Source organism: Oreochromis niloticus, linkage group LG9, assembly GCF_001858045.2.
Source record: "Oreochromis niloticus isolate F11D_XX linkage group LG9, O_niloticus_UMD_NMBU, whole genome shotgun sequence".
Classification (NCBI taxonomy): Eukaryota; Metazoa; Chordata; class Actinopteri; order Cichliformes; family Cichlidae; genus Oreochromis; species Oreochromis niloticus.
Genome location: NC_031974.2, coordinates 3,274,334 through 3,340,515, shown reverse-complemented (window position 1 = coordinate 3,340,515; position 66,182 = coordinate 3,274,334). Strand labels below are relative to the sequence as shown.

Here is a 66,182-nt window from a genome sequence, read left to right as displayed (position 1 = left end):
AAGCCACCTTGACAAGAAACACTTTTCTTTTGTTTTTCCATCTATTTTAAATCTTTCCATCGATTTTATTAACCATTCACACCATTCTCTCACTCATACAAGCAGCAAGCAGATCTTCATTGCATATGCTTATGTTCTTAGCCAGGTTTTAATCAATGTCTCTATGCATTAAGCTTCAAGAGCTTGTCTTTATAAGGTTAATGCATTTTCTGTTTGTGTGTGGTATTTTGCATCTATGGCTTCGCAGTCTGTCAGACACCTTTCCAATTCTCCAGTTAAGCAGTCAGTTTTCTTTTTCCCCGAATTACTAACCCTCTGTTTTGATTTCCCACCTTAAATAAAGCACTCCTAGTCTTCAGCCAGGTGTTAGGGCTTGCTTTCCAGGTTCATGGACACATGATTCTGTGAACAATTCAACCAGAAACTTGCCTTAACTTATCCATTGATGTTAACCTACAATTTCCTTCCGACTGGTGCATCTGGAGAGTTGGTCCAAGTCTGCTTTACTCCTGAAAATAACAAAACTAAGACATTTTCATTATTACCACAAGTGCTTAAATGACCCATTTCTCTATCTCTGATCAGAAACACCAATTATGCCATGCATGTAAGCGTGTTCTTCCTTGCATTTTATGTTAATCAAGTGTAAACTGCTTCTTCATCAAATTAATTCATTGAGTTCTTCGTTGCATTGCTATGTATTCATGTTAATGTACACTACGTGTAAGCTGTTTCTTCATTGCATCCTATATATTCATATTTAATTTATGCATTTCACCACTGAGCTTTAGATTCAAACTATCTCACTTCTGATTCATTTCAAAAATAATCTCACATATAACAATTTGTATGTGTGTTTTCTGTCCATTAAGGTAATAACAATTATTTCTTTCATTATTCTTACCTTTTCTAATGTTTACCTCTTTGTTATGCTGTGGTGGACATCCCTAAACAATTCATGAGTTCAGGTTTCAATTTTCAATCCAATTATATCCTATACTCTCGCAGTCAAACCGTCCAGCTTCATCTCTCACCGGTCTCTTTTTCATTCACAGTGTCCTGTTCGTGCTTCAAAGCTCCAGCAAACACAGTCTCAACTCAGCTGTTGTCTTCTTCTCTGTTTCTTTACAGTCTTTCTTTTAGATTAAGTCCCAGCATGGCAAAATATCACTCAATGTCCAGTGCTCTTCCACAATTCTTTATCCCACTGTTCAACTGCCCAGCCTGTATTTTCACAGTACATGTTGCATTACTCTTACATGCTGCTGCTGGTCGTCAGTCGTCATCAGTGTTAATGGATCAGTGGCACTGTCGTTTGCCTGCTGTATTCAAGTCCACGATGTTCTGTCGGTCTTCATCAGGCGATTAACTGTCCTTTGAACTTCTTCTCAGTTTCAGGGACAAAGTGAGAGATCAAGCTGCACAATTTCGAGCCAAAGACTGGCTTATTTTCCCAATTCTATTTATCTATTGTTCTGGTGCTGCACTCAAGGTTCCAAAGTTGAAAGACGTCCACCTGTATTGGCACACTAAAGCATACAATTAGTATCATATTCATTTTTTCTTAAAGGCTTCATTTGCTTCATGGGCCTCATCTGTCTCTCTGTGTTCTTTCTGTACACACTCAGTTCCTTTTATGGGCATGCAGAGTTCCTGTTCACTATTTCCTGTTCTCTGCAGAGTCTGTCTCCCTTTGAATTTTCACAGTCTACAAACGATCAGTAGTTCTACTAAATCTTGATCCAAAAACAATACACTTTCATTTCATTCACACACATTTAACTAGAGCTCTTTCAAACATCAGGACAATCAACACTCCTTCACACACAGGACCATTCTTTAGGTCAGTTTTATAGCATCAGTCACCCAATAATCTCTTAACTGGGTTTCCCAAGTGTATATACTTATGTGTTTTCAATCGGAAAAAATAAACTCAACCTGTCATAACATCTCTCATGGATTTCTTGAATTAAAAGCACTTTCAAACTTTAAAACATCCTACTTTACATCACAAAAGAAATATATTTCACACTCCTTTATTTCATACACCCCTTTTAAATGCTCTAACCTCTTTCAGACGCCATAAATCGTCTCACACACCGCTTCTCACCACACACATAACTGAAAAAATAAAACACACCAACATTTATGGCTCACGAAATATACATCTATCAAAATTCAGTCATTTACTATACATCCACACTAGTATATTCAAACTGTATTTACACTCTCGTGATAAGCAAAACCAACCTCTTATATACAGCCATTTTAGCAAAATTTTTCAAACAATAGTTACACATTCACTCCACTCGAAACCGAAAGCGATAGTCACTATGAGCGTCACTGCTCCTCATTTACATGAACACACACCATCTAAAAATAGAAGTCAGCAGGCAGTGCTTCTGATACAGAGACTCCCCTCAGCCGAGGATTTCTTATTCTTATTATTATATTACAGAGACGTCCTTATTTTACAACTGCACAGATTTTTTAGTCCTCTTAGCTCCTACCAATTTCGAAAAATTTAACATAACCGACTCGAACGGGCAAACCTCAGGTTTTTTGCGACCAATTCAGCAGACCAGACTCGAACTGGCCTGTCCAAATATCTAGTCCTAACTTAATTTACAGGTAGCCAAATAAGCGCAAGAATAGGGGACTTGAACCCCTAGCAATTTCGGAGTTTCCCAACTTCTCCCCCGCTGTCGACGGTACTATCCCTACTGTCTGGTAGGTCTAAGGTCAGCGTCCTGCCTTAGCGCAAGCGTTACCAAGGAGAAAATGCGCTTCTTAACAGACGCCGCTGTCGTCCTAGAAAAATTTAGAATAATTTGAAACAACAATCTAAGCCCAAAACAGGATCAAGATTGAGGCAGATCTACCTTTGTGGACATAGGGGACTTGAACCCACGAGATGACCATCACAAGATAGACCCAATGTCCAGCGGGACTTGAACCCACAGAAATGACCAATTTCCCTACTTTCTACATTTCTTTGGGACTTGAACCCATTACTTTTACTTATCACTTATCATTACTTCAACCAGCATGCTCATGAAATTCCCATCAAACTCAAAACAGACCTTCACCAGTAATTACAGTGACCAGGCTTTTAATTTGACATGCCCAATGTGACACCTTTTGGAAATATATTTCAACAGGCAGTGTCTTACCTTTAAATGCCCCGGGGAATGCCTGCTCACTTTCACCACTGATTACCGTCTGCCCGTCCAATTACCACGGACCCCGGATCTCTCAAAGTTCCTCTATCTCTCTCACCGGACGAAGCCCCCAAATGTTAGGGTTCAATGTTGAGAGAGGAATCCATAAATAACCACAGATCCGGTCCGGTGTGCAATTAGACGGCATTTTAATGAGTTACACATGTGTGAGTTCAACAACCCAATCAGTGTTGAACTGAACTTACAATCATTAGACAAGGTTTTATAGGAGTAGGACAACAAAGCCCCCTCTTTTGCAAAACAGACAATAGTACAGCTTACGTCAATCCAAACCACAAAATGTTCCGTGAACTTTAACATAGTTTAAAGAACCTTGTCTTCGGGTCGGTGCTTCCCCTCAGCTCGTCTTCGCTGTCGCTTTATCTGTTGCACTTCCTCTAAGTACGTCGGCACAATTCTGCCTTTGCAGCAAAAACACATCTTGACTTCTGCCCTACCAAAATAGATCTACTATGGTGTGTATGTGTGTGTGCGTACACGTGCGAGGGCGCGTGCATGCTGTGTACTGCGTACGTGTCATGACCTCTCACTATTTGTCTGTCTGTACGTGCAGAGTTTGCATCTGCTTTCTGAACCTCAGTTGACCTCAACTTAAGCAACCAACCAGGCTAAGGCCATCCTGTGTGTAATGATCTTGACTTATATGTAAAATATATAACAACTGTTTCAGTCTACCACAACTACTTAAGGCTTAATCCGCAATAAATGCATAATAAACACCCTGCTCTTAACTTGCACTCACTCTGCTTTCGGTTTCACTTCTGCAAAAGCATGTAACTTCCTGTCCCTGCAGTCAGCTTCTCCCCCACTGAAGACTTCAGTGTAAGAATATAAAAACATTCGAAAACCTTTAAATTATAGATTCAACTCCACAGTTTGAAGTGGTTATAACAACCTGTAATAAACATGTTAATATTTGATTATGATAACCCCTGTAATACAAATTATAACATAATGCCAGCAACTTCAATAAATGCTTGGATGAAATGATAATTAATGCAATGATAAAGATGATGGTTATGAACAGTAACCCTAAAATAATTCCTATAATTCTACAAATTATAAATCCCTGGAGGCCCACATCCAATTCACGAACGGCTGGGTGCAAGATTTGTCCATCTTTATGCCTCCACGCTGCGACAACTGTACCTTGTCGTTAAGACAAAGGTAAGTCGGTTTGAACATGATAACTTTCTAAACAACTTCCTTGTTACAGTTTTTGATTTGCACGTACAGCCAAACCATCTATATTAGCCTTGGTTCATTACAGACCTTTTATTAAAAGTGGTTTTTGTGTGTTTCAGGTACTGCACTCACAACGACTGAATGAAACTGCACTGTGACCTCGTTGTGTGGACACAGAGAGACCTGTCATACGCATCTTCCCTGATGTGGATTTCTGGGAACCACGTTTAAAGCAAGCACAAGACTTCTTTCTTAAAGTGTGTCTTCCTGAACTTGTTGGGAAATACTTCTCCAAACAATGTGCTGCTCTAAATAGCCTGTAATGTTTCATTTTGTGGTTCAAGATTGATGCCAGCTGTGTGTTGCCATGTAAATAGTTTGCATTTCATTTTTATGTACTTGCTAAGTACATGTGATAAGATCAAGAATAAAAAAAAAAAACATGTATACTATTCTTTTCTGTTTTATTGAAACTACTTCACACAAAGTACAATTATTTACAATGAACTACACATGCAACACAACAGCTTTATGAATACTCAACAAGAGCAAGTTTCATTTGGCGCTGGTTTGACAACCACACTGGGGCACATATTCACCAAAACACAGCAAACCTTAACAATCTTATCAAGCAGTGTTGTGTTTATTTCTGCTCTGCCCTGTTCATTGCACACACAATGCTTCGTCTGCCCTTTAGCTTCTGTGATGCTGTCTGTCCGATCACCACTGTCCACATTTACAGGTGGTACCTCAACCTCCACTTGTCCAACACAACTGCTGTCCACAGCTATGACATTGTAATTTTGTTGTTGTTCTTCTGTCAGATCTTCATCGATTACTTCTGCACGGGGCACACCTTCAGACTCTACAGCTGCATAAAAGCCTGTAAGATAAAATTAGTGCACATGACAGGTGTGTGATTCATCTGGAAGTTATGTGCGGATTAGTGTACAATGAGAGCAATTTAGTATGTTTTTAGAGGCCCATGAGCAGTGTTGGTGCCCAGTCTGGATTTGTTACATCCATTTCATATGCTGGTTTGCCTGCAATAATGCTAAATCATAAGCTACTCAGTCGACATGATGACATGACGTGGTTCTGCAGCATCACACATTAGCATGTTTTATCTCATTATCTATGACCTCAGCACATTGAAAATAACACTAAAAGCATTTTAATAGTGATATGAATTAATTTAGAACTCACCGGAAAGAAGATGCGGAGAGCAAACCAACAAAAAGCTGGGGATTGCACAGAACTCGATCCGCTCGTCTCACCGCTGCAATGCAAGCCTGACGTCTTTGTTTAGTAATATCGGATACATGGGATCCCTCACATTGCCTCCAGGTTGAAAAACGATGAAAAGAGAGCCCATTATCCAGCTTCTTGCCTTCACGATCGTGTGATCAAACGTTGCAACTGATAACACAACACGTACGAACCATAGCTGAAGCTGTATCCTGTGTCTAGCCTACTGTCATGGCGGAAAGGGGGCGTGGCCCACCTCCAGTGACGTCAACTCCAAAGCCCTATATCAGGTGTGCATAATTATTAGGCAACTTCCTTTCCTTTGGCAAAATGGGTCAAAAGAAGGACTTGACAGGCTCAGAAAAGTCAAAAATAGTGAGATATCTTGCAGAGGGATGCAGCAGTCTTAAAATTGCAAAGCTTCTGAAGCGTGATCATCGAACAATCAAGCGTTTCATTCAAAATAGTCAACAGGGTCGCAAGAAGCGTGTGGAAAAACCAAGGCGCAAAATAACTGCCCATGAACTGAGAAAAGTCAAGCGTGCAGCTGCCAAGATGCCACTTGCCACCAGTTTGGCCATATTTCAGAGCTGCAACATCACTGGAGTGCCCAAAAGCACAAGGTGTGCAATACTCAGAGACATGGCCAAGGTAAGAAAGGCTGAAAGACCACCACCACTGAACAAGACACACAAGCTGAAACGTCAAGACTGGGCCAAGAAATATCTCAAGACTGATTTTTCTAAGGTTTTATGGACTGATGAAATGAGAGTGAGTCTTGATGGGCCAGATGGATGGGCCCGTGGCTGGATTGGTAAAGGGTAGAGAGCTCCAGTCCCACTCAGACGCCAGCAAGGTGGAGGTGGAGTACTGGTTTGGGCTGGTATCATCAAAGATGAGCTTGTGGGGCCTTTTCGGGTTGAGGATGGAGTCAAGCTCAACTCCCAGTCCTACTGCCAGTTTCTGGAAGACACCTTCTTCAAGCAGTGGTACAGGAAGAAGTCTGCATCCTTCAAGAAAAACATGATTTTCATGCAGGACAATGCTCCATCACACGCGTCCAAGTACTCCACAGCGTGGCTGGCAAGAAAGGGTATAAAAGAAGAAAAACTAATGACATGGCCTCCTTGTTCACCTGATCTGAACCCCATTGAGAACCTGTGGTCCATCATCAAATGTGAGATTTACAAGGAGGGAAAACAGTACACCTCTCTGAACAGTGTCTGGGAGGCTGTGGTTGCTGCTGCACGCAATGTTGATGGTGAACAGATCAAAACACTGACAGAATCCATGGATGGCAGGCTTTTGAGTGTCCTTGCAAAGAAAGGTGGCTATATTGGTCGCCGATTTGTTTTTGTTTTGTTTTTGAATGTCAGAAATGTATATTTGTGACTCTGGAGATGTTATATTGGTTTCACTGGTAAAAATAAATCATTGAAATGGGTATATATTTGTTTTTTGTTAAGTTGCCTAATAATTATGCACAGTAATAGTCACCTGCACACACAGATATCCCCCTAAAATAGCTAAAACTAAAAACAAACTGAAAACTACTTCCAAAAACATTCAGCTTTGATATTAATGAGTTTTTTTGGTTCATTGAGAACATGGTTGTTGTTCAATAATAAAATTATTCCTCAAAAATACAACTTGCCTAATAATTCTGCACTCCCTGTATGTGTGATATGTTGAATAAATGTTCTAATCAAATGCCACTATTCAAAGCTTAATAAAAGAATATAAATGAATAAAGGATCATGATGAATAACATGGTATATGTGTTTTGTAAGCATGTGCGGCCTTCTACGCTCTACGCCACTTCCCTCAAAAGATCAGTCAGACATCCCGCTGACTGTAGCTTTTAACCCTTACTGACATGAGCACAACTCTATGATAAGCACCAAGCGGCAATATGTGTAAAGATGATCATGGTTACACCTGCAATGAAAGACTATATGATTATACCAACACCTGTAAATAGAAGATTAACATGAGGTTATAACAATCACTGTCATCCAAACTTTAATGTAATGTCAATAGCTTCAATAAATGCTTTAATGCAACGCTTATTATATGATTCTAATGCAGTGACAAAATAACAGTAAAATATCTCTTCTCAATATGTATACTGTCTGGTTGTGGGATGGAGCTTTCTCCACACATCAGTCAAATCATTCTGAAGAATGACTGTAGACAAAAGTGAGCCCGAAGGTGGGCGGGGCTCTCCTGTGTTTCAGTCAACTGAAGGGTGGGTTGTGCAATTCCAGTCCCCTCCCACCACTATTATTGAACCACTATTTAATTTTGATAATTCATCATCAATTTTGCGAAATAATCGCACACGACCCGCAGCTGAGTTATGGGCGTATACATTCATAAAAGCAAAAGATAACTCATAGAGGCATCAGGCAGGGGTGCACTCTTTCTGGTATGCTGTATACACTGGCCATTGAACGCCTTTTACACCATCTTAGACAGGAACTCTCAGGTTTGACCTTTGAAGAAGCAGGAAGCACAGTAAAATTGTCAGCTTATGCTGATGATGTTATGGTTTTTATAACCAGTCAAAGTGATATTAACACACTCAGACAGACACTGGACTTATATGAGCAAGTATCCACCGCAAAGGTTAACTGGTCAAAGTGTGAAGGTTTCATTTTGGGAGGGTGGGTTGATGAAGAGGAGCCAGTGTTACCGGCAGACTTACAGTGGAACAGGGAGGGACTGAAGTGTTTGGGGTTTTTTTTGGGAACTGATGTTTTTCAGGGGAAGAACTGGGAGGGTGTTGTTGAAAAAATTAGTGCCTGGTTGTCTCGATGGACTTGGGTCCTGCCACAGTTGTCCTACAGGGGAAGGACTTTGGTTGTTAACAACTTGGCTGCTTCTGTCCTCTGGCACCGTGCTACTGTTGTTGAACCTCCAGCCTCTCTTCTCAAGGAGATACAAAAAAGACTGGTCGATTTCTTCTGGGGAGGGTTTCACTGGATTAGGTCTGCTGTGCTGTCTCTACCTGTGTCAGAGGGGGGTCAGAGTTTGATTGACCTTCAGAGCCGCATCACAGCGTTCCGTCTTCAGACAGCACAGCGTTATCTTTATCAAAGACAACAACCACCCTGGTTCAAGACTGCATCTACGCTGCTTCACAGAATAAAGGACCTTACATATGACAAGCACCTGTTTCTTATAGACCTAACTGGTATGGACCTTTCGCAGACCTCCGTTTTTTACCAGTCTGTTTTGACTGCTTGGAAGACTGTTTTTAAAGTACAGAGAGACTGTTCTCAATTTTATGGTGATGTTGGTGAGGAGCCTCTTTTTTACACGGCTGCCAAGCTGGCTCAGGAGAATGGGATCAGGTCTCTGCGCTTTCTGGAGAAGCTGGTGGAAGAAGTCATGGGTGTTCTTTCTGGACTCGTAAGGGCTGCACTGGGGACTCGCTCTGCAGGTGGTCAACCAAGTTCAGCTGACTTCCCTTCACTGTCTGTTTGTGCTGCAGTTGGGGAGCAGGATGAGGAGGGAGGCTCTCTTCTTTCCTTACGAACACCTGTTCTGGGTGACCTGTCAAGGATTTCAAAGAAGGCTATATATGAGGCGGCTGTAAAGGTGCTGAACAGGGGATTGTTGGCTGGTGTTCTGGAGTCGAGGTGGTCAGGTGTGTTGGCTCCGGGGTCATCTCCGAGGGGCAGCTGGAGATCCCTGTACAAACCTCCCATAGAGAAACGCAGTGCGGATCTCCAGTGGAGGATAGTGCATGGGGCCGTGGCTACGAACAGACACGTGGCACATATGGATCCATGAACAGAGAGCCACTGTCTTTTCTGTCTGACTGAGGAAACACTGCAGCACCTGTGGCTTGGCTGTCCCAGGCTAGCTGGCCTTTTTTCATTGCTGCGGCAGTGGCTTGCTGGCCTTGGGAGTGTTTTGGAGGAGGGTCTCTTTATCCTGGGTCCGAGGTACTCTGCAGCGCAGCGTAGGAAGGTTTGCTTGATTAATTTTTTAATAGGTCAGGCTAAGATGAGTATATGGCTCACAAGGAGGAACAAAATGAAGGGAACAGGATCTGTTAATTTAGAAATTATGTTTAAAGGGTTGGTGGGTGCACGTTTGAAAGTCGGGTTTGTTTATTACAAGATGGTGTCCAACATTGAAGAGTTTGTCTCTATTTGGGGCATTGATGGAGTTTTGTGTAAAATAACTGATGATGATTTAGTTCTGAATTTGTGATGAAAGCCGACTGGAGTGTTTTCTGGTTTTGTTTTCTTTTTTTGTGTTTACTGTATTTGAGTGGGGTTGATGGTGGGAGGGGAGGGTTGTTCATATGTTGATTTGGCATTCATTTTCAGCTATGGTTGTAAATTGAAGCACTGATATAATAAAGATGTGTTAAAGGTCTCCTCTCCTCTCCTCTCCTTCCTGCACTGCATGCTGGGAGTGTGAGTGAATGGGTGTGTGAAGGTGTTTGGTGAGTGCGTGGAGCCACTGAGTGAGTTTGGGACGTTTGGACTGTTTTTTCCAGAAAACTTTGGGCTTTATGGGTGGTTAAAAGGTACGGCAAGTTTATTTCATTGTGTTGTGTGAAGTGAAGAATTTTAGTTAATTGGCCAGTTTTACCTGCAGTACACCGTGGAGCAGGTTCTGCTAGCTGTTGGTGAACAGGTGGGCCATGAGAATATAACTTATGGCTCTCGGATGAACAAGGCTGTGATTGCTTTTCTCCGTGAGGAGCGCTTGGTTCACCTGTTGGTTGAAAGGGGGATCATTCTGGATGATTTGTTTGTGGCTGTTTCGCCACTGTTTGTGCCATCTACGCAGGTCACTGTGCTCCTCCATTCTGCTTCCTCTGCTGTCTGACAGGCCCAAATGGGCTCCTGCACAGCCTATAAGAGCCAAACATACTTCAGCTTTTCATCCTCAGTTTTAGAAAGATGATGAACTCGGCTCAAAATATTGGATTTTCGATTGCGTGAGTCAACAAATGATTTGTCTCCAGGCTGAGCCTGAGATCTGCTTCATTCGTGTCTTTAACACAGAAGACCTAAAGCAATGTTTCTATTTCATCCTCCTGAGTCACAGAGAAAGGATTCTTTGAAACTTCACTACAGACAATGAAATCTGTCCTCACTGAATGACTGATGCTTTCCCTTTGCATGCAGTCCAGAGGCTACAGGACAACGAGGACTTCACATCACTGAAATAAGCAGGAACATTTGAGTGTGACTCGCACTGACCAACCATTCTTGCCCCGACATTTGCAATTTCAAACAGTCTGATGGAGTTACAGCAGCAGGCTCTGTTCATTATTGTCACTTGAACTCTAATCCATCCTAACGTCACATCTTTTCTGGCTTTTTGGCCAAAGGGACAGAAAAACTGCATCTGTGTTTGCTTCACTGTAGTTAACAGACCATCCAAGTAGTCTGTGCTCCAGTTTGGCTCCATTTGCTTCCTTTCATTGGATGTTACTCAGCACCAAATGCACAACTTCAAATGGGGCAGCTGAGATCATGACGTGTGTTGCGTCCATAAATTGGTTCACTTGGGGCCTATTTTACTGAGCAGGACGCCGCACACTGTCCTTTGCTGTGTGCGTTTGACTAACACTGGAACCAGCAGGAGGTGGTGCTCATGGCAAACATTGGATTTCTTCAATAAGTTCACTTGTTGATTTGTATTTATTTTTGCCCTGATTTGAAGACAAAACGAGTATTTCAGATGAATGGTTGGGTTTGATTAGGTTAACATGAGCGCTCGGAGACATTTAAACATCATTCATCAGATTAACTGAGGATCTGTTGTTCTCTTAGTTTGGCGCAGATCAAACAAACAGCAGCAACTCTCTGACAGATCCATTCTCCCTCCCTGCATCCTCTGTGCCTCCTCCTGGCTGAGCTGCAGGTGACATACAGGTGTGAGGTGTCAGGTAGGTGATGATGAAGAACACAACAGGATCCATCTTTAAACTGCTGTCAGACATTATCTACTGGTTGAACTTTAACCTTTTGCATATGCGCAGTAGAAGAATAGAGTGAGCTGCTGACGTGTCTGTTGTGTTAGATGTTCAATAATCCTGATTACAGTATGAACCAAAACAATGAGCATCATGACTGACTGTAACGGAGCGCCTTCTCCTCATCCTCTCTGTTCAACTCTTCGTGTTCACCACAGTCATTGTGGAAACTCAACCAAGGAATTGGCACAAATACTGTTTTTCACAAGATGCCAAAGTCTGGGTGCTGAATGCTTTCTTATGACCAAAGGTGATGAGATGGCTTACAGGGAGGAGGTCGAGACAACCATCTCACCCTCAACGTCACAAAGACAAAGGAGTCGATAGTGGACTTCCAAAGGAGCAGAGAAGCACACACCCCCATCAAAATCAACGGCGCTGCTGTGGAGAGAGTGAGCAGCGTCCGTTTCCTTGGTGTACACCTGGCGGAGGATCTCACATGGTCAGTACACATAAACAAAACAGTGAAGAAGGCGCAGCAGCGCCTCTTCTTTCTCAGGAGACTGAAAAGATTCGGCATAAGCCCCCGCATCCTACCGCTGTGCCATTGAGAGCATCCTCACTGGATGCATCACCACCTGGTATGGCAACAGCAGCGCTTACAACCGCAAAGCTCCCCAGAGAGTAGTGCGGTGTGCTGAACGGATAATTGGAGGTGAGCTTCCCTCCCTCCAGGACATCTACAGGAAGCGGTGCCTGAGGAAAGTGGGGAGGATCATCAAGGACTCCAGTCACCCCAGCCATAAACTGTTCAGACTACTTCCATCAGGAAGGAGGTTCTGCAGCATCTGGAGGCTGGTGTTAGCTGAGGTTAGCTCATAGACTGTTAGACTTGATGGATAGCATTAGCAACGTGCTAGCTACAAATAATCATGTTTGGTTGTGAAAGCAGACAGAAAGAAAACATATCACTGATACAGAAATAGTTTTCTATACGAGATCACTGCAAAAAGTGCAGCCTTACCTAATGTCCATCCTACTGTTACTCATTTACTTTAAGATTTAAAAATCATGTATTGGTATGGGGAGTAACCTTCAGTAATAGTAATGACATTCACACAGATCAGTGCATCACAGCCATCACACAGCAATAGTACATTCATGTAGTTGTAAAAAGCATGATAATAATATTCAGTAATCCAAAGTATTCAGAATACATTACTCTCATTGAGTAACTTAACAGAATAAGTTACAAACTACATTTTAGGCCATGTAATCTGTAGTGGAATACATTTTAAAAGTAACACTGTATATAGTTTTTTTTTTAAATATCTTTTCTTGTTTTCTTGATTATGTGTAACATAAGTAGATAAAAATCTCTATAAAATGAACTTTGTTGCGTGTCTTCATTTTGTGGCTAACATGTTTTAACTGGGTATGAACAGCTTCATGGATGTGTTAGATTGTGAATGTAAATGGACTGATTCTTATATAGCACTTGTCTCCTCTCCCAGAGTCCTCAAAGCGCTGTATACAACATGCCATTATCACACAAGCACTGTTGCTTTTAAGAGCTTTCTAACCACCATTCACACACATTCATACTCTGATGGATGCATCAGGGAGCAACGCGGGGTTAATATCTTGCCCAAGGGTATTTGGCATGCAGACTGGGGGAGCCAGGGATCGAACCAGCAACCTTCCTAATCTGTCAGTCTAATAATACTGAGTAGTGTAGGGAAGAAATGCAGCGTGCTTGGATATTTGTATACATTGTGCCTTACTTCAAAGAAAAAATCAAACAATATTTTTAAGTGTGTTTGAGCAGATTATTGAAATGGATTTAAAGTTAGAAAACCAAGATAGGGTAAAAGGCATTGCAGGGGTCAAAGATTTTTTGTGTGTTTGAATGTGTATAAGAACCTTGTCTTTGTGTCTTGAAGCTCAACTCTGATCTTTGCAAGCTTTTGCAAATTGAAAGAAGTGTCACAGCAGCATACCATCCACAGACCAATGGTCTAGATGAAAAGGCCAACGACAACATAAAAAGCTATGCCTAATTTTTATCTTTCAGTTTTTAATAACATTATTTATGTTATTCAAACTTAATTGTTACTTAATAATTTATTAATTTCTTTACTTCTGATTAAACTTTCATTACTGTGTTTACATATTTCTATGCCTGCATTTAGAGCCCTCCGAAGATTGGTAAATGACCAGCAGAATAACTGGGATGTGTATCTAGATCCCACCCTGTTTTCACTGCGGTCAAAAGTACACACCACAACAAAATACACACCTTTTTTTCTGATGTATGGAAGAGAGGCAGTATTTCCATCAGAAGATGTTGTGTACAATGTGGGGGATCGAATTCTGCTTCTAAACATGAGGAAACGTGGGCGAAAAGGAGGAAGACTTGAACCGGATTTTTCAGGTCCCTACACAATTGATGACATCAGTGGAAAATGTGTTAGACTGAAAAGTCTATACAGTATTGACCATATTAAGCCCTATAGAAGAAGCCAAAATGGACATTCCATCACACTGCCTAAAGGACTCATTGGAACCAGAAGTACAGCACAGGTCACAATTGGAGGGACTGTATTCAACTGCCTGTTAGACTCGGGGTCCCAGGTAACCACCATCTCTCACTCCTTCCACCATGATTATCTCTCTGACCAAGAGATACACCCTCTGAAGAATCTCTTGGAGATAGAAGGAGCGAATGGCCAAGCGGTTCCATACCTTGGCTATGTGGAGATGAACGTCACCTTCCCTTCCGACTTCTTGGGTTCCACCACAGCTGTTGATACACTTGCTCTGGTATTTCCTGATGTCCAATCAGCTCAACAGCCATCAATACTGATTGGCACAAACACTCTGGACTTGGCATATGAGAAAGCATTCTCAGACCAACAACCCTCCTTTCCAGCCCCTCATGGATACAGAACGGTGCTGAAAATTCTTGAGCAACGATACAGACTGGCCAACAGTAATCATCATGGAATCGTCAAGCTGCACACTGACGGACCACAGACCATCCCAGCTGGAAAAACTGTTGCCTTGGAGGGGTTAATTTTCGGACGCTGCCTCCAGGCCGAGAAGGCTGTGTTGGTGGAACATCCGACTTCGTCGCCTCTGCCAGGTGGCTTAATGGTCCCGTCTTGTGTCATGGATTTCCCTTCTCATCAGCCGTACCACTTACCTGTGGTAATCTGCAACCAGTCTGATCATGATGTAACCCTCCCAGCCAAAGCCATCATTGCGGAGATCAGTGCCATTCAGTCCATTCAGTGTCAAGAAAGGAGTCATGACAGTATGCCTCCTAACCCTGTGACTTCTGGATTCAACTTCAACTTTGGTAACTCCCCCTTAACACCGGAATGGAAGAGTCGTATTACTGAGAAGTTAAACGCCCTCCATGATGTCTTCGCCAAACACGACCTTGACTTTGGGAAAACCGACAAAGTGAAACATCAGATCAAGCTCTCTGACCCTACTCCCTTCAAACAGTGCCCAAGACCAATCCATCCTCAAGATCTGGATGCTGTGCGCCAACACCTGAAGGAGCTGGTTGACTCTGGGGTCATCAGAGAGTCAGACTCACCCTTTGCGTCACCCATTGTCGTGGTGCGAAAGAAGAATGGGAGTGTGCGGCTCTGCATTGATTACCGGAAACTAAATCTGCAGACCATCAAAGATGCATATGCATTGCCAAAGTTGGAGGATACTTTTACAGCTCTCTCTGGATCAGAATGGTTTTCAGTCCTTGACCTTAAATCTGGTTATTATCAGATTGAAATGGAAGAGGCAGACAAGAGCAAAACAGCATTTGTATGTCCACTTGGATTCTAGGAGTTCAACAGAATGCCCCAGGGAGTCACAAATGCACCCAGTACCTTCCAACGACTAATGGAAAAGTGCATGGGAGAAATGAACTTGAAAGAAGTCTTGGTCTTCATTGACGACTTGATTATTTTTGCACCAACACTTGAAGAGCATGAGAGGAGACTACTGAAAGTCCTTCACCGTCTGAAGGAATTTGGACTCAAGCTCTCAGTTGAAAAGTGCATGTTCTTCCAGAAATCCGTAAAATACCTGGGGCATGTTGTGTCAAAAGACGGTGTGCAGACAGATCCAGATAAAATCGAGACCCTTAAGTCCTGGTCGGTTCCGAAGACTCTCAAAGAACTCCGCTCTTTCCTGGGTTTCGCAGGATATTACCGCAGGTTCATCCAAGGCTACTCCAACATCGTCAAACCTTTGCATGACCTTACTGCTGGATATCGTCCATCACAGCGGAAACTCAGAGCCACCATCAAGCGAGACCAATATTTGGATCCTAAGGAACCACTTGCCAGTCGCTGGACTCCTGCATGTCAACAAGCCTTTGACACCATTATCAAAAAACTCACCACAGCACCAGTACTTGCTTTCGCCGATCCCCAGAAGCCTTACCTTCTCCATACAGATGCCAGTTCTGCTGGGCTAGGAGCTATTCTGTACCAGGAGCAACAAGGACAAAACCAGGTGATTGCCTACGCAAGTCGCGGTCTGTCGAGGTGTGAGTCAAAATATCCAGCTCACAAACTGGAATTTCTGGCTCTCAAGTGGGCTGTTACGAAGAAGTTTCACGACTATCTCTATGGCACCAACTTCACTGTCATTACTGACAGCAACCCACTCACCTACCTACTTACCTCTGCTAAATTAGATGCCACCAGTTACCGTTGGCTCTCTGCTCTTTCCACTTTTTCATTCAAAATCATGTACAGATCTGGTAAGCAAAATCTAGATGCTGATGCTCTCTCTCGCCGGCCACATGGAGAACTTGCCAATGACCAAATGTCCCAAAAGGAGAGGGAGAGAATTCTTCGATTTGCCCAACACCATCTGGATCAGTCTACCTCAATTTACATCGATCAGCACACGGTCAAAGCCATTTGTGACCGTCAGCTTGTTTATAGCATGGCTGAAGAGACTTCCACCACCGCACTCATCCAGTCACTAACTGCGCATACCGACGGTTTGCCTGACAGCTTCATCAACGACACCCAGTTTGCATCTCCTGTTGTTTCTCAGCTGACAACTGCTGAAATCGCTGAGAGACAGAGGGAAGACCAGATCCTGAGGCATGTCATATTGCTGCTAGAGACTGGGGAAAGTCCACCTCCCATCTTGCGGGATGAACTCCCAGAACTGCCCCTTCTACTCCGAGACCAACATCGCATGGAGCTCCAAAACGGCATTCTCGTGAGAAGGAGGCAAGTTGGGGACCAGCTCTATTACCAGCTAGTGTTACCTCAGAAATTCCGGGCTGAAGTACTGTCAGAACTGCATGACAAGATGGGTCATTTGGGCATCGAACGTACTCTTGACCTCGTACGTCGAAGATTCTACTGGCCGAAAATGGCCAATGATGTGTGGAATAAAGTGAAGACATGTGAGAGATGCACCAAACGGAAAGCCTTACCTGAAAGAGCAGCACCCCTGGTGAACATTCGAACTTATCGACCTCTGGAACTGGTTTGCATGGACTTTTTATCACTGGAACCCGACAGGAGCAGAACCAAAGACATCCTTGTAATAACAGATCACTTTACCAAGTATGCTGTCGCTGTCCCCACTCCAAACCAAAAAGCAAAGACTGTCGCCAAATGTCTCTGGGACAATTTCCTGGTTCATTATGGTATCCCAGTAAAGCTCCATAGTGATCAGGGACCAGACTTTGAGTCACGCACAATAAAAGAACTGTGCAAAATGGCTGGGATTCACAAAATCAGAACTACACCATACCATCCACGAGGTAATCCAGTCGAGCGCTTTAACAGAACACTCCTGAATATGCTCGGAACACTCACCACTGAAGAGAAAACTCACTGGAAAGATTTTGTTAAGCCCCTGGTCCACGCATACAACTGCACCCGGAGTGATGTTACTGGCTACTCACCCTATGAGCTCATGTTTGGTCGACAACCTCGCCTCCCGATTGACCTGATCTTTGGACTGCCTGTGGACAACAATCAGCCCACTCATTCACAGTATGTCCAGAACCTGAAGTCAAATCTAGAAAAGAGCTACAAAATTGCCATTGGAAACGCGGAGAAGCTCATGGGAAGAAACAAGAGCCGTTTCGACCAACATATCACCCCCTCTGAACTGGACGTTGGTGACAGGGTGCTGGTACGTAATGTGAAACTCCGAGGCAAACACAAAATCGCAGACAAATGGGAACCAGACATCTATGTGGTGGTAAAAAGAGCAGACAATCTTCCAGTGTACACTCTCCGACCAGAGAACAAATCCAAACCGATTCGTACTCTACACAGAGATCTGCTCTTACCATGTGGATTCTTGCCAGATTCCACTGAAACCAACCGAACAACTGTAAAACCAACCAGGAAGCGGTCACTCAACCTTTCTGATGAGGACTGTGCACAACCTCAGTCAGAAGATGAGGATGACATAATACCGCATCAGTGGTATGATCCTGTCTCAGAGCCTTTGCAATTCACCACTGTCCACAATCTGCCAGAACCTTCATCCACCATCCCAGCCACTGAAACTTTACCATCTGCTATGCCATTCTGTGAACCTGCTACGCTCCCGTTGCCTCCTCTTGAGCCAGCAGAGAGCGAAACCCCTGACTCAGAAACCCCTGTCAAGGAGGAAGCTCCTGATCCTGTGGAATCAGAGGACAGTCTGTCCTCTGCTGAACTTACCAATGTCGAATTGCCGACTGAGTCCAGTATGTCCTCTGCTGCTGATCTACCATCTAACTCTGACACCTCCAGCTCTGAACTAGAACCTGTGAGAACATCAACTCGGACCAGGAAACCACCGGACCGGTTACAGTACTCTAAATTTGGTCAGCCCATCTTGAAGAGTATTCAGGCACTAGTCCATGGCTTAACCACCCTGTCCAAGTCTCAGCTCCAACTCAACCTGTTAAGAGTAGCCCAACTTTTGAGATGCAGCCTTGCAGTCCTCAGCATCATCAAGTGCTGCAAAATATCAGACCCTCTGTCATACAGTTTGCTCAGAAAATAGCTCAGGTAAAATCAGTCCAAGCACCAGAACAGCTTGTACCAGTGACCCCCCAGAAACCCAGCACGCAAGAAAAAGGTGGCATAGCTAAAAATCTCACTCTGACCGGTCGGTCAGTTGTTGCTAGTTTGGCTAGTCGAGTGACTGGAATGTTTTATTTACTGCTCCGCTCTTGCTAATTTTGACCTGTTGGTGAAATTTCTGATTTACAGAAAGCGGCTCCCCTCTGGCATGTTTATTTTGTTATTATTTTGTTTCAAATGGAAACTGTTATTACTAAAGAAACTTGGTTTTTAGTGAAGTGACTTTGGGCTGCAAAAGACACTGGGCGTGTGGAGGCAGTCGTTGGGCCATTCAAATTGTATGACTCTTCTTTTCGCACACTGGAGGACAGTGGGTGGCTTTCTGATGAGGTAAGCGAAGAAATCATTTATGGTCCTAGTGGTGGTCTGTATAAATAATCTTCTTTTAATCCAAACAGGTCATTGATGCATACCTGCACTGCCTCATTAGGAAACAAAAGGCAAGTAAGAACGTACGCCCGTTTATTTCACAAAAGCATTTTATACAATTTTATAATTTTTTTTAAACTCTTGCATTTTTCAGAAACCTGTGTATCAGTTGTCTTGCGATGTTGCAACCTCTCTGTTTTCTGGGAAGTTTAAATGTGTCAGCAAGGTAATGTAGATGTTATATAGGTCATATAATGCATGTTATGTAAATGAATCTAAACCTTTATAAACTTAAAAATATTCCACAGATGACGTTTCCGGCTGAGGACATTTGGTTGTGCCCACAGAGCTTTGGTGCCCACCGGATCCTTGTGGTACATGTTCACACCTCATGTGTTTTTTCTCTTCTTTTTTGTTTTATTTTTCTTCTTTAGCAGCATATTCTTGCTTTGAAAATGCTTATAATTGATTATGTTTACTTAAGTAAGTGTAATAAACATATTCTACTAAATACAATTTTTTATTTTAGGTTGTCAAAATCTCCTCACAATCTGTACTGCTGTCAGACCCTCTTGGAAATGAAGGTTTTTATGAAAGGAAAATTATGCGTAACTGGAGGTATTCATCATTCGTTAATAACCAGTGTTTGGGGGTTTTTTGTGTTTTTTTTAGAGCAGAATGCTGGCTACATTTAAAAACTGCTTTTATTTTTATTAGTAATTTTCTGAGGATGAAAGGGAAGGAAGAGTCCTGAGTGGAGTGGAAAATGGAGACTCTGCCACACAATAAGCAGATGGACTCCAGAAGTTGTGGAGTTTTAGTGTTGAAGGTATTTAATAAGCAATTGTATTTAATAATAGCTAACTAGAATTGAGTTAATCAATTACAATTACTGTAACATATCTTACAGTTTGCCGAACACTACCTTCTGAGTGGAGAGGTCACTAGGGCACTGCCACTCCAGAAGCCGTTAGGCTGCAACGCACTGAAATTTCTTGCGAACTGCAAGAACTTCGAGGTAAGTTGAGTCATGTGCTTTTGTATTGTAATAAGTACTTTCAGTTTTGTTAAAAACTGTTTGGTTGAACGCCAACGTGTTTCTAGGTAATGCTGATGACTACTGTGTGGTTTGTTCCATGCTGGAAGGCGATGCTGAGTCCAGTATGATTGAAATGGTAAAACAAATGAAAACCATAAATGCACTAAAGTCATTATTTTCTCATCACTCATCAACCCACCCACCCCCCTTCTCCCTCCTCAGGTGCAGTGTGACTTTTGTGTCACATGGGCACATGTTGGATGTGCTCAATATGAGAGCAGCCTGGTCAAGTACTGGTGTGAAAAATGTGCATAATTTGTTATGTTTCTTTTCCACTTCTTTCTCCCTGTGTTCTGTTGGATCTGTGAATGTGTAATATGTATCTGTAAATATATTCAGTAAATATATACTGTAACTCTAATGGGGTGAGTTTATTGTCAAAGTTTATATAGTCAGGTTTTCCAGTGACTTCAGTGGTGACAGGTATATAACTTAAGCACCTTGGCATGCAGACTGCTTCTACAAACAAGTGGAAAACCATGCTACCTTTGTGAATGTGACCTACAAGCATACTTTAACGAGTAAAATGAAGTGGCAAACCGTCCTGGCTTTATGAATATGAGCTACAAGCATACTCCGATTGGCAAAGTTAAGTGGCAAACCGTCATACCTACTTAAATTGATGCTGGAATTATTGTGTGACAGCAGAAATGTGCATAAACTACTTACAGTAGGACGTTTTGCCAAAGTAGGACGGTTTGTAAGAACACTGGTTTGCTCTCCATCTCATAAACAACAATGGTGCAATACGGGAAGTCAATGATGGGCTGCAGGGAGAAAATGGGCAAAGAAGAAGAGTGCCACAGCTTTTACTTGATGGTGGCTTCTGTCAGGGGCGGATCTAGAGAAATTTTCTTAGGGTGGCATGAGGGGGGCAAAGAAATCAAATGGGGTGGCAAAATCAAAGCCTTTTTTCAAACACATATGCAGATGGTTACATATGGTTAAAATGATTCAAATGCAGTAAGTATACACGTTTTTCATATAAATATAGTCTATAACTTAATTATTGTCTGTAGCCCACATAATTACACACTTTAGTTACATAAAACATGTGAGTTTTGATGTTATGTACTGTATAGCCTGTATAATAAATAAATATGTAGCCCAATAAGTATAAAATCCAGAAAGCTACACAACATGGGGCGGTTCATTTACAAACACAAGTCTAACTTAAGTTTCACTGTTTTTTGTTAGAAATCAATCACATTGTTACAGCTTAAATTACACAAAATGTCAGAAATCTGCACTGTCATGAACTAAAATTTAAACCTAATTTTTCATGATTTGTTGGATTAACCCACTGAGGTCTGAAATACAACCGGACATTTTTGACTCCTTTTGAGTTTACGTTTGTATTTCACCCTCAAATTGATTTATTTTAGTTTTTTCTTGCTTGCTATCATTCTTTTCAGCTCAACCTCACGTGTCTGAATGTTTGCAAACCACAGACATGCTGAGTAAATTATTTTTATAACTTGAAATGCAAATATAAATTGTACATTTCGTAAACATATACAACTACAGGGACGTCTTGATGCATTCTCAATCATCCAGGAAAGTAAATCTCCAAAAGTTGAATCTGTTCATCTGGACGTAGCGTTTTGTGGGAGAAACGCTACGTCCAGATGAACAGATTCAACTTTTGGAGACAACTACAGGGAGTGCAGAATTATTAGGCAAGTTGTATTTTTGAGGAATAATTTTATTATTGAACAACAACCATGTTCTCAATGAACCCAAAAAAACTCATTAATATCAAAGCTGAATGTTTTTGGAAGTAGTTTTTAGTTTGTTTTTAGTTTTAGCTATTTTAGGGGGATATCTGTGTGTGCAGGTGACTATTACTGTGCATAATTATTAGGCAACTTAACAAAAAACAAATATATACCCATTTCAATGATTTATTTTTACCAGTGAAACCAATATAACATCTCCACATTCACAAATATACATTTCTGACATTCAAAAACAAAACAAAAACAAATCGGCGACCAATATAGCCACCTTTCTTTGCAAGGACACTCAAAAGCCTGCCATCCATGGATTCTGTCAGTGTTTTCATCTGTTCACCATCAACATTGCGTGCAGCAGCAACCACAGCCTCCCAGACACTGTTCAGAGAGGTGTACTGTTTTCCCTCCTTGTAAATCTCACATTTGATGATGGACCACAGGTTCTCAATGGGGTTCAGATCAGGTGAACAAGGAGGCCATGTCATTAGTTTTTCTTCTTTTATACCCTTTCTTGCCAGCCACGCTGTGGAGTACTTGGACGCGTGTGATGGAGCATTGTCCTGCATGAAAATCATGTTTTTCTTGAAGGATGCAGACTTCTTCCTGTACCACTGCTTGAAGAAGGTGTCTTCCAGAAACTGGCAGTAGGACTGGGAGTTGAGCTTGACTCCATCCTCAACCCGAAAAGGCCCCACAAGCTCATCTTTGATGATACCGGCCCAAACCAGTACTCCACCTCCACCTTGCTGGCGTCTGAGTGGGACTGGAGCTCTCTACCCTTTACCAATCCAGCCACGGGCCCATCCATCTGGCCCATCAAGACTCACTCTCATTTCATCAGTCCATAAAACCTTAGAAAAATCAGTCTTGAGATATTTCTTGGCCCAGTCTTGACGTTTCAGCTTGTGTGTCTTGTTCAGTGGTGGTCGTCTTTCAGCCTTTCTTACCTTGGCCATGTCTCTGAGTATTGCACACCTTGTGCTTTTGGGCACTCCAGTGATGTTGCAGCTCTGAAATATGGCCAAACTGGTGGCAAGTGGCATCTTGGCAGCTGCACGCTTGACTTTTCTCAGTTCATGGGCAGTTATTTTGCGCCTTGGTTTTTCCACACGCGTCTTGCGACCCTGTTGACTATTTTGAATGAAACGCTTGATTGTTCGATGATCACGCTTCAGAAGCTTTGCAATTTTAAGACTGCTGCATCCCTCTGCAAGATATCTCACTATTTTTGACTTTTCTGAGCCTGTCAAGTCCTTCTTTTGACCCATTTTGCCAAAGGAAAGGAAGTTGCCTAATAATTATGCACACCTGCTATAGGGTGTTGATGTCATTAGACCACACCCCTTCTCATTACAGAGATGCACATCACCTAATATGCTTAATTGGTAGTAGGCTTTCGAGCCTATACAGCTTGGAGTAAGACAACATGCATGAAGAGGATGATGTGGACAAAATACTCATTTGCCTAATAATTCTGCACTCCCTGTAGTTATCTAAGAATGCAGGCAATACACCTGCCGTTTTCTTTACATTTTGTACAACCATTAAAAATATTACTAAAACTAAAATGAGAGAACAATCAGGTCTCACAATAGGATGCCCCACAAATGATGTGTGCCAGTGAAAACAAATTGTTAGTCCACCAAAAGACAGAGGAGAACATCACAGGGATAAACCTGCAGGCCTGACAGCAGGAGATGTATCACTGCGCTGGTTTTCTACCTGGCGACAGTGTTTACACTGCAATGTGCCTTTGTGACATTCATTAGTGTCGTCACTGACACACAAAACAAGGACTACACAACAGACTAACTACACAATCCACGCAAAACATCACAAATCTCCAACATCTAAAAACTCTCTCTCTCTCTGACCGTCACTCCCAAAACTCTCCCCTCTTCCTAAACAACCAAATCCCACATGTTGACTTTTTTAAATTGGTCAACATGTTGCACTTGCTTGGTACAACATGGTGCTTTTTTTCCTTTCTTTACTGTTTTCGCGCTGTCCTTAGAATACAGCCTGAAGCACTGTCGTCATTACGACTACGACAGTATTTTTTTTTGAAAGCATGGCTTTTTTTTTTGCTTTTTTTTTTCATAATTCTGGATTTACTGGGCTGTAATTAAAGTTTAAAAACTTTGAAGTCCGAACTTTCAACTTGGGCTGAAAGACTCTCATTCCTCTCATTCAGGGATCTACTCACAGTTCTTTAGCCACGCACGCAACTGACACACCGAGGAGTCCACTGCAGTTTGGAAGCTGCCTCTTGCTGCGTGTTAGCTTAACCTCTGTGTTCTGGACCATGTGCCCGATAGCGCGACTGCGCTCTCTCGCCACAAGGGGGCTCTCTCACACAGTGGACAGCCTTTCCCACGCAGACTGAAGCAGAGCCCAGCCCACTGTCACAGTCCTTTCACAGAGGCAAAGAATAAGCACAGAGCTCTGACAGTGGTGAAGGTCTTTGTTGGCACAGTCATAGTAAGGGTTGGAATACTGCTCTAATAAACTCATTTCAAGGATTCATAATAACGCATGGACGTCATTGTTGCCGGAACATAAAAAGGTGCCACTTTATCATGTGACACATGCCCAAAATACAGGTAATATTTGTGAGGAGCTGTGAACATGTGGGGTGAATAGGGCCAAAGTTTTAGCCCTGCACTCACAGCTTTGAGCCATCCAGTCACAGTGAACCATTCCTCCCTCTCATTCCCAATAAAGGAACACTCCAGCTGCCACAAAGCCCACAGTGCAGACACAGCAGGAGGGGGGAGGGACATTTTCCACACTTCAGTTAAACTACATTTGTCTAAAGTTTGGTTTATAGAGGAAACACGATCTGGACTTGGACATCACTCCAACATCCTCCAGGCTGATAAGCAGATCTCAGAACACAAACATTTCACTCTGGATGTTTCTTTCTTCTGGAGGTGAACTTATTCTACTTCCTGTTCAAGTGTTTCCATCATTGAAGCTTTTCACATCTGTTATCACTATATATACTTTAGCCTGAGCTGTTCCAGTGCGAGGCCCTCTATAGGATGGGCCTCTCTGATGCTGTGTGCTGTGATGGTGTCTGTGCAGTGTTTTATGCAGCAGAGAACACTGTCTGTGAACATTTCCAGGTCCTGATGTTCAAAGATATCCCAGTTAGTCCTGTCAAAACAGTCCTGCAGCTGCTGAGAGGTGTCCTCTGGCCATATGATAATAGTTTTTGTGATGGTGGAAGAGATTTTCTTGAGGGGGGCACATGCAGGAATTAGAAGCAGGGGCAAATGGTCAGACTGGCCCAGATGTGGCAGAGGTCTGGCCCTGTTGCCCATTTTAATGTTGGAATAAACTTTGTCCGGTATATTGTCACCCCTAGTGGCACACTTGAAGTGCTGGTGAATTAAGGGACTGACTAATCAGGGCACGTCGTTCATGTCTTGCACACCTAAAGAGCAGTACAAATTATTGGGCATTAAATCTATTCGGACCAGCATCTACCAACCTCAGACTGACGGGCTGGTGGAGCAGCTGAATCAGACTTTGAAGTCCATGATTCGGAGGTTCATACACAGGGCAGTGTGCTGAGCCCCCTCCTGTATTCTCTCTATACCCATGACTTAAAAGGGAGTTTTTCCTTCACACTGTCGCCAAAGTGCTTGCTCAGAGGGGGTCATATGATTGTTGGCTTTTTCTCTGTATGTATTATTGTAGGGTCTACATTACAACATAAAGCACCTTGAGGTGACTGTTGTTGTTATTTGGCGCTGTGTAAATAAAATTGAATTGAAAATTTGAATTGAATAACACACACATAGGGCCTTGGGGGTGGGCACATTATATGTCGTCCAGAGGATGATTTCTGTATTCAACCTCACCTCTGGTGTTGGTGCACACCTCTCAATTTTAAATATTCAATTCAATTTTTATTTATTAATATAAAATTTATATTTTACACCCCGGAGTTAAAGCTTTCAGTTTGGTAGCAATAAAATCACCTTAACTTGTAAATTATCTTCTGGGTATGACTTTGGGGACCAGGGCGGGGTCACCTTCCTCCTAAACACTTATATGGCGCTCCTGTACCCCTAGACCGCGACGTCAGACGTGTCACCGGTGTGGTTGGCAGCAGATGCTGTGAGCTTTCACTTTGTGTCAACCTGTACTTTTCTCAGTAGAACATTTATCATCTCCTTTATTAACTGTGTGAATGTGTTTAAAACAGACTGGTGACATTCCAATCCCAATGCAGATACAAAGGTACAAATGTTGTTAGACCTGCTTCTCTGCCTGGCGATGGCATCTACAGGAGAGATAAAAACATTTCAGAGAAGCTGAAGAGAAAGTGAACATTATTCTTTTCACAGAATAAATATTTTAAATGCAAACTCTTGGACACGGTCCAAACAGCTCTGCTAAAAGGAATCATGTGTTAGGAGGCCTGGGTCGTTGGCCCAGGGTTTTTGAGTTTGTTATATTATTTATAATTTCTAGTCTTTGGTTTCTTTGAGTTTGTTATTTCATTATATTCTAGTTTTGCCTTTTGGGTTTTTGGATTATTCTTAGTTTAGGTTCTCTGGGTGGGTTCTGTTAGAGTTTTAGTGTTCTGGTTTTCTGTCTGTGATTCTGAGTTGCTGTCTCCCCTGTTTGCTGTATCCCCACGTCCAGTCAGTGTCTGTGTCTGCCCTGGTCCCACGTCTTTGTTCCCTTTGTTATAATGCCTGCCTGTGAGTCTGTTATGTTTCCTGTTTTACTTTGAAAGTCCATGTCTCATGTTAGTGTATCTGGTTTTGCTCTCCTTGTCTCGTTAGTCCTGATTTGCCCCAGCTGTGTTTCCCTCCTGTTGCCCATTCCCTGATTGCTCCCTCTGTGTATTTAAGCCCTGTGTTTTCCTGTGCTCTCTGTCGCGATCTACCGTTTACTATGCTGTGTGTTTCTGTCTGCTTGCCTGAGTTTATTTTGCACTTTGGAAGTTTGTTACTTTGAGTTCAGCATTAAAGCTGTTTTTTGAGTTCACCTTTTTGCCTCCGAGAGTCTGCACTTTGGGTCCTCCTTACCACCACTCCTGCCTGCACACAGCCTTAACCTAACAGAAGATCGCGACCAGAACATGGACCCAGCAGTACTCGCCCCGTCTGATGAGCTCAGGGAGGATATAATTTATTCAGTGGAAAACTTATGTGACCTGTGGCTGAATCATCCAGGGGAGGAATTTCAGCGTGCTGTAGCGAACCGGCTACAGCGACTGGTTTCTGGTCTCCCCTGGCTTTTGGACTCACTTCACCCACTCATACAGGAGTTTTTCCTTAATGAGCTTCATCTGCATCCCCCTGTTGCTACCGCTCACCTACCCAACTCGGAGAAAGATGTGCTGCCCAGCCTGCCGGACTTGGAGTTGCCCGGCCCATTGGAGCCATCACCGAGGAGGAAGCGGCGGCCGCGCCACCGGCGTGTCACCCCACAGCCGGACTTCGGGATGTCAAAACAGCCGGCTGTGGTGAGTGAAAAGGACACTTTTTCTGTTTCTTCAGGCCATGGGACTATTTATTCTGGGGGTATATTTTTTGCATCAGCTGCCCAGCCTTTGATCATCTCCGCTGGAGGGTCCGAGGGGCCCGTCCAGCCTTCTGTTCCCGCTGGGGGTTCTGGAGAACCGCGCCAGCCTTTGTTTGCCTCCGCTGGAGGGTCCGAGGGGCCCGTCCAGCCTTCTGCCTCCGCTGGAGGGTCTGAGGGGCCCGTCCAGCCACAGCAACCTGCCTCCGCTGGAGGGTCCGAGCGGCCCGTCCAGCCTTCTGCCTCCGCTGGAGGGTCCGAGGGGCCCGTCCAGCCTTCTGTTCCCGCTGGAGGGTCCGAGGGGCCCGTCCAGCCACAGCAACCTGCCTCCGCTGGAGGGTCCGAGGGGCCCGTCCAGCCTTCTGTTCCCGCTGGAGGGTCCGAAGGGCCCGTCCAGCCTTCATCGCCACCACCTGCGGCTCCCACGCCGTCGCCTGCAGTGCCACCACCTGCGGCTCCCACGCCGTCGCCTGCAGTGCCACCACCTGCGGCTCCCACGCCGTCGCCTGCAGTGCCGTCACCTGCAGTGCCATCACCTGCGGCTCCCACGCCGTCACCTGGTCCAGCTACGGCTTCAGCTCCGCCGTCGTCTGGTCCAGCTTCAGCGTCGCCTGCAGCGTCACCCTCGCCCGGTCCGGCCTCAGAGTCTTCGCCTTCGCCCGGTCTGGCCTCGGCTACAGCTTCGCTTGGTCCTGCCTTGGCCACGCCGACGTCCGGACCACATCCTGCGCCTCTACAGCGCCGGCCTCCTTCCAGGCCTCTGATTACACGTCCTGGTCCTACACGTCCTGGTCCTGCTCGTCCTGTCCGGCCTGCTCGTCCTGTCCGGCCTGCTCGTCCTGCACGTCCTGTCCGGCCTGCTCGTCCTTTCTGGCCGCTTTCCAAGCCGATGATTGGGCGTCCTCGCCGTCGTGGACGGCCTCCTGACCTGCTCCGTCGCCGCCGGTGCCTCCCGCCCGGCCGGCCTCCTGACCTGCTCCGTCGCCGCCGGTGCCTCCCGCCCGGCCGGCCTCCTGAACTTTTTTCTGGACTCTTGGGTCGTCGTCCTCCGGGCCGGCCCCCTGAACTTTGTGTGCATTGTTTTTCCTGGCCGCCTGTGTGTGTTGTTATGTTGCTTTCTGGGCTCCGTTGTTTGCCCTTTTTTTTTTTTTTTTTTGTTTCTGGCTCCTTGTTTGGTTTGTTTCAAGCCCTCCGTCCTGTTTCCCCCACCGCCCGCCCTGGTTGGGTTGTTTTTCGTTTTTGGTGATTCTGGTTTGGGCTGTCTGGAAGCCTGCCCTTAAGGGGGGGGTACTGTTAGGAGGCCTGGGTCGTTGGCCCAGGGTTTTTGAGTTTGTTATATTATTTATAATTTCTAGTCTTTGGTTTCTTTGAGTTTGTTATTTCATTATATTCTAGTTTTGCCTTTTGGGTTTTTGGATTATTCTTAGTTTAGGTTCTCTGGGTGGGTTCAGTTAGAGTTTTAGTGTTCTGGTTTTCTGTCTGTGATTCTGAGTTGCTGTCTCCCCTGTTTGCTGTATCCCCACGTCCAGTCAGTGTCTGTGTCTGCCCTGGTCCCACGTCTTTGTTCCCTTTGTTATAATGCCTGCCTGTGAGTCTGTTATGTTTCCTGTTTTACTTTGAAAGTCCATGTCTCATGTTAGTGTATCTGGTTTTGCTCTCCTTGTCTCGTTAGTCCTGATTTGCCCCAGCTGTGTTTCCCTCCTGTTGCCCATTCCCTGATTGCTCCCTCTGTGTATTTAAGCCCTGTGTTTTCCTGTGCTCTCTGTCGCGATCTACCGTTTACTATGCTGTGTGTTTCTGTCTGCTTGCCTGAGTTTATTTTGCACTTTGGAAGTTTGTTACTTTGAGTTCAGCATTAAAGCTGTTTTTGAGTTCACCTTTTTGCCTCCGAGAGTCTGCACTTTGGGTCCTCCTTACCACCACTCCTGCCTGCACACAGCCTTAACCTAACATCATGAGGGGAATGAGACTTTTTTTCTCTTATCTTTTCCATCTCTTTTTTCAAAAAGCACTGTTTACTGGCCATTTTTGACTTTTTTTGGCAGATTCTGGCTGATAGTAAAAATTAAAGTTATGCAACACCATATTTGGACAAACTGAGGAAATATCTCTGTCTCTCTGTATCCATCCTTCACTCTATATTATGTCTAGTCTCTGACAGCTGGGTCAAGATTGGTGGTCTGTAGTACAAAGCAGATTAGATTAGATTATTAGAGAGAGGTTGATCATATTTAAGATTGAAGCATTAATTAATGGCAGGACTTCTTTGAGCAGTTTTGTAGGAATGGGGTCTAAAAGACACGTTGATGGTTTGGAGGAAGTAATTATTGAAGTTAACTCAGAAAGATCAATTGGAGAAAAAGAGTCTAACTTAACATCGATGGTATTAAAAGTAGCTGTAGATAATATTACATCTGTGGGATGATTATTGGTAATTTTTTCTCTAATGATAAAAATGTTATTTGTGAAGAAGTTCATGAAGTCATTACTAGTTAACGTTAAAGGGATGGTTGGCTCAGTAGAGCTCTGACTGTTTGTCAGCCTGGCTACAGTGCTGAAGAGAAACCTGGGGTTGTTCTTATTTTCTTCAATCAGTGACGAATAGTAAGATGTTCTGCCTTTGCGGAGGGCTTTCTTATAAAGCAGCAAACTATTTCTCCAGGCTAAATGATGATCCTCTAAATTTGTGACACGCCATTTCCTCTCCAGCTTACGAGTTATCTGCTTTAGGCTACGTGTTTGAGAATTATACCACGGAGTCAGGTACTTCTGATTTGAGGCCTTAGTTTTCACAGGAGCTACAGTATCCAGAGTCGTACGTAGTGAGGAGGTAAAATTATTAACAAGATAATCGACCTCTGTTGGAGTAGCGTTCAGATAGCTGCTCTGCTCTATGTTGGTACAGGGCATTGAAGATAACAGTGGGTGGATTATATTCTTAAACTTAGTTACAGCACTTTCAGAAAGACATCTACTGTGATAAAGTCTACTCTCCACTGCTGTGTAATCAGTTATTGTAAATGGAATTTTTTTTTTTCTTGCCTGTCCCGTTTGGCTCTTTTGCCATCAGAATTAATGTCTAAAGGCGAAGAAAGATGCCCAACGGATTTACTTTACCAAATGGACCATCCCAGCCTTGCCGTAATGGTCCATCTGATTTACCTTTTATTGTTTATTTTATTTTCACTTGCTGAATACGGGACAGACTTGACTGGTGGAAAGAAAGGGGAGAAAGAAAGAGGGAAAGAAAAACAGCTGAGAAGAGGGACAGGGATAAAGGGCAAAAAACAAAAACCAAGAAAATAAGCAGACAAAAAATACATATATCGATCACCTGGATCACCTGTTGAGAAAGAAAAAAGAAAACAAGCAAAGAAAACAGAGCAACATAATAAACAACATCACAATGATCTATGTGAATATGACAGTAAATACTAAATATTAAACATTATTGTGCAGCACGTGAGATCGACAGCGCACAGTGTGCTTTGAGGTAGGAGCCAAAAAGGTGTTTGTGTGTGTGAGCACCTGTGAGCATGAGCGCGCTTGTATTTAAAAGGTTCCTTCATGTAATGATCGGCTAGAGGGTGTGGGGGGGCCACAGCCCCGTCCTCCTGGGCATGAAGCAGGTATGGAGGAGATCCAGACTCCAGACATCCAGAGGCCCCCAGAACACAAGAGACCAAGGAAGACCAACAGAGGGGCAGCCGCGCAACTGTCCCAGAAAGAGCTGAGGAGAGCCCCAGATGAGGGGTCACTCAGCAGCCGCGGAGCAGAAGCCAGGGGGGTTGCAGTGACGTGCCCGTGAGCTCCGCCGGCAGCCAGCTGTGCCTGAGTGACCGAGCCCCAGGCCGAGAGGCTGAGGGCACCCCACCCCCGAAGTAGCCGGAGCGAGCCCCAGGCTCCAGGCCCCGACAAGCAGCCACCAGGAGTGAGCCGGTGTGTACCTGGACGCCCATCCCCGGACACAAAGAACCACCAATGCACCGATGTCTGAGGGCGTCTGCCACTGGCAGGGGAAGTGGTGGGGGGAGATAGACCTCCAAACCTTGGAGGGCCTGAGATGTAAATGTTTTAGGAAACATTGATCACCCTGCTGTGTATTGAGTCCTCTGCCTCCTTCTGTTTTCATGTCAGGTCACAGAGGTCTTTCCTACTGTTCAGATTCATGTCTGGGCTACAGCTTAATATGAAGGATGACCTAATTTTTTATTTTTTGCACATCAGGTTATCCTACATATTAAGCTATCTCTGTTTCAAATCTCCATATTTTGTCTCCTTTTCTATCTTCATTTATTTATTTGTACTATTTGTACTTATATGTTCTATTTCTATTGTATATATTAATCTGTCTGTGGGTGGAAAAGGAAAGAAAGAATTTCATTGCACAGAGAAATGCCTTTTCTCCTGTGACACATGACAATAAACACTTTGAATCTTTGAATCTTGAATCTTGTCTTTTGTCATTGTTTTCATAGTTAGTTTGGGTATTTCTCAGTTCAGTTGTTGGTTTAGTTTCGCCTGGCCTTGTTTTTATCAGCTGCAACAAAGGCTTGCTTTTGTTTGTGTGTATGGTTCGCCTGTTTTGAACTCAGAGACTTGTGATGCAGTGATCTCAGATTACATGCTTGTGTAGTTGTTGTTGCCCATACCACAGTTAAACCACGTGCTCAGGTCTCAGCCCTGTTCTGTGAGCGTTGCCTCATTCCTGAGTCTCAGTGGAGTCAAACTGAGGAGCTAAACTCACGGTTTTACTCCAACTAGCCAACTGTTTTAGACACGGTGGCTCCTCTGAAAACCAGGAGGCCTGAAACTGCATCTAAACCGGGCTTGATGACAGGCCTCGTGCTGCCAGACGCGAGTGGAAAAAAGACAAACTGGAGTTCTCACTTCAAATATTAAGACATTGCTGGCAACATTATAAGGAAACAGTATAGACAGAAAATATTTCTCTGATGTTATTCTGTCAAACTGTCACAAGCCTTGTGTTTGATTTAAGACAAGTGAGGTGGTTCTTAATGCCTCACAGACAGATTGAAGCCTCTCCTCACATTTATGAACACTTTGTTTATTTTCCCATTGATTAAGGTCACAGATCTCACCTGCTGATGACACACTGGTCCACTGTGTCCATTTCATGCTTTGCCTCTCCAAAGTGTTAAAGCATTTTGAGCTCTGTTCTTGTCATTTTAGAATTGTAATAGATGTTCATCCTTTTTTAAAGTTATTCTTGTTTTTCATGATATTTCGGTGTATTACTCCCCAGTATTACACTGTGAGGTTTCTTGTTACTGTGTTTAGTTTTCTAATTTTGTTATCGTGGTTGAACTTTTATTTCTCTGCTGAGGGACACACTATGAAGCTAATTAATGTCACAGTCCTGCGTCTGTGAGCCAGTGTTTTTGTATTATTATTGATCTTTGTTTTCATCTGGGACTTGGCTGCTACTGTGATGGTTTCTCTTTTGTATTTCTACTTCTTAGGTTTAGGCCCCTGTGCTCCACGTCCCCTCTGTGTAGTATCAAGTCTGAAGGTCCGTGTCACAGGTCATGTATTCTGTTGTGCTTCCTCCCTGCCTCATCATGTTTGATTATGTTTAGCTGTGTCTCCCCCCGTGTGCCATTTCCTTGTGTATATTTAGTGTGTGGTTACCTCTGTTCTTCGTCAGAGCATCTGTGTATCGTCCCCCGCTGTGTCTCTATCCAGCTGTGTTTCCAGCTGTGTTTCCAGGTTCTAAGTTTCCCCAGGTTAGGTTCCTTGCAGGTTGTTTTGTAGTGTTTCTTTTCAGCCACAGGCTTGTTTTCTGTTAAACACTCACCTTCATCTCCACTGTCTGCATTTGGGTCCGCTTCTCTCTCCACACAGTTAACCGGGACAGTTACGCGACTCTTTACCTGACTATATCACCATCACATAAAGAAGCACACAACAGAAAATGGGGCAAAGGTCTGCACTGTCTGCCTGGAGAGTTCTGTAAACCAAAGGAGGTCTAGCTTCCTTCTTGCTTATTGGTTTCTCTTTACTGGATCCCTGTTAAATGATTAAACCCTGTTAAATGGGAAACTGGAATTTTGTGTCAGGCCAACCGAGGCTATGTTGAACCTCTTCACAGTATACCCTTCTTTTTGGGTTACAGTGTGCACACTGAACAAAGACGCTCAGAGCACAATCAGCTTTGATTAAAAAAACACTGTTTGATAAGATGCAAACGATCATTGTGATTATTTGACCATTGTTACCATAATAAGACATACATGGAATTGAACATGATTTATTGATTTACAAAATGCTATTTGCTGATTAGAATTTGTTGGCCCATCGCAGCAGACTCAACACGATCATTTCCCAGCACCTCATTCACAAACTGGACCTGCTGGGATCAGCACCTCGCTGTGTAACTGGCTGCTGGGTTTCCTGACAGGAAGACAGCAGACAGTATGGGTCGGCAGCAACACCTCCAGCACAACAACACTGAGTACAGGGACTCCCCAAGGATGTGTGCTGAGCGTTCTGCTCTTCACTCTGCTGACCCACGACTGCACACATCACACAGCTCCAACCTTTTCATCAAGTTTGCAGATGACACAACTGTGGTAGGTCACATCAGCAACAACGATGAGACCTACAACAGGGGTGAAGTTAACCATCTGGCCGAGTGGTGCAACAACAACAACCTGTCCCTGAATGTGGAGAAGACCAAGGAGATCATCACAGACTTGACTTTGAGAATCATAGTAGGTCAAAGTACAACCCCATGATTTGGGCCCTGGTGGCCAACATGACCTACTAATAGCAGTGTCAGGAGTTTTCCTGTATTGCAACTCAGGTCGGAATAAAGACGCTCAGACAGGTTTAACGTGTACACGGGTGAGACTGAGGGAGACTCACACCGTGCAATAGTTGTCAGCCTTTTTATTCATAGCATTCTCAGAGACGTACAGGAAGAGATAAAATAGAACTGTGCAGGCTTCCTGTTGAGTCTGCACTTCCCCATTTAAGTGTAACTGAAAGAGCAAACATATTTAGATAAAGAAACGTACTTTTAAGCATAACATAATAAAAATCCCAAAATCCTGAAATCTTTTGACAAGCAGTTATGTGGAGAATCATTAACCAGTGAGTGCTGACAGCTGCTCAGTGCATTACATCACTCAGTGTTGAAAGTTTATATTTTATAAAACGTGAATATGTGTCTGACCACAGGGAATCTGTGCCAGAGGTAATGAGGACCTGTCTATACTGCAGGTAAATATTTAGGTCACTACATATCTAATGATTTTAAGTCCAGTCTAGTCTAGTGGGTTTATTGTCATTCCAACAATGTGCAGTACACAGTGAAACGAGACAACGTTCCACCATGGTGCTACACCGGACAGACCAGGACGAGACAGACACGAGACAGTGCATTCTGGGTAGACACAGCAAGAAGCTAAACAAAAGAATGTTAGTCGGGGAGGTTGGTCCACAGGACCGAACCAGACACTCATGAGATGGTCACTTTGGTTTTCATTTGGAAATACACCACAAAAAAGGGACACTGTCGCGTGGTTTTCCCTACTGCTAAGTATCAAGCATCTATAGGAGAGATGTTTGGTCTTGGGAAGGGGGGCGTTACCCCAGCTGGACTGGCCATCAAATGCCCGACATGCCCGATGGTGACTTTTCATTTTTATCCGCAGATTTTGTTTTTGTTGTTGTTGTTGTTGTTTTTGTAACGGTATAAACAATGAAAGGTGGTGGATTGGCCAGTTGGTCATGATCGACTCTGGACTGGACCAATTACAGCCGAGGAGATGAGATGCAACCCCCACCTGCTTGGGCAACAGCTCTGAAAGCAATCTTATCAGAGACAAACAGGAGAAAATGATACTGAGCTGAAAAGGAACGTGATTTGTCCCGGACTTCAGCTGGAATGGAAAGAGACACAAAGCTGGGTTTATTCTGTGTGTTTACGCTGCACAGCTGCCTCTTCTTCTCTCATTCTCCCCCCTCCCTCTCCTGTTTCTACTTCAATCATGAAACTGATCAATGATCAGCTGATCGGCTTTTCTCTCTTGTTTGTTTATCGCCCACTTTGCCCCAGAAACAGGAAACCAGCAGATAATCAACAGCAGCACCTTTAAGCTTGATCAGCTGTTGTTAGAATTTATTTAATATTAATTTCTAGTATCAGCTGATGTTTGCTGGAGCCACAGCTGTAAAGCTGCTGGTCATGATATTGGTTTGGATATGTGGTGAGAGGGAAACATGAAGATGAAACCAGGAGATGTCCTTACTGAATCATCAGAGCTGAACAGGTGATGGAGAAACAGGTTTACCTTTTAGGGGACATGGATGAGTTGAAGTTATGAACTGTTTCTGAGAGACAAATAACACCAGGATCCTTTTCTAAGTAGCTGACAGCTGGTAACTGTGCAGGGGCGGATCTAGCAAAGTTTTGCCAGGGGGCCAGGTAGGGCATTAACAGGGAGAGGGGGGCACAAAGACATACTTTTCTTTCTTATTCTCATTTAAAATATCTCACTTTTAATAAATAATTATCTGAGTCTTACAATCAAAGTTTTTATCTGATGTAAAATGTATAGGAATCAGACATATACCAACAAGACAGTGTACATCACTGTCACAACAGCGTCTGTTTTCATTCAAAGGCTTTACGGCTTTTCCTATAATGTGTTAACCTGTACTTTTCTCAGTAGAACATTTATCATCTCCTTTATTAACTGTGTGAATGTGTTCAAAACAGACTGGTGACATTCCAATCCCACAGTAAATACAATGGTACAAATGTTGTTAGACCTGCTTCGCTGCCTGGCGATGGCATCTCCAGGAGAGATAAAAACATTTCAGAGAAGCTAAAGAGAAAGTGAACATTATTCTTTTCACAGAATAAATATTTTAAATGCAAACTCTTGGACAAGCTTGAATAGTTTGTTTTTACTCTGCACGTTTTCCTGAGATGAGAATGCACCGGGTGCTGATGAGCAACCAATAAAAACTAGGGGTATGTGAATTTGAAGTGAGAATTGATTAATGGCTAATGAATAATCATTCAACAAATTGCACTAAAAGCAATCAAATGTACTTCACTTTGTGTGAAACATGTCTAACTGCATGTTTCTAATCATTTCTAATCTGAAGACTTTGTTGTGACTGGAAAACTTTTGATATAAAACACATAAAATATTACATAGAAAGACAAAAAGGACAATGCTTCCAAATATTTGCAGGGGGCTCAGAACAATTTTAAAGATGTGGGACAAAACTGAGGGTCCTGGGGGACCTAGTGGGTGTGCACATCATGCCAGGAAGTAGCATCAAACTTTATTAAAAACACTTAGTTTTTTGGTTTGATTCAGTCAGTAACAACACTGTTAATGTAGGCAGATGACATAAGAAACTAGTTGGACATTTCCCAGCTCATATTCAGACCCGCCCATCCTGAGTAGTCTCACAGGTGTACTTGGAAGCACAGGTGACAGAAGCAATGATAGAAATGTTGTCAGACATGTTTGTTTTCTTTTTCCTTTTGGACTGAACACGATAAATAAAAAGTGAAGAATATTGTTTTACCACAATAATTATTTAAAATGTAAAATCTTGGACACAGTTCAAACAGTTCTACTAAATCGAATCATAAGGCAAATGAGCCTTTTTTCCTCTTATTTTTTCCATCTCTTTTTTCTAAAAGCACTGTTTACTGGCTTTTTTGGCAGATTCTAGGGCGAGAATGTGAGTGACCCTACAGGGTCCATGTAAACAAAGGCAGTGATAACCAAGTGAAAATGTAGAGATATGTGAATAAAAGTGATTAAAATGGTAAATGGACGACTGGTTCTTATACAGCGCTTTTCTACTCTATCTTCACTCAAAGAACTTTACACAACTTCTGCAAAGAAGGTTTCTGTGATAAGATTCAGCTGAGGTTGATTGCAGCAGAATATGCATTCATTAAACTGATAATGAGTCTGAATAACATGGAAGACTAGGCTGTGCCTTTATCTCAGTGAAGTAGAAAATAATGTGTTCACCAGTAAAACCCATCTGTTGTGATGTCTGCGATGTGTCTTTCACAATATTACAGGAAGCACATCTTTACCACCTGTTTGACTTCATCACTGATGCAGCAGCTTTCCAAGAAAGAGTGCAGCTCTGGGTGGAGCTCAATAAACTTTGGCTATTTAAAGGCACTGATACCATCATAGAGGTGCAGTTCACAATGGCTCTCCATCACCTCCTGTCCTGTATGACTGTGACGACCATTCTCTTATGGAGAGGTGAGAAAGAAAGTTTCATTTTTCTTTAAACCTTTTCTTCATTTCTGAGTATTCAGGGTAGAAGAAATAGGTCATTAAGTACAGGTACTACTAATAGTAACAATAATAACAATGATGATAATTTGTGTTAAAAACATAATATTGGATAAGCCAAAGAAAACTGATGCACTGATAGATGATAGTATCATGTATAATAATTAAATATTAAATATTTTAAAACATTTAACAGATTTTACATATTAATTATTGTAATAATAAAGTTTTCGTCTCGATACTGACTAATGTCATAATGGAATTACTGGATCATCTCTAGCAATCCAGATTTCTCCATTTTTACTCTGTACACTGAGGTTTTTTATTTCATTTTAAGAGTTCACTTACAAAGTTCAGACATTTCACATCAGATAAGTACTTTATTTTTTCCAAGTTGTTGACAAGTGTTCAGTAACATTTTAAAATAATGAGTTTTTCCATCCATTTTCCTCTCACTGTGTTTATTAGTTGATTAATAACTTTTTCGTTAACATAATCTTGATGGTTATTTTAAAGATCCAGGTGATGTCTATAAAATGTAAAAAATATAAAAATATTATGTTTCATGATAATAACTATCTTAATGATAAAATGTTTTATATGGCTTTTAAACATATCATTAAACATTTAGTGATGGGGGCAACAGATCAGTGTCACTGTAGGCTGGCTGTTACTTAACAGTAAAGGAGGAAACATGCAATGTGTAAAGTGATCATTGTTAACACCTGTGATACAAAGTAACAACACGCTAGCACGGTTGTTAGCACCGTGGCTGCAGCATAATCACGCCGTGTTTAGTCTGCGTGTTCTCCGGGACTCTAAAGATCTGCAGTTTGTGGTGAGATGATAGAGACCCACACAGCGTTTGATTGTCTGTGGTAGCACTTTTATTTTTACCAACAGTGTTTTCAGCGCCTTGTTTACACCTGGGAGACCACACCCCTGCCACATTAGGTTCATTGGTGATTCTAAATTGTCCGTAGGTGTGAACGTGAGTATGAATGCTTGCCTTGTCCATCCGAATGCCCCCTGAGACCTAAACTGGATCAGCAGGACAGACTGGATGGATGGAAATAAGTAATATAACAAATAAACTGATGTGTTGCAACACTGATTGAATATACTGGATAAACTAGCATAAGTCTAGTGCAACATTACTAATTAACATGATCAATTATGAAGGGTACCGCAAGGCTAAAGGTTTCCTGGCAAAAGGAACAACGTCATCAACATCAGTTTGTCCTGGCTGGGGACAAATTTTATTAAAAGCTGTTTTTCATTTAAAAATCTGTAAACTCAACTTAAATGTCAACATTTCAAAGTTTTAACAGAACAAAGTATCTTAATTTTCAGCAAGCCTGCTTTGAAGTATTTCCTTTCTCACAGATGCACAGCACCACCTGCTGTTCTGTTATTGATCTTTATCTTCTAATTTTCAGGTTGTCACTCGCAGCAGCCTGGTAAGGAAAAACCTTTTACAAGTTTGAAGTTTTCCTTAAGCTAAAGCTCTAAAGATAAAGCTAGTCGGTGCACACACACAGACACACACACACAGACACACACACAGACACACTCCCACACACAAACACACACAGACACACACAAACACAGACACACACTGACACACTGACACACACACACAGACACACTCACACGCACAAACACAGACAGACACACTGATACACTGACACACACACACAGACACACTCACACACACAAACACAGACAGACACACACAAACACAGACACACACACTCACACACACACACAGACACACACACACACACATTTTGCACATTTCCATTGCACTGTCTTGTATCTGTATCGTCCTCTTCTATCTAGCGTTGCACTGTAGCATCAGGGTCTTGGAGCACGCTGTCTCATTTCAGTGGTACTGCACCACTGTACATGTTTGAAATGACAATAAAAGCCACTTGCCTTGCCTTGTATAGGTAGATGAGTTAGTGTGTTAGATGGAGCCTAGCCTATCAGAGACGATTACCACTATCTGTCACCTCTGACAGGTTTTAATGTTGCGGCTGATAAGTCACTGTTTAACTGTGGTCTCTTTTCTTCTGTCAACCTGTGGAGTAGCTGGTATAAGCAGCAGAATCCTGGGAGGTGAAGATGCAGCACCAGGAAAGTGGCCCTGGCATGCCGTTGTAGTAACTTATGGACCTTATGGATATAACCAGTGTGGAGGTTCCCTAATCACCGAGCAGTGGGTTCTGACAGCTGCTCGGTGCTTATCATCGTGAGTCATTGTTTAACTTTGAAAAAATTACATTTTTGCTGTAGATGATGATGATGATGATGATGATAATGATGATCATGATAGTAACTGTAGAGTGTTGTGCATGACAGTTATTTTTTACAATTACTTTGCGTCTGTTAGATACAAAGTCGACAGATAAAAGCACTGTGTGACTGGGTGAAAGACACTTTTTGACTCCTTGTGTTGAGTACAAAGGACCATTTTGTACCAGTACCACTCCATTTACCATCTTTGTTCTGTATTCTTTTATGTGTATCAAGTTCAAATTACAACACGGTGGTTTATCTGGGACGCTACAACCAGTCAGATTTAAATCCAAATGAGGTGACTCGGAAAGTGGAAGACATCGTCTGCCATCCTCAACGTCCCGACTACTCCTACTACTACTACTACTACTCTACATATGAGAACGACATTTGTCTCCTGAAGCTGTCTGAACCTGTGAATTCCACAGACTACATTCACCCGATCTCCTTGGCCTCAGAAGACAGCACTTTCTACAATGGGACCAGCAGCTGGGTCACTGGTTTTGGTTATGATGATAGTAAGTTACAAAATGCTTATTTATGTATTCATTTAACAATACTGATGACGGGTTCTTTAAGAGTCTTACCTTTTTCTCTCCAATTAGGTCATCGATACCCCAACATCCTGCAGGAAGTTAATGTGCCAATACTGGGAAACAATGAGTGCAGATGCTACTTTGGAGACTACAACTACTACTACTGGTTCCCACAGATTACAGAGAACGTTACCTGCACCTGGCCCAAATATGGATGGAAGGGTCCATGCTATGTAATGGATTACTTTTACTTACAGTTTTTTAAGTCTTTGTGTCAGGGATCAACATTGTATAATTATTGTTAATCTGCTAAAGGTTTCATACAAAGTCCTGATTATCGTTTCATTCCATACAATTATGGTGCTTCAGCATCAGCTTCAGTGTCAGCACTGGAAGCAACCGTTCTTTCATACATTTGTCAGTAGCTCGCTGCATGTCTCAGTACAGCTTGTAGGACTGCTTCACATTTCCTGGAAGACTCTAATTAACTTTGGGTGTAAGCTGGCTGTTTCATCCTGTGTCCTGTACATGAGCTAATGAAGGCCAGTTACACCATAGAGCCAGTAACAGAAGAACAGCTCAGATATCAGATGAAACTGATAGAAATGTTCTCACTGATAAGTAAATCTAACAGGTTTGTTTGAAGTTGATACTAATGCTTCAGCAGGATAGATATCAGAGACAGATGCTCTTCTAAAAGTTACCAACTCGACTTCACAATGTTTATAAATTTCTTTTCACAGGGAGATGAAGGAGAGCCACTCATGGTGAAGAACGAATCAGACTGGGTCCAGATTGGAATTACGAGTTACGCCAATTGTTACGGACCTTCAGTCTACACCCGTGTGTCCCAATACCAGAAATGGATCAATGACACCATCACCTCTACTACCGGGACACCACCTAAATTTCTTACCCTCACCTCCCAAGAAACCGACAGTGACTTAGACTTCACTTGTCCAACATCACCACCTACAACCATCCCTACCTTTGTCCCTGACACTTTCTCTACCCCTGAGGGCCCCCCACCCCTGAGAGCCCCCCTGCCCCTGAGGGCCCCTCTGACAGTTTCTCTTTCTTTCTGTCCCTAGAGGGCACTCTGTTTGGCAGCAGTGAAAACTTGACCCACTTCACTCACTTCACCTCTCTCTGTGTTATTGCTGTGTTGCTCCATCTGTTTGTTTGAAGTGGAGGAATGTAACTCAGCACATTTACTCAAGTCTTGTATTTAAATACAAGCTCGAAATACTTTACCTGAGTAATCAGTCTTCATAACATTTTAGATCTCTGAGGTGAATGTTTTACATTTTACTCCCATACATTTAGGAACAGTTTGATTTTCTGATATCTTAATTAAATTGGTAATTAAATTAGCTTTTCTAAACTAAACACATGAATAAAATACTGGGCTTTCTTATACAGTAGATTATCAGTAAATACATAATGAATGAAACAGTAAACAGATGCAAGAAGTTTATTTTTCCAGTTTTTAAATAAAGTGATTTGCTATAATATTCCAACTAATTTGACCTTTGACAAACTGTGGACTAGAGACGTGCAAGTTTGTGATTTTTATTAAGAAATCTGATCTTTTTAAATCCTTCTGGGCAGTGAAACAATACAAAGTTGTCAAACACTCGGGCTTCTGATCAACTCTGATACAACTTGATGGAAATTTTGTGTGAATTTCTGTGTGAAGAACTTTTTGGCATCTAAATATGTTTATCAATTAAAACATGCATCATTTTAATGAAACTTTTATATTTATGTATCATTTTCTTTCAATTTTATGCACAGAATGAGTCAGAAACACACCATAAACTTATAAATTTACATACAAATCACTGCAGTGCATTACTAAATGTATAATTATTATATGTAGATGTATATATATATATATATAATTAATATACATTTATAAATCTCATATCATATGCACTTTATTTCATTAGATTAGTTTTTTTCACATTCTGGACTCAGATCAGACCCACATTCAGTCCAGCTACAGTCCCCCGGCTGCTAAGCCACCAGCGAGCCCAGTCCTCCCCCAGTTTGCCCATCCCAGATCCCACCCTCAGCCTTCATGCACTTACAGTGTCCTACATAGTTTTTTATCAATCACATCTGTCTGGCTCTGTCTCATGTTACAGCAGCCTATATGTGTGCAACCAGATGTTTCACTGTAGTGCTGTTACAGTCTGTGGAGTCACAATGAGGCCCTCTGCAGTTCTAAGTAGTTATAATTAGTTTTTAATTTGAGCACACATATACAGCACACCTTCAACACATTCTTGTCGTCCCTGTGATTCGTTCACAATGCAGATGTAAAGTTGGAGTCATGGTATTTCAGCATCTGGACAATAACACCAGACTTGTATAAATGGAATAAAGAGTGGCAGCTCATTTGAAATGTAACTTCTCAGCAGCTCAATAAATATCAACAGGCACACACAACAGTTTCTAATCAAACCAAAGGTTGTACTGTTATCTGTTTAAGGTTTAATGGACCATTACGGCTCAGTCTTATTTTACTAGGAGTTTTTCATTATAACATTCAAAACAGACATAAGCATGCATTTCCACCCTCATGCACAGACACACTACCGGTCAAAGGTTTTAAAACAGCCCAATATTTACAGTTATTTATTGTAATTCAAGTTGTTCAAGACCAGTGAATAGCTGAAATGGGACAAAGGTAAGTGCTGAACTGTCAGAGGCTAAAAAAAAAAGGTGAGGTTACCCCAAACTGGAAAACAAGGTACATTTCAGAGTTATACAAAAAGGGAAATTACAAAGAAATCAAGGTGTCAGTCAGTACAGTTTCCTTCACCATCCAAAGGCACTCTGACAGGAAGAGGTCTGGCAGACTCAACGCCACGTCTGAATCAGAGTTAACATTACCGGCGCCAGACCTACGGGAAATCTGGACTGGCAGCAAGCGGCATAGAGGAGCAGGGTTTCCCAACCACTGTGCCGCAGCACATAGGTGTGCCATGAGAGATCGTCAGGTGTGCTGTGGGAAATTATTTCATTTTTATTAATTGGTCCAAAAAAAGACAATTTAACAATTACTGCAAGTAATAAATTCCTTGTTGGGCATCTGTGCTTTCAATGGTTAAAAGAAAGCAATAACGGTGAGCTCGAGGCAATACAGCGAAAGTTATCTTTCGCTTGGATTTACTTTCACTGGAGAGCCAACTGCACCGACTCCGCTATGTTTAGTGTGTGGCGAAAAGCTCTCAAACAGTGCCGCGGTCCCAAGCAGGCTTAAACGTCATCTCCACACAAAACATCCAAAAAAGCACACACCATAGCAGAGACATTAATACTGCCTGCCTGCAATGCCATTGTGAATGAGATGCTCGGCCCTGACGCGGTTAAAGAAATAGCCACAGTCCCGCTCTCAGATAACATAAATACCAGACGTATCGATGACGTGTCTGCAAACACTGAAAGTGTGGATTTGGAGAAGATACACATCAGTGGGATTAATAGAGAGGACACTGAGGTAAGCGTCTCGCTCAGGCCGGATCTCATTTATTTTCTGAGCTGCACATGCACGGAGCCTGTAGCTATCTGGTCTTTAAGTCTGATGTCATCAGCCGCTTCCGGGCCCAAACTCCGCCTCAGGTCCCAAAGTCAAACGAACACTGCGGCATCACTGAGAGTTACAAACTGTCTAAATCCTTTCAACTGAGAAAATCCTTCCACAATACGAGGTTAGTCATTAATATACTGCTGCATGGGCTGGGCTGTAGATACATTGGAAGGGTTTAAAAACAGAGCTTTAAATTGATTAAAGTAATAAAAACTGAGAGAGGCAGACAGTGAACACAGACTGTTTTTAGGAGCTTTTGCAGATTAAATAAAACAAGAAACAAAGCATTAAAACATGTTAAAAACACAAAACCTTATTAAATGCAGACTACTTTGGGCCCAGAAGCAGGATTCATCACGTCATCACTTAAAGACCGGATTGTCTCTCCACTAGTTCCACAGCAGTACAAGAGCACCATCTACTGACATAATAAGGTTAAACATCAAATCACATGTGCTGGTACACTGGTACAGCACATGTGAGTGAAATTCTTGTGTGCGAGCTTCACAAACAACACAGGTGTGCAAAATACAAGAGACATAAGAAACAAAGCAAAATATAAGAATCGGAATGTGAGAATTATAAGAATAAATATATGTACAAACCAGTAGCTTTGCGTCCATTCACCTTCATGAAGCACTTCTGCACATCCTCCTCAGACACAGTTTGCACACTGACGTCATCCGCCGTGCGGACACTGTCCGGTCTCGTGGTGTTCGCTGTGTCGAATCTAGCGTAGAATACGTTTAGATCCTCACACAGAGAGGCCGTGGTCTGCAGTGTGCTGGTTTTCCGTCTAAAGTCTGCGATCGTGTTTAGTCCCTGTCACATACTCTGAGGGTTGTCAAACTGTTGCTCCACCCTGTCCCTGTACTCACGTTTGGCTGCTTTGATCGTCTTCCGGAGTTGGTAATGTGCGTGTTTGTAGTCCGATGTGTTTGCGGAGGAAAAGCAGTGCTCTGTGCTGCCAGTGCCTTGTAAACATCACTGTTAATCCAGGGTTTTTGATTTGGGTAGACTTTGACTGTTCGGGATGGGATGACATCTGCCACGCATTTTCTAATAAATCTGCAGACTGAGTCTGTGTTTTCGTCAATGTCGTCAGCAGCCAGGCCAAACATTTCCCAGTCCACGCGATCAAAACAGTCTCGCAACATGGGATCTGATTGGTCCGACCCATGGTGCGCCGCCCTCAGGATGGAGCAATGGTCTGATTTGCCGAATGGGGTGTGGGTGTGTGTGGGGGGCTATGTACGCATCCCTGAAAGAGGTGTAACAGTGGTCGAGTAGCCGTTCTCTAGCATATCAAGACTATCTCTCCACACCGTTACATATTCCATATGTACGGGGAACGACCCCCCTTGGTCGTGGCATGTGGATATTTCTTTAAGACACTCCGGCACACCCGGCTACGCCCCACTGCTCACGTATAAAACAGCTGTGCGGACGTGACACCGGTGATCGTTTGATCTCCACTTGTGTTGTGTGTGAGTGCCTTGAGAGTGCTGTATGTATGTGCATCCGTCAGGAGCGTGCCTCTCCCCTGGTATCCCCCGGTATTCCCCTGGTAGCCCCAGTAGCCCCCTGGTATGCCCTGGTATCCCTTAACTTGGTCCTCCTAGCTGGCCCTTTGCTTCCCCTTTGTTGGTCTCCCTTCTCCGGCTTATCGCCTCGGATAAAAGGCTTATGCGCCCGTCGGACCATGCTGTGCGGCTGCCGGCTAGCGAGTAGCTCGGCTACAGTGAGGAAACACAGCAGGGACACGGCTTCAGCGTTCAAGCATACGCTGTCACCTGGACACTGTGCAGCTTTGATTGATTTATTGATTGATTAGCATTCAAATATCTCAGTGAATACAGAATAAAGATTACCACAAAGCAAGAAAGCATGAGACAAGGCTAATCAAAAGGTATTGGCTGAAGCATTTGCTTATTACGCCAACCCTTTTAACAAAATATCTTTTTGCATGCAGCTCCTGTACACAGGGCTCGAAGCAAAGAATAAAACAAAGCAAAGCAAAAACAAACAAACAAACAAACAAAACAAAACAAAAAAAACTTTCCACCTTAGATAAGTAACTACATCAAAGCAAAACAATCAAGAGTTTCAGTATTATTATTTTTGCTCTTTTCATTCTTGATTTATATATTTTTCTAATACTCTATTTTTAAACATGTTTTTGAACAAAGAAAATGAACTACACCTTTTTAAATCACTGTCAATACTATTCCACAAGTTAACTCCTCTAACAGAAACACATCTCTGCTTTATGTTTGTCCTTATCTTGTTTTGTTTAAAGAAATCTGTTCCCCTTAAGTCATATGGACTCTCTCTGAGCCTCTCTCGGCTGCTATGTGTGTGAACACAGAGGGGATACGGCATCAGCGTTCCAAGCATTCGCTGTTGGCCTGCTTAACACTGTAGGGAATAAACAGTGGGGAATTATGCTACGGTTCGTGCCAGCTCATCGTTAGCCGGCCTGCAAGTAGCATTCCAGCTGGTTAGCCTGACTGGCGTGTCACCCGCAGCTCGCGGGTTAACGTGGCCAGCAGGGCTTCGCTCGTAGCTCGGCTACATTGGGGATATGTGTCAGAGTTCCAAGCATATGCTTTTACCTGTCAGCACTGTGACGCAGGAGCTATAAACAGTGAAAGGGGACTTCAGGTTGTGGCTAGTGCCAGCTACCTGTTAGCACTTCCTGGTTAGCATGTGGCCCCACCCTCTTGCTTGGTAGTAGCCCACACGTCCCAAACATGTCTGTGTATGGCATTTTTGCCTTTTTACGATAGGCACGAGCAGTGTGGCTGTGCCTGGGCGAAAAAGGCAAGATAAATAACTACATAAAAGCAGCTTAGAGCATGCTGTGCTGGCTCAAGTAGCTGACACTTGCATGCACTGCTTTGCTGCCAGCACAAACTAGGCAGACTGTGATTGGTTTTTGAAAGCATTAAATGGCCCGCCCCTCCCCCTTCTCCTGCCTCCAAAAATGAGAGAGCAGGCTACTATTGGGTACATGGCTGCCATTGCTGTGACACCAGTTAGGCAGGCAATGGGCTGGGTCCCCTCCCACACCTGTTGCTGGTTTACTGCTGGCCCCTCCCCCAGCGTCCCTCCCATGGCTCCGCCTCTGTGAGGCCTGGGCTTGTGGAGGTTGACCATCGGGTGGCGGATGTTCCAGTAGCTTCCATCTTCTCCTCTGGTGTTGCCCATCTGTCCGTGGGCTGCCCCCTCCTGGTCCCCGGACACAGTGTCAGGCAAGATGGGTCCATTCAGCTCCTGATTGGAGCATGCCGGGTGTGGGAATTAGCCCTTCCTGAGGTCCCATCTAGCAGAGTGGACCTCAAGGTTGTTGCTATCATGCAGCCTCAGCGCCTACTGCCTAAGGTGCCGCTGCTGCCTGGTTGGCCGGGCTGTCTCCCCCTGGCGTATTTCCCGCATTCGCCTGCTTACGCGCCATTTGGGCCTCGCTGCAGAGAGTGAGCGTTCTCCAGCCTTTTTTAGCTGGGTTCTCTCTGGCATATCAGCTGCTGCAGCTCCTGGCTGTGTTCCCCTGGCATATTGCCGGCGCTTCACCGGTTTACACGCCAGCTGGACCTCGCTGTGTCTGATTCTTCAGCCGGCAAGTGAGTGTTCTCCAGCCTGCAGCGCTGTGCACGAGTGTCTCATTTTCAAAGTTCACTCTTGCTGCTCCCCTGTCTGCGGACAGCGCTAGCGACAGCTTAGCCCTGGGGCAGACCTTCGGGTTAAGTCCCGCTTGGCCTTAAGTGGGCTGGACTGCCAGCCCCCCCCCCCGTCTGCGGATGGCTGGGCGGCTCCGTGGTTGGATGGACCCTTCCGGTCGCATCCCTGCCATGGCCCTGCATCTTGCAGCTGTACTGCTGCTGCAGGCTGTGTTCTCTAGCACGCAGCGCTGGCTCTCTGTCTCGTGCATTGCCCCTGTGTCGCGGTCACATGGCCAGCAGGTACCCGCTCAGTGAGCTGACGCTTCCCGATTGTCCAGTGTCTCATCAGGCCCACTCTTGCTGGCCCCCTGTCTACGGACGGCGCAGAGTGGCTGCTATGCCCTGGTGACAAACCTTGGGTTGTTCCTCACTTGGGCCCTCAGTGGCCTGTGCCACCAGCACCTCCCCTATCGTGGATGGTGCAGGTCAGCTGCTCTACTCCTGGGACATGCCCTAGGCCTCGTCCTACCTCGGCCAATCCACTGAGTGGCCGAGCTGCTTCGACAGGCTCTCTCTCCCTGGCACTGTGTCACTGCCTAGTGCCAGGCAGGGCTCTGTTGTGACTTGACTTCTCCAGCTGGCGGCTCCGCTGCTACTGCTGCTGCTGCTGCTACTGCTGCAGCTGCAGGCTGTGTTCCCCTGGCGTATTGCCCACGCTTCGCCAGTTTAAGCGGCAGCTGGACCTCGCTGTGTCTGCTGCTCAGCCAGCGAGTGAGTGTTTTGCAGAGCCAGGCTCCCTGCAGGCGGTTCGCCCGTTACATGTTGGCCGGGCCTTGCTGTGTCTGATAAGCCAGCCAGCGAGTGTGTTGTGCCGCTTGGCCCTGGTGCGACCTGTGGGTCGCATCCCTGGCTTAGAGCTCCTCTCCAGCGGCTGCACTACAGCTGCTTGCTGTGTTCCCCTGGCGTGTTGCCCGCATTCGCCGGCTTACACGCCAGTCGGGCCTCGCTTTGTCTGATACATCAGCGAGCAAATGTGTGTTCTCCAGCCTCCTTGGCCAGTCTCTGTCTGGCATATAGGCTGCTGCGACTGCAGGCTGTGTTCTCCTGGCGTGTTTCCGCATTTGCCGGCTTGCCCGCCATTCGGTCCTCGCTGTGTCTGATGCCTCAGCTAGCGAGTGAGTGTCCCCCAGCCTGCGATGCTGGCTCTGTGTTGGTGCTTTGCCTGTGTGTCACGGACTTAGACGGCCAGCACAGGGACGCCCAGTAACTGGGACTTTGTGTCTGACCTCGAGTGTCTCATTGTGAGTTCACTCTTGAGGCTCATCTGTCTGTGGACGAGCACGTGGTGATGGTGCTGGGGGTGGACCTTCAGGTCGTCGCCTTGCTCAGCCCTCCACTTACACAGGCTAGGCTAGGCTAGGCTAGGCTGCCCCCCCCGTTTGCATGATCACTTGAGTACAGTGGCTGGGAAGTGCATATCACATTCACAACATCAACAACAAAATAACATTTAAGAAAACACTTTAACAAGTCCGCAACAAATTAACAAGTGGCTCTTGATGGAAAGGGATTGTCTGAAATACCGTAAGTGACTCAACGATAGGGCTTTGGAGTTGACGTAATGCCGCAATGTATTAAGGGAGCGCGGTGCCATATATCTGGGCCATGAATCAAAACAAATACACTGTTGGAAGGACGGTTGCTAGAAACATGCTTAAAAGCAGTTTGTGTCCGGATGCAAAGAGACGGTACTTGCAGAAAACAGGGTGCATTGGAAATGTGGACCTGTATGAAATACGGCCGAGGAGTAGAAACCCTGAAGACCTACCACTATTGACATAGCCTGACATATTTTCGTACCTTGTCTGTGGAGTCAGCGCGTACAAGGTGAACCAGTTTCGCAATTATAAATCTCTGGAGGGACACATCAAATTCACCAAAGATTGGGTACAAAATTTGTGAGTACGTCGTCATTCAAATAAAGGTAAGTCAGCTTGAGTACTGCGAGTAAAATGCATTTGATTTTCCCCGAACATTCAAATTAGTGCAGCATAAATTCATTCATGAGGCGCAAATTACAGTAGAACATGTGGAGGCTGTTAGATGGATAACATAGTGAGTTCAGTGCACTGATGTCATATTGTCCTGAAGGATTTAGTTATTCTCTATGGTTGAAGAAATTGCAATGATTTATTAATGTTTATTATAAATAGTCCTAATTATATATCTTGCTTCCACGTTTGTGTCTTGTGTCACTAAAAATACATTTTGTTTTAGTTTTATACATTGACTAATGACCTGCAGAATCTCCTTATCATATTAGGTGTCTATAATTGTCACTTAAAGTCGAACTTTATGCTTTCTCCATCTTGAAAGTGATTACATCCTTGCATTACATACTTTAGGTTCATTTTCTGCAGGCAGGTTTCTGAAAGAGAACAGGCAGATTTAGAATATAACATGCAGTGTTCTATAGATGGATGCATAAAAAAAATGAAAAATTACATGTATGTGCTAACTTTCTAAACACTTTGTTACATTTATGATAAATGGACAAAGTAGATGAAACACATTTATGTCGGCCTTGGCTCATTAAAGTCCTTGTCTTTAAATTAACTTTGTGTGTTTCAGGTACTGCACTCTCAAAGACTGAATGAACCAGCATTGCAGCCATGGGTCACTGTGAGCATCGCAGGGAAGGTTGAAGCCGCCCGCGGAGACCTGCATCCATGTCCCTGCTCTTCTGTTTAATGTAGAAGCAAGAGTGCGGATCTGTGGCACAAGGACTGTTACAGATGAACCTGCATACTGGGTTTTGCCTGGTGTGAGTACAAGAAAATAATTGTTAGAGTATAATGTGTTAAATTTGCTTAGATAAGAGGGTCCAGCAGTAGATGAGAGGAATCCGGTTGTTCAGTGATGACGTGACAAATCCTACTTCCGGGCCTAAAGTAGTCTGCATTTAATATGGCTTTTGTGTTGTTAACATGTTTAATGTTTTGTATTTTCTTCTATTTAATCTCAAAAAGCTCCTAAAACAGTCAGTGATCACTGTTGATGTTAGGTTTTTGTATTGTTGATTGTCATTTATGCTTAGAAATATTTACTCATATATGCTTAGAAGTATATAATCATTTGTAGATTGAAAGGAGGTCTGTAACAACTCTGTGTAGCATGAAGAGGGGAGTGCGTTCACTCCTCTTCAGAGTGTTCTGGCATAGATCACACACCTCCTAGGAGAGGTTGTATCTTCTCTTGCTGATATATGGTATAGCAAACACACGTATATCTGTTTGAGTCTAAGAGCCTTTTGTTCAGATGGACGGCTCTGGGGAGTCTTCCTGGGGTCACAGTTTGACCCCACACACACACATATACACACACACACACACACACACACACAAGGTATTCTTTGTTCACATGTATACCTACATGTATGTAAAGATGTAATGTTAATGAACCTATGCATATTCGTGTAACCACAATAAAAGAGCAATGTTACGGGAGAGCGGACGAGAGCAACTGGGGTCAAGCGAAGGAACGACGCCTGTCCAGTTCTCTCCCGTGCACGTGAAACATAAAGAATGTTGCCTACTCGTGTCTTGCTTGCTGTGTAATTACATTGCCTTCAACGTTCCAGCGAATAGGTTCAAGCTACAAACCTATCAGTTGACCTCCCTCGGCTTTTATTACTGCTAATCATTTATTTAAGCTCAGTTTTTAAAACCTTACGATGTAACTACAGCACAGCCCATGCAGCAGTATATGAATAACTAACCTCGTATTGTGGATGGATTATCTCACTTGCTCTCCTGGCTGAAGTTTGGTCCTTTTACAGCATCCTGCCATGCGATTACATTTGTTCCTGACCACCGAGAACACTCACGTTAACTTTTATCGAGTGGGAAAAAAGTTAGCTTGTTTATGTTATGCTAACATAGCTGTGTCGCTAGCGGTCACATAGCACATCATTATATACCAGCTAGCCAAACTTCAGTAACCCTACAAACGTCACTGCTGTTTAGTTTTCTGTCTTCATTTATGTTGGAAGTTATAGCAGAGCTGTACGTTTGAATTTTTTTCCCAAAACCCCGCAGCCAGGACATGCTATATTGTATTTAGATGGAAGCTAGCGAGCTAACTTCCTGCTAACTTCTAACGCCGTTAAATGTCATAAATTCCATTTTCATGGATGCCTGGATGTTAAACTCAATTGTTACACCTGGTAGAGCAGAACACTGATCATTTTATTAAAGATGAAAGACTTTAGACAGTTTTTCAACTCTCAGTAATGCCACAGTGATCGTTTGATATATGGACCTGCAGCAGAGTTTAGGCCCAGACACGGCCAGTGACGTCAGACTGAACAACTGGATAGGAAAGGATTTGTCTGTGTTTTAGTTTGGCTTAGCTGTAGCCTGAGAGTGTGTGTAATTGTTTAGAGGGAAAGGAATTTATGGACACTGGAGGTCTGCCTGTCATAAAAGGAGACAGGAAGCTACAGTTGGGGGCTGCTGATGCTTGTACCTTTAATAAAAGTTCATAATTTGGTTTGCAGGAGACTCTCTGCCTTATCTGTAAATGTAAAACAATAAGAGGCCAATGGCCCAGTGGATGCAGAGTGGGGGTCTCAGTGTTTGTAATATGTTAACTCTGTTTTCTGTGTTGTCTAAAGGAATTTGGTGTAGCTTGGGTGAGGAGATTACTTTTATGACCGGCAGGAAGTCACATACACAGAGACACACACACAGTGCTTTGACTGTTACGACACACCCACACCACATGCACACTCACTCACGTGCACACACATACACACAGGTATGCGCACACACTCACTCACGTGCACTCACATAGACATACGGGTACGTGCACACACAGGCACTCATGTGCTCGTGCATACACACACAGACACAGAGTTTGCAGCACACCATGGGGGTTTTATGATGGGGTCCCTTCTACAAAACTGTGTTTCACAGACAAAGGAGTGAAGATCTGCAGAGGGACACCGGCCTGGCACATCTCCCCTTCTAGAAGATGCATGCTTAAATGAATAAAGAATAAAGATTAAATAAAAGATGAATAAAGGTTTTGTGAAATGACTACTGAGTCCGGTGCCATCTCTGGATGCTTGAGGAATAAAAAAGAACCGGGGTAAAACTGTTTCGCAACACTGGTAATATGACCAAGATACAGCCAGAGGTTGGCCATGAGATAGACTTCTCCTCTTCAGCTGCCCAAAAAAGGCTCTGGATCAAAACATAAACAGACCATCTGTATTGAAAGGTCCTCAAAAAGAAAAATCCCACCTGCTACTGTGGAGGAGTTGTCACTACTATTGGATACTTTGCTGGAACACAGTAAAGCTGTGGGTCGTGGGAATGACACATAATGTTTTATCTAGGGGTCTAGATTCATGCCTGTAGTGCACTGCCATGTAAATAATTTGCATTTACTGAATATGTACTGACTGAGTACCACTGTTCAAAAGTTGAATAAAGAAACAAACTAATTTTTGCCTTTTTTTATTAAAACCACTTTATAGAACATCACATCAGTTACGATGTAGAATCCATGTCATTTATAGTTTACAAATGACAAAGTGTTTACACAAAATCATGACAGTGTTTACATGATATCACCCACTACTAACACTACTTAATTTACTTTATCTTTTGAAAAATTACCGCTATTTAAACAGCACAAGACTTAAGAATATTTAACAGGAGCAAGTTTCATTTTTCCCTGGTTTTACTACCACACTGTTCACCAAAACGCAGCAAACGTAAATACGCTGCCCCTGCTTCCTGGAATAATCTGCAGAAGGAACTGAAATTATCAGAATTGGTTACCTTGGGAGAGTTTAAGTCTGTCTTAAAGAAACGAGAGAATAACTCTTTACTCAGTGTGATTGTTTTTAATGTACTCTTAATTTGATCTGTTATTGTATATTTTTCACATGTTGGTATGGGATATTGTATTTGTTTTAAATGTTATATACTTATGTGGTATGTGTATTTTGACTTTTGTTGCCATGATGCCAGGTCTCTCTTGGAAATGAGAGTTTTAATCTAAATGAGATTTTTTTTTTACCTGGATAAATAAAGGACTAATAAAAAAATAATAATAAAAACCGTCACCATCTTATCCAGAAGGGTCACCTCTTCACCCTCACATGGAAGAAGTAATCTGATTGGCATGGTGGTATGTTTGAAGCAGATCCCTTATGTAGCGCTGGAACCCAGTCACGATGTTTCATCCATTTCATAGGCTGGTTTGCTGCAATAATGCCAAATAATTAGCAACTCTATAAATAGAAGGTAGTTCTGCAAAATCACTCATTAGGGTGTTTGTTCTAATTTGCTATGACCTCAGAGCGCATCGAAAATAAAACTAATAGGCTATAAAGAGTGATATGAACATATTTTGAACTTACCGGAAGAAAATGTTTGGAGCACCAACAGATATTTGGAGATGGAAGAGAGCTGGATATCAGCTCGTCTCACAGCTGCTATCCAGGCTAGAACATCCGATACATGAGCTGCCTCATGTTGCTTCCATGTGGGGAAAGAATGAAAAGATAAAGCATGTCAACAATCGTCTAGAAACTAACTCCTCACAGCGCTGCGATACATTTATTACCCTGACGGTGCTCGCTACACTACATAGATAAATGGAAAATGTTTTGCCCGTTTTGTGGCGTTAGCTTCAACCTCTTCACTCCTTTTTGTGCATCCTGCGTTTAGCTGCTGCCTCTTCTTCTGCCGCTAATTCAAAGGTGGTTTACTGCCACCTGTTGGGCTGGAGTGTGGACCATGACGGTTTTAAGGCCTGGATATTTTCTTAAGAAAATCCCTGTGACATTTAAAACTCTGAACATCATTATCTCACCCATACTCTTTTGTGCAATCTCTTCAAACATTAATTGAACACTACTTCTCTGAAAAGCCCTTGTTTAGCTGACTACAAATCACTTTTTTCTGTACTACAAATATGGAGTAAGCCTAATCGTTGAGTCACTTCCGGTATTTCAGACAATCCCTTTCCGTCAAGAGCCACTTGTTAATTTGTTGCGGACTTGTAAAAGTGTTTTCTGAAATGTTATTATTGTTAATGTTATGTTGTAAATGTGATTTGCACTTCCCAGTCACCGTACTTCAGCTGTTGTTGATAATGAAACACACCCCACCACCTCTGCTTTTCCCACTTAGCTCTTGTGACCTGTCTGCACGGTGCACGGAGAACCCCGGTAGTTGTATGGCGGAGTCCGGTACCAAGCTGTGCGAGCCTGAAACTCGCACAGCTTGTTCTCCAGAGACTGCACATTAGCCAGTAATAACTGGGGAGCGATGCTCTCTTACTGCGCCATCTCAGTCGAACCAGAACGCCGGATCTTCTCCCTCTGCGTCGGCGTTTGGGGCCTCCAGGGGGCCCAGAACAAAGGCTTTATTACCGCAGAAGCACTAGCTGGTAGTCAGGCTGTACACGTCCGTCCACAAAGTCCGCTTGTAGTTGAAAACAAACATGTAAATATTTATTTCCACAGTCTTGAAATACAGTAATCCGTCTGAATGTTCCTGTACACGGCGAAACACGGTGAGAAAACTGTTTGACTCCACAGCTAGTTAAAGCCCCGTTACTCCATAGTGCCGGTCGTGACCGTCCAACCTGTGCACAATTACCATGTATTAAAGTAATAGTACGTAAAAATTAAATAAGGAAAGAAAATACAATTTAACTGTAAACATTACACTAAACAAAGTTGTAGTGTAAAACTGAAATTCCCCATTATCTTACACTTCATCCTCATCCAAAATAATTCAAATCAAATTATTAACAAATACACACTCTGTGAAATCTGAGTAAAGTAAGAGATATTTAGACTTTTATCTTATAGTGAGATAACCACAAAAACCAGCTGTTGCTTGGGGGAGCTCGCGACGAGGCTGCCATAGTTGGTGCCATCTTGATCAGACATTATGTCTGCAAGAATAAGGAGGTTTTTTTCATTTTTTTAACAGTGATGGGGACTGGGCAGCTCAAATAAATTTAAGAGTCAGCTTCAACTTCCCATTTGAGTAGTTGCAGTTTTGGTTCTTCAGTCTTTGTCTCGAATTTACTGTTTCACAGCTACTCAAAGACATTTTTCCATTTTAAAAATTGTAAATAATTTTTCTGGTTATAGAGTTGTATTTTATATTTTATACTTTACTTTTTTTTAGCTATACTTTATTTTTTCCACAGTGCCTGTCATGTGCCATCAGACACAGTAACTCATGATTATCTAAGACCTGCATCTCTTCTTTACAATCATCTGTGTTCGCTGCTCTCCTCAGATGTGCTTGTCAAAGTGTCCGAGGGCCTGTACTAGTGGACATTTCCAGCACTCACCCGGACTGTGACAGCTCTGGATCACATCCAGATGCAGTCTTCTGCAAAATTGTCTCTTTGGCAATTAATCTGAAAGAGTGAAGTTTCAAGTGGAAAAATTCCCAAATGTGGTGATGAGACCAGAAGCACTGGGTTGCAGGGCAGCTGGTAAGGACTTGTGTATTTCTGGAGATTCTGCAAAGTCTGCAATGCTTTCTTGGTTGATTTCAAAAACACTGCACGAAGTCGGTAAATTCATCTCATTGATAATGGTAATGGACTGTTTCTTATATAGCGCTTTTCTACTCTTCTGAGCACTCAAAGCACTTTACGCATTGGTTGGATCATAACCGTCCCCTGGTGTCTCAGTGGCCGAAGCGGGAGCGCACCTCTCTGAAATGACTTTATTGATGGGTCGGGGAGTTTTATATCTTTATTGGTGGATCGGGAGGAGGACCCAGCCTGGGGTCGCACCATGAGTAGGGGAGAATGTCATTTTACCCACACTGGCTGCTGTGTGGAGACACCCCTTTAATTTTCTTGGTGGTCCTCGCTCCAGTATGACCATCTCACGGTGAGGTGGAGCCTGTGTAAATCTGACTTTGATTCTGATTTTCCTTTTTTGGATTAAACAAATACAAATTAAAGCCTTCAAGACTCAAGCTCCCCCCATCCTCACTGTTACAAAAGCACCAGTTTACTTAAGAATAACCTTTTTACTATGTTTAACACATTTTCACACACAGGTCCCCATAAACAGTTATCTAAAAAGGATGCATTTTTTCTCTAAAAGTAAACTTTTGTCAAAGTGCAGGGTCTGTCACCCAGTGTTTTGTGTATTTTAGTTTTATTCTTGGATTATTGTATGCCCCTCGTCTCCTACAGTATCTGCTTTTGGGTCCTGTTTCCAAACATATCGGTCTACCCCGCCGTGACAGAATGGCCTGACATAAGATGGACCCAGTGGATGCTGCTCGTGAAAAATGCACATGTGGAGGTGCATGACTGGCACCTCAAACATACAAAGTTGTTCGGGCCCAAGCCTCTTCCTGCACACCCAGTGCCTGCCATGTCACCGGAGGATTCACGGTTATGTTTACACCAGCACCATCCCCTCTTGCACGCGGTCGGCTTCCTGAACTACCAAAGGATGGACTTTTGTGTTGCTGATCTCTGGGTCGGCCTCCTGAACTGTTTTATTGCCACCATGGCTTTCTGTGCAGTCGGCCTCCAGAACTCTGTGTGGACTGTTCCTGAGCTCCGATGTTTTGTTATTGTTCTTCATGTTTCCTGATTAATTTTGAACGAGTGTGGTGTGTTTTTGTCATTGTCATTAGTTTCACTCCCCTGTCACGTCGTTGTTTCATTTCACTCAGCTGTTTCCCTGTGTGTTCCCACTTCCCCTGATCACCTCCTGTGTGTATTTAAGTCCCCACATAGCAAGCAGGTCTGGCCTGGATCTGGTATCAAGGCGGCACTGCTGGCTGACTTCTGGCATGATAAGACGTATGTCACCCAGATGTGGGCCAGGCCTGGCATAGATGGCACTGTCTATGTTCCTATTTTCCTATTTTAGTTAGAAGACCCAAATGCCATGTTGCAATACTTTACTGCTATGGTAGCCAACGTTTCAAATGCAGGTTTGACAGGTTTGTGAGAGTACACTTTATCCAAAACCTACTGACGGTTTACTCATGTTTACCACCGGGTGGCTGTAGCTCAGGAGGTAGAGCAGGTCACCTACTGATCAGAAGGTTAGTGGTTCGATCCCTGGCTCCTCCAGTCTACATGTCAGGAGTATGAATATGTATGAATGCAGTAAGGAAGCACTCAGTTTAGAGAAAGTGTGTGGTTGGGTGAATGTGGCATGTTGTATAGAGCACTTGAAGCAATCTGGCCGAGTACAAAAGCGCTATATAAGAATCAGTCCATTCACTGTTTGAATAGAGTTTTGTGATGTTACTTTTGCACTATTATGTTCCGGCACATGTTGTTATTACATGGTTTGATTAAGGTGCACATTAGGCTGACATCTGGGGCCAGAGCTGAAACTGGTCTGGGCCAGCACAGGGCCAGCAGTGTGTCTGCAACTGGCCCGTGGCTGCACACAACTTACGCATGGCCCACATACAGCAAAGAATGACAGCCCTTTGGTGGCCCAGATCTGGTTTGCCAGAGGTGGCCCACACATGGGCCAGCACAAGGCCAGTTGCAGACACACTGCTGGTCCTTTGTTGGCCCATGAGTGAGACACATCTGGCCCACACATGGTTTTCCTTTAGTCCGAACAACTGCACGTCAATTTCACAGGATATAACAGTCCGTCACTGGTCTCTCAATCTCCATTTGACAGGCCGTGAGCTTCTCCAAGATCTTATCCGTGCTGCGTTCAATGAGTCCATTTTGAGAAGTCACGACTCGTCCCATCGTTTCAATCCCAGCGGGCAGCCTTGTGGGGTTTTGAACAGCCAACTCCGCTTTCTTTAATCTTCAATAAGCCAGGACCAAGCCAGCTCCGATCATCAAGAACCCTGTTATCATGGTTCCGAAAAGGTAGATGTCTTCAATTTCCTCGATTGACAGTCCCGCCAGGCACACGACCCTCCAGTTATGCCACCTGTCCATCGTGTATCCGGCAGGGAAAGTACCTCCAGGACACTCAGGCTCACCTGAGCCCAGATTTCTTGTTGAGAAGAGGGTGTCAATTGCATTCAGGGACCAGTTGATCAAATCCATAATTCCTCTTTTAGGTTTTAGAGAACAGACCATGAGACTCTTCCAGGGAGAAGTAGAAAAGTAGACTTGACTAGACATGGACACGAGGAGCCAAGCAGGAAAGATAAGGGAGAGGGAGAAACGTGCGACGGCCTTCGTGAAGAGCCAAACGAGATCTGAAACATTTCAGTGTGACAAACATAAAAGATCATGAAAGGGACAATCACGTCTATACACCACTGTTTGTACAACTGTGAGACTCTGCAGACTTTTAGGAATGGCTTCCTTAATCTTTCAGGATGACGTTCCCAAACCTCCGCCCTGTGGCCAAGAGCCGGGTCTGTGACAGGACAATACATCTGAGTATATGTGAAGCCTATCAGGGCTCTATGTGTTACAGCCAGCCTTACTGGCCCAACACAAAGGCTCTGTGCCTGTTAGAAGGATTTCTCCTGGTATAGGAGGACGTGCAGCGTGAGGAGGCGTACAACGTAAGGAGGCGTACAGCATGAGGAGGCGTACAGCGTGAGCAGGGCGTACAGCGTGGGTCTTTGATGATGATGCTGGCTTTCTGCTGAAGTCTGCCAGTATAGATGTCTCTGAGGGGGGTTAGTGAAGTGCCGATTGCCCGCTCTGCTGCCCTCACCACCCGCTGTAGTTTCCTCTTGTCCTCCACGGTGCAGCAGTTGAACCAGAGTGTGCAGCAGTAAGTCAGAAGGCTCTCAATGGTGGAGCGGTAGAAGTTTACTAGCAGTCTTTGGGGTAATTGGGCCTGACGTAGTTTCCTGAGGAAGTACAGCCTTTGTTGTGCTTTGCCTACCTGGTGGGAGATGTTTGTGGACAGATAAGGTCAGCCGAGATGTGGACTCCGAGGAACTTAAAGCTTTCTACCCTTTCTACCTCCTCCCCATCAATGTAGAGGGTAGAGTGCTCAGATCGCTTTGTTCTTCTGAAGTCGATTACCATCTCCTTGGTCTTGGCTGTGTTCAGATGCAGGTTGTTGTCGTCACACCATTGCTTCAGATTTATGCGTTATACACTCTTACATAAAGCTGTTACAAATCAAATCAAATCACTTTTATTGTGACGTCACATGTGCAGGTACACTGGTACAGTACATGCAAGTGAAATTCTTGTGTGCAAGCTTCACAAGCAACAGAGTTGTGCAAAAATACAATAACGTAAAACAAGCAAAATATAAGAATGGCTAAATCTGAAAGTAATAAATATACGTACAATATATAAGAGTATATGCATTACTGGATGTGTATACTAAATATGTTTTTCTACGTGTGTGTGTGTGTGTGTGTATACATATTTTACAAATTAAATAGAGTGAACAATAAAATAAAATATATAAAATATACAGAGGTTGGTAGTTGGATATTGTGCAAAACAAGTGGCATTTATATACAGTGTGGAGTGCATAATGTTGAAGTTCCAGTAGTGAGGGTGAGGTGTCTATGACGTGTTCAGCAGTCTGATGGCCTGGTGGAAAAAGCTGTCTCTCAGTCTGCTGGTTCGGGACCGGATGCTGCAGAACCTCCTTCCTGATGGAAGTAGTCTGAACAGTTTATGGCTGGGGTGACTGGAGTCCTTGATGATCCTCCCCGCTTTCCTCAGGCACCGCTTCCTGTAGATGTCTTGGAGGGAGGGAAGCTCACCTCCAATTATCCATTCAGAGCACCGCACTACTCTCTGGAGAGCTTTGTGGTTGTAAGCGGTGCTGTTGCCGTACCAGGTGGTGATGCATCCAGTGAGGATGCTCTCAATGGCACAGCGATAGAAGGTCCTGAGGATGCGGGGGCTCATGCCAAATCTTTTCAGTCTCCTGAGAAAGAAGAGGCGCTGCTGCGCCTTCTTCACTGTTTTGTTTGTGTGTACCGACCACGTGAGATCCTCAGCCAGTTGTACACCAAGGAAGCGGAAGCTGCTCACTCTCTCCACAGCAGTGCCGTTGATGGTGAAGGGGGTGTGTACTTCTCTGCACCTCCGGAAGTCCACTATCAACTCCTTTGTCTTTGTGACGTTGAGGGTGAGATGGTTGTCTTTACACCAGTGGGTCAGGGCGCTGACCTCCTCCCTGTAAGCCGTCTCATCACCATTGGTGATAAGACCCACCACTGTTGTGTCGTCCGCAAACTTCACAATGATGTTGGAGTTGCTAGTGGCCGTGCAGTCATAAGCAGCTGGCGGGGTGACCGAGCTATAGTATGAATGAGGAGGGAGAGAGAGAGAGAGAAACAAAGAGAACATTCACTCGCCTCCTTTCTGCAGTAACCTGATTTCCTCAGAGCACCACTGACCTGCTTCCTGCTTCCTGCTCCATGTCCACGTCTCACCTGGTTTCAGCTCTCAGTGACACAGGTGACCATGGTGACATCACAGGGCTTCCACAGCCAGGTGTGCTCCTGCTCTCAGTCACCTGGGACTAACCTGCACCCTCTGATTCATCCAGTTTAAAGCAGATGTGTCACACAAGCAGCCAGAAACCTGCAGCAGTTACAGCAACTCTCCTCTGTGTGTGTGTGTGGTTTGGTTTTTGTGCAGAAATGGGACTCTACCTGAATTCTTCCCTCCACACGCCTGATCCTGAGGTCCTCGTTTGTTGCTGGTGTTTCAGCGGTGGTGCCCTTCAGTCCGTGAAGCTTGGCTCCTTCCTGTATGATATATGTGACTTACCTGCATGAGCTTACCTGTGGGGTCCTGTGAACAGATCATCCCACAGACTCCACAGCTGTTTGTGGATCTGCTGTGGAAAATGAGACCGGCACAGCTGCTGATCTGCTGTATAGCACATGAGCACCATCTGCTGGTGACCCCTGACAGGTGCAGGTAAGACAGTAAACTTTAGGAACTGCAGTGAGATTTGTATGTTTGCAGTTTTGCATGCAAGAGCAGCCACACAGCTGCTCCTCAGCCGTCAGTGCTCAGCGTTAGTCTGGGGTCGGCACAGACCTACGACCCATGAGGATGAATACCTGCAGTGGAAGTACTGCTCTTTAAATGCACTTCAGTGCGTGAAACCAGCTGAGTGTCTGTGGCTTTAACACGCTAGCTTAACGAGCTTTGATCAGCTCTAAGCCTGGTTTAAATGTGAGCACGTCAGTGTTCACAGAGCCTGCATGTGTTAGCGTGTGAGCTGATTCTGACAGCTGAGGTTTCTGTCTCACACAGAAACGCCACAGAAACAGCTCGACGGTTTAAACTTCCTGCTGACGCCTCACACACGAGTCCTTACATCCCTGGGAGCTGAAGCAGCAGGTGTCAGGAGGATCTGGGCTTTCACCACTTTGACTTCATGAAATGTGTAAAATGATGAAAACCTTCATTTTTCTATTTGTGTCTCTGCAGACAGACAGCGCCTCAGCCGCGCTCTTACTGTGAAAGTGTGAACGTCTGTGTGTGATGTGAGGGATCAACACTGGGACTGAGCGTCCTGTTTGTTTCTGTGTGTGTGTGTGTGTGGCCCTCTCATGTTGACATGTTGATGATGATGTGATGTACGGCACGGCATGCTCAGAGGTCAGAGGTCGGAGCGTTCTCTCTCCTTCTGCCCATCAGCAGCTCGAGGCCGTCCTCACAGGTGAGCTCGCTGCAGCAGCAGGAGCTTCTAAAAGCAGGTGTGTGCGTGGAGCTCAGGGGCGTCCCGGCCGTGGAGCGCTGGACCAGATCTTTACCCTCTCAGGGAGACGTGATGTCACTGTGGAGCAGACGTTGTTCGTCGGGCTCCTCTGAGAGCGCCAGGTACGAGTCCTGATATCACCTGCTCTCTGCTGGACTCCACGGCTGAACCCGAAGGTGCAGCTAAGAGGTTGTAGGTGAGTGATGACCTCCAGCTCACGCTGGTCTGAGGCCGTGATGAGTAACAGGAAGCTCCCGGTTTACCGGCTCGTCTACGCTCACTCACAACCACGAGCTCTGAGACAGTGACATCACAGAGAGGTCTGTGCTGGGAGACGGCTCTGTGACCTGGGGCAGAGGTCACATGACAGGAAGTCTGAGCTTACCACGGAGCTCACTGAGACGCTGCCCTGCTGTTTCAGTCCTCTTCAGAGTGGAGCGGGTGGAGGTGCTGTGATCAGGGAGCAGCGTGGAGCAGGCGGCTGCAGAGACAGCACAGAGGTGGAGAGGACGGTGGAGCCTTCTTTGTTGTTTGCAGGCACACACTCACATCAGCCTGTTACCCATCATGCCTCTGTCCCCACTGTCAGCGTGGACTCTGTGTTTATGGAGGCCGAGCCTCCTTTGTGTTCACACATCCGGGCGCTCTCTCTCTCTCTCTCTCTCTCTCTTTCTCTCCAGGAGCCATTTTGGACTCAGTTCAACTTGGCTGCATCAAACCTGTCAATCCCGCAGCGACAAAGACTCCACTTCCGGTTAGGATCATTAAAATAAAACTCTCTCCCAAACCTGTTGCACGTTTGCTGCATGATCGTCAGCGAAGAAGAACCTGGGCAGGTGACGTCACAGCAGGGGGTCGGAGTCTCAGCGATGGAGACCTCCGAGCTGAGCATCGTCTGTGTGAGTCCGGAGGACGCCATCATCACTGCAACTGCAGCTAAACAGAAAGTAAGAACACACCTGCCTGCACTCACCTGCTCTCTGCATGAAGACAGAGTGTGTGTGTGTGTGTTTACATATCTTTGTGACGACAGAAAATTGGCATGCTACTATACTTGTGGGGACCAACAGTTGGGCTCAGGGTTAGGCTGTTAAATAGATGTCCTCACTAAGATATGAAAACGTGTGTGTGTGAGAGAGAGAGATGAAGCTGTGGTTCGATTCCTGAGTGCTGAACTTTTTGAAGGTCACGTGACAAACCTGATGGGCCTGCAGGTAAATCGGGACCATGGTCCTGCAGTTGGACCCTCCAGTCCTTAAACAGGTGAGCGCTGGCTCAGGTGTGAATGCCAGAGGGGTCAGCGAGAGTGTGACGCTTGTAGATTCAGTGGGGACGTGCACGTTCATGACCGAGCAGCTGCACAGGCTCAGAAACCGCTTTTATTTTGAAAGCGGAAGTAGGGTCTGCGGGTGGGGGGTCGCTGCAGCTTCACCAGACTTCTGCAGCCCGTCCAGAGCGAAAAGGACGGAGAGAGAGGCGGGCAGAGGAGAGCGGGGCTGCGGGCTGTGCACGCGCTGCTGCTGGTTCGGGACCGAGACTGACCCCCTACACCCACACCCACCCACCGGGCCGGGCCGCCGCTGTCCGCCCTGCACGGCTCCAGAACCGCGAGGAGACCTGCGAGGACCCGCTGGATTATATACACACACACACACGCACACACACACAGCCTTTAAACCTGGAGGACCCGGAGAACATGTGGCTGTCCTGGCTCACCTGCGCGCTCGTGCTGGGAACTCTGTGTGCAGGTAAGCACAGCTGTGTGTGTGTGTGTGTGTGTGTGTGTGTGTGAGAGAGAGAGAGAGAGAGAGAGAGAGAGAGAGAGAGTGTGAGAGACTCGGCAGTGTTTCTGCAGCACATGGCGAGGAGCGCGAGCAGGACTCAGGCTGGACCGAGGACTCCAGGACCGCCCAGGACCCCGGTGTCCTCGGTGTGTGTGTGTGTGTGTGTCTCCTCTGCTTTGTTTTCGGTGGCAGAGTCCCGGTCTGCCGGTGTGATGCGTTCACGGTCAGGTGTGTTTGGCTGTGTTTCCGGGTGGCTTGGCCGCTGCGCACGCGCGCATGCAGGCGGCCCTTTATTGTGTGCTCGTGCACGGTGGCGGATCAATAATCGGTCAGAGGTGACGTTAGTCTCCTCTCATTCATTTTCCCATGTTTGATGTTTGGCGCGCGCTTTGCTGCCGTGCACGCGGTCGTTACTACGCCACGTCGTGGATGAATGAAACCGCTCCGTCACGTGGGCCCGTAGTAGTGGGGCGGAGGCGCGTGACACCTCCTCAGATCCACCTGTGTGTGTGTGTGTGTGTTCGCGCGCGCGCTGGAGTGAGAGCTTGATCAGCTCACCTCTGACCGCCTCCTGGTTCCAGCAGTGCTGTGCATCACTTGTCTCTGTGCACATCTGTCCAGCTGTGCTGCCTCTTAGTTCCTGTCTGTTATAAAATGGAGCATCCAGCTCCTACAGCAAAGGTGAACTTTGCCCCCTGTCAAAGCCCAGACAGCTGATTGGTCAGTATGATGGAGCTGATGGAGTAACACCTGAAAGTTCAACAAGCAGGCGGAGTTTAACACTGCCAGGTAAAAATAATATAACCATTAAATATATTTAACTGAGATCTGCTGCTTCAGCTACAGACAGTCTCCTCCTACACCTGTGTGACTCAGGCAACTTCCTGTCAGACAGTCTGTAGTCCGAAACCCCGAGGACAGCTGCTGGGTCACAGCAGCTTTCAGTCCTGAGTAACTCCACGAATGATTGAGAAGAGACGTGTATTAGAAGGAGCTCATAGTTTCTGTCTGGGCTTGTGCTGGTGTTAGCTCCTGTTAGCCACTATTCTCTCCTGTTAGCCACTGTTAGCCACTGTTCTCTCCTATTAGCCCCTGTTAGTCACTGTTCTCTCCTGTTCTCTCCTGCTAGCCACTGTTCTCTCCTGTTAGCCACTGTTGTCTCCTGTTAGCACCTGTTAGCTACTGTTCTCTCCTGTTAGCTCCTGTTAGCCACTATTCTCAACTGTTAGCCCCTTTTAGTTCCTGTTAGCCAATGTTCTCTCCTGTTGGCGCCTGTTAGCCACTGTTAGCCACTGTTCTCTCCTGTTAGCTCCGGTTAGCCACTGTTCTCTCCTGTTAGCCCCTGTTAGCCACCGCTGTCTTCTGTTAGCTCCTGTTAGCCACTATTTTCAGCTGTTAGCCCCGTTAGTTCCTGTTAGCCACTGTTCTCTCCTGTTAACGCCTGTTAGCTCCTGTTAGCCACTATTCTCAACTGTTAGCCCCTGTTAGTTCCTGTTAGCACCTGTTAGCACCTGTTAGCCACTGTTCTCTCCTGTTAACTCCTGTTAGCCAGTATTCTCAACTGTTAGCCCCTGTTAGTTCCTGTTAGCCACTGTTCTCTCCTGTTAGCGCCTGTTAGCACCTGTTAGCCACTATTTTCTCCTGTTAGCCACTGTTAGCTTGTGTTAGCTCCTGTTAGCTCTTGTTGTTGTTAAAGACCAATGCTGCAGTGGCCTCGCAGCAGGACCGTCAGCCTGTTTGTGTGTTCTACCTTGTCTCAGGAGGATGAATAAAGGTTGGTGTTG

At 44.3% G+C, this 66,182-nt stretch overlaps 2 protein-coding genes across 2 annotated transcripts in view; both read left to right on the top strand.

Moving 5' to 3' along the window:
- Positions 1-20,101: 20,101 nt before the first annotated feature.
- LOC100691143 (chymotrypsinogen B) lies at positions 20,102-42,408 on the top strand. Its single transcript, XM_005461864.2, has 7 exons — positions 20,102-20,139; positions 37,585-37,777; positions 39,250-39,270; positions 39,905-40,064; positions 40,346-40,629; positions 40,717-40,880; positions 41,391-42,408. The coding sequence occupies exons 2-7, from the start codon at positions 37,720-37,722 to the stop codon at positions 41,736-41,738; spliced, it is 1,035 nt and encodes a 344-aa protein (XP_005461921.2). The 5' UTR covers positions 20,102-20,139; positions 37,585-37,719; the 3' UTR covers positions 41,739-42,408.
- A 21,609-nt stretch (positions 42,409-64,017) lies between these two features.
- The window catches only part of LOC100691414 (activin receptor type-2B), a 39,196-nt gene continuing 37,031 nt past the window's right edge, over positions 64,018-66,182 (top strand). The window contains 1 exon segment of the mRNA XM_005461865.4: positions 64,018-64,362. Within this exon segment, the coding sequence (XP_005461922.2) occupies positions 64,311-64,362 (52 nt within the window). The 5' untranslated portion in view covers positions 64,018-64,310.

What these genes read in the sequence shown, in the direction of transcription:
- LOC100691143 (XM_005461864.2), top strand. Translation starts at nt 37,720, where the DNA reads ATGGCTCTCCATCACCTCCTGTCCTGTATGACTGTGACGACCATTCTC. An exon ending in TGGTTTTGGTTATGATGATA is followed by an intron (nt 40,630 to 40,716) that starts GTAAGTTACAAA and finishes CTCTCCAATTAG; the next exon opens with GTCATCGATACCCCAACATC. An exon ending in GATGGAAGGGTCCATGCTAT is followed by an intron (nt 40,881 to 41,390) that starts GTAATGGATTAC and finishes TTCTTTTCACAG; the next exon opens with GGAGATGAAGGAGAGCCACT.